This window comes from Brassica rapa, chromosome A05 (assembly GCF_000309985.2).
Source record: "Brassica rapa cultivar Chiifu-401-42 chromosome A05, CAAS_Brap_v3.01, whole genome shotgun sequence".
Taxonomy (NCBI): Eukaryota; Viridiplantae; Streptophyta; class Magnoliopsida; order Brassicales; family Brassicaceae; genus Brassica; species Brassica rapa.
Window position 1 is genome coordinate 6472608 of NC_024799.2, and position 64909 is coordinate 6537516.

Below are 64909 nucleotides of genomic sequence, written 5' to 3' on the forward strand. Positions count from 1 at the left end.
CTCCTCTCTCTCTCTCCTCTCTCTCTCTCTCTCTCTCTCTCGCCGTCTCTCTTCTCTCTCCTCGCTCTCTCTCTCTCTCTTCTCTCTCTCTCCTCTCCTCTCTCTCTCTCTCTCTCTCTCTTCTCTCTCTCTCTCTCTCTCTTCTCGCTCTCTCTCTCTCCTCTCTCTCTCTCTCTCCTCTCTCTCTCTCTCTCTCTCTCTCTTCTCTCTCTCTTCTCTCTCTCTCTCTCTCTCTCTCTCTCTCTCTCTCTCTTCTTCTTTCTCTCTCTCTCTCTCTCTCTCTCTCTCTCTCTCTCTCTCTCTCTCTCTCTCTCTCTCTCTCTCTCTCTCTCTCTCTTCTCTCTCTCTCTCTCTCTCTCTTCTCTCTCTCTCTCTCTCTCTCTCTTCTCTCCCTCTCTCTCTCTCTCTCTCTCTCTCTCTCTCGCTCTCTCTCTCTCTCTCTCTCTCTCTCTCTCTCTCTCTACTCTCTCTCTCTCTCTCTCTCCTCCTCTCTCTCTTCTCTCTCTCTCTCTCTCTCTCTCTCTCTCTTCTCTCTCCTCTCTCTCTCTCTCTCTCTCTCTCTTCTCTCTCTCTCTCTCTCTGGAGTGGACTCTAATTATCTTCGTGGATACTCCTTCCCTTTATCAAGTTAATAATCCAATCGCAGAGTAGGATACAAAGCTGTATCCATGGAACATCAAAAAAAAGACTTCTGAATATAAAAGTTACACTACTAGTTTTATGAGCCAACCCAAAGATCGAGCTAAAGAGACTGTAGATATGTTTGGTGCTTCGTTTATTTTATAATTAGAAGATTTTGGATTTTAGTGACTTTCATTTTCAGTTCATCTACTTTGAGAAATAAGTGTCAATATTCGCTCGTCTTCTTTCTCCCAATAGGTATGTGATTTATCTATAAAAGACTAAAGACTATTTTTCTGAACACAAAAAGATTAAAGATCTAGAGCACAAATGGACCGACTTTGTTAAAATCTGAAGAAGCAAAGTCAAACTAAGTAAGCGCTGACTGAACCAATCTATACCTAAAAATGTCCGTCTCTATCCCTATCCCTTTGAAATTTACGTGCATGTTCCACTAACGGATAATTTCTACTGGTCAACATTTTGTCAGCCGTTGTTCCACCACGTGATTATGCACACATCCCCATTAGAATATGTTAATATAAAACTTCTTATTAATATGGTGAACCAAACATACTTATTATGTTGTAGTTGTTTTCAAGTGTAGGTTGTCAAGATTACTCACAAATCCTGTAACTGTGGTATGCTAGTAATCCTCATGTAACTATAGTATGCTAGTAATCCTCTGCAGCTCTCCTACACATCAACAATTCAAAAGTATATAACAATCTATATTTTCCCCTCTAATTTCTAAAAACTAAAGAAAAAAAGATTGTATATTCGTGTAACTACTCTTTTTTAATTATAGAAGCTTAATACAAATTTGGTTTACCAAATTTTTTTATACAATTGGTCAAAACAAAAAAAAACGTTTACACAAACTGAATATCAAATAATTTGGATTTGCTCTATTTTTGTTGGGGAAAAGTTGTCGCCCACTGCACCTGGACGGGGACAACAATATCCTCAAGTTCACTGGTTTCGAAATCGTGACAAAAGTAATTCAATCACTTTAACGTCCAAAAGGTCCATACAACTCATGCCCTTTTTATCCACTTCTCTAAATAGATTTTTTGAACAAAGGCTTTCAAACTAAGAAACATAAACTATTACAAGATAAAGACTATTATAGTCTTATAATTGGATAAAGTTTGCATGAAACAAATTTCATGAATCATTGAATCCCAACCTATGAAACAACAAAGATAAAGACTAGAATAACCAATAAAACAATAAAAGACAATATCTAGTGATAAGAACCACAGCCACAACGACTACGTTTCTCTCTCTTTCGAATAGTCTTCCATTCTATATTTTGGTATTTGATAGGAAATTTTGTCTCTCTTCCACCTCTTATCAAGCTAAACGAGTTAAATGGCTCTGTTACAACTTCATCTACATCACTTAACACTTCGAACCGAGAAGAACTCTCAAATACGTAAGGGTTAAATGATGTGGTTAAGAGATCAACATATAAAATTTCACAAATGAGAGTAGATTGTGAATCTACTAATATGGGTAAAGTGGTGACAGAGTTTGGCGAAGCAGTGGAGTTCTCCTACTCTAAAATAGGTTATTTCAAGTTCATATACGAGACCTTCAATCTTTGTAAATATGCTTTCAAAGCTCGGGGCCACTGCAATTTGGAGTTCCAATATCTGACAATTCTTAATGATTTTTCGGGAAAACTTTGAATCATTGTATTACATGTGATATAAGTGTTTTTAAATGCATATGTAAAAGAAAAAGTTTGATTATTAGAATTATAGATGTACAATGATTAACGAGCTGACCACGTGCTTTTTATGGTTTGCTCGTTTATTTAGGATATGATTGATCATCTATACTATATCAATACTTTCTCGACGGAATAAAATAAAACAATATTTTCCTGGTTTTTTTGAAAGATAAATTATTGAATTATAGTATTGAAAATAATTGAATTCGATTTGTATATATTCAGTATTGTAAACAGTATATCGTAAATTTACAGTGAAATGAGATTAATTATCTTTAAAGAGTATAGTAACATATACAACTAAACTGCTTTCTTAAAAAAAAAACTGGAAAATTTAAGTAGCTAGCAAAAAAATCCAGAAATTAATTTCAACATCTTTTAAATAAAAGAGGTAAATTTTGGTTAGAAATGCAAACAGAGTTCTAAGAAATTAGAGTTTTCTTTTAACCGTCCTTAGTTTGTCTTGCAATTACACCATTATACTACTGTTAGTCTGTTACAAAACTAAGAGAAAATCGTTATTTAACTAACAAAGCGATGTGTAAAAAGAAAAAAAACAACTAACAAAAGCGATAAACCAAAAAGCTTGCTTACTATAAGTGACCTTTTAACAACACCATTCAAGTATAGTAATTATGACAAGTTGTATTGTCTTTAAATTTTACCTTCTTTAGACTTTAAACTCGAATTAGGTGACATGGCACCATCATCAATAGAAGAGTCAATAATCTTTAGTCACTAGTGACCTCCACCAACAAATGTTTGGCTTAAAGTCCAACCAATTCTTTTATAACCTAATAATCATAAACACTTTTATACTATTTTATATGTGAAATAAATTGAATGATATTAGAATCGAACAATCTAATACTTACAAATACTTGTTATTATTTAAAAAAAAATATTAGAAAAATCTTAAAAGTTTAGTTACGATTTGAATGTCTGTTTATTACACATTTCAGTATTTAACAGACTTTAACTTGATATCTTCCGACACACAAAAATTACTAAAAACATAAGTGTTTTATTATCTCTTGACTCTCGAGTGAGGTGAAATTAAAGCGTGTTAAAAGAAGGCACTAACAACAAAAAAACAAAAGAGTTGTGGTGTCTGCTTAAAAATAATTCTTCAAAACTGAGGATGATGCTGATGTTCTGACATTCTCTCTCTCCCTTCTCTGTATCTGCGCAGCTTCTTCATCTACGGCTGAGGAATTAAATCATCATACACGTGGTGAGAGCACAAAAAGACTCAAACTTTTCTCAAACCCTTGGGGTTTCTCAGATTGTGCTAATGTTTTTCTTGGTCTTCTGAAGGTAACTGAATCAATCAGCTTCAATCTGAACTTTTCCTTTTCCAATCTTCAATCAATTCCAAGTTTATTCACAGCTTTGGGGAAAGATTTTACTTGAAATCTCCAATTCGTTTTCCATAAAGTTCGTTTCTTTCTTGCTTAAACATGGATTCTTGGAGGTGATTTCAAGAAAAGTTTGTATCTTTTTCTAGATTTGGGGTTATAATTAAACTGGGTTTAGGTATTTTTATTGATAACGACGAAAAAATTGGAGTAAAGTATGACTATAATGGAGGAGAAGCAGAGTAGCCCTGTTTCAGAGAATCATCAGCAGACGAAAACAATGGAGAAGCAACAGAGTTTTCGATGTGTGGAGAACAACAACAACCAGCCAAGAAAGGCGAGATCTTTAGAGAAACAAGTCAGTTTCCAAGGCGTGAGTGTCGAGAATCATCATCACCCAAGCAGGCTCGGAAGATCAATGGAGAAGCAACAGAGCTTCCGAGGTGTTGCCACTGCAGAGAATCAGAAACGTGGAGTTATTATGGAGAGGCAGAAGAGTTTCCGCGGCGGGTTCTTAGAGAAGCAGAAGAGCTTCCGTGTGGTGATGGAGAGGCAGCTGAGCTTCATTGGCGAGAGGAGGAAGAAGACTGAGTCACCTGGGAAGAGAGGTGACTCGCCTCTTCATATAGCTGCTAGAACTGGGAACTTAGGGAAGGTTAGAGAGCTGATTCGAGGTGGTTGCGATGGAGAGGAGTTGAGAGAGTTGTTGTCAAAGCAGAATCTTGAAGGAGAGACTCCTCTTTATACTGCTGCAGAGAATGGTCATTCAGCAGTTGTTGAGGAGATGTTGGAGCGTATGGATCTCCAAACTGCTTCAATAGCTGCTAGAAACGGGTTTGATCCGTTCCATGTCGCAGCTAAACAAGGCCATCTTGGTAAATAAAGACAATCTAAAACTATAGAACCACCATCCATGGATTGGATTGTTCTCTTACTTTTGTCTTTTCTTGCAGAGGTGTTGAAGATTCTGTTGGAGACGTTCCCAAACTTGGCGATGACAACTGATTTACTGTGTACAACTGCGTTACACACAGCTGCAACGCAAGGGCACATCGATGTGGTGAATCTTCTTCTGGAGACGGATTCTAATTTGGCTAAGATTGCTAAGAACAATGGTAAAACCGCGCTTCACTCTGCAGCAAGGATGGGTCATGTGGAAGTTGTTAAGTCTCTGATGGGGAATGATCCAAGCATTGGGTTTAGAACTGATAAAAAGGGACAAACTGCTCTTCACATGGCTGTTAAAGGTCAGAATGATGGGATCGTTGTTGAGTTGGTGAAGCCTGATGTTGCTGTTTTGAGCGTTGAGGATAACAAAGGGAACACGCCATTGCACATTGCCACTAACAAGGGCCGTATCAAGGTAGTAGTAACTCTTTACTTTGCTTTTTTCAATCATTCAAATTCGTTATTTATCATGGAATGATCTTTCTTCTGTGCAGATAGTGCGGTGTTTGCTATCTTTTGAAGGCATTAACCTCAACCCAATAAATAAAGCTGGAGATACGCCACTCGATGTTGCAGAGAGGATAGGAAACGCAGAGCTTGCATCGGTTCTGAAAGAAGCAGGAGCTGCTACAGCTAAAGATCTAGGGAAGCCTCAGAACCCAGCTAAGCAACTCAAGCAAACGGTCAGCGACATTAAGCACGAGGTGCAATCTCAGCTTCAGCAGTCTAGGCAAACCGGTGTAAGAGTCCAGAAGATAGCAAAGAGACTCAAGAAGCTTCACATTAGCGGTCTAAACAACGCTATCAACTCGGCAACTGTGGTGGCCGTGCTTATCGCCACGGTGGCTTTCGCAGCCATTTTCACAATCCCCGGACAATATGAAGAAGACCGGTCGAAAGGAGAGTTGCTAGGACAAGCTCATATAGCGAATAAAGCACCGTTTCTGGTCTTCTTCATCTTTGACAGCTTGGCACTTTTTATATCCTTAGCTGTTGTTGTTGTGCAGACTTCAGTTGTTGTGATTGAGGAAAAGGCGAAGAAGAAGCTTGTCTTTGTGATCAACAAGCTCATGTGGTGTGCCTGTTTGTTCATATCCATTGCCTTTGTTTCCCTCTCTTACATTGTTGTGGGCAAAGAGGAGATGTGGTTGGCCGTGTGTGCAACTGTCATTGGCGGCACAATCATGTTGACAACGATCGGTGCCATGTGTTACTGTGTGATCATGCATAGGGTGGAGGAATCTAAGTTAAAAAGCATAAGGAAAGAGAGAAGCAAGTCTCAGTCCTTCTCTATGTCTCGTATGCCTTCTGATTCAGAGATTCTAAATGGTGAATACAACAAGAGAATGTATGCACTATAAACAGCCAATTTGGACAGGAGAGTCTCATCATGTAAGAATAACCAGTATATACTTGTATTTTGTACCTGTAAACCGTTGCTATTCGATATTTTTCAGAGTTTCTCGAGTAGAAAAACAGATTTGTAATGAGTTCAATGAAGTATCAACGCAATATACACTTTTCTGATATTAAATGAATCAAAGAATGAGAATGAAGAAACCATAACCTGATGACAACTCAGAATCTTAGTTGTGAATATTATAAAAACTTGATCTCCTACTGGGTCTGGATGCATTTCTTTAGATGGCTTCTAAGATCTAGCTATAGTGTGTGATGTTAGCAGGAATCATCATCTTCAACCCCGTCTGGTGCTCCCACCGCGGTAACTCTCTGGCTGGTAACGAGTGGAACCTTCTTGATTATTCTTTGTGGCGTTGTTGGGTTTGGGTTTGGAATAAGCGAGATTAACTGATTTGGCTGCTGAGAAGCAGTAGCGGACTTTGATAGAGTGGCTTGTTGTTCTGGTCGAGCAGCTTCCCTGGATGATTACCATCAGGGTCACTTCCTTGTCGCAAGCTTCTTCACACGATGAGTTTTGTTGCTGGATGCCATCAAATGACTCATCTGAGGTGTTAGAGTCTTCATGATGAACCTTCACCTGTACAGAAGCATCTGGTTTTATCATACCAGCTCCCGGAGAAACCTACATAAATAGTTATCTGATTATTTAGTTTTGTGATCTCTAAAAGGACGAAAGAGAACAATTAGTGACAAAGAAGAGAATAATTAATAACCTCGAGCCAGCGAGGGAGACCAAAGGTGCCTCCATCATCTCTAACAACAGTCTGACCCTTGCAGACGATGTTGAAGAGGGCTCTACTCGAGTTTGACTTGTTTGTGATTGAAAAGATGAACGTGTCCTGACTCTGAAGAAGAATACTGTTTGTGCTCACTGAAGTTTCCGGAACGTATCTTAGTTCCTCGAACATGGTTCTGAGTTTCTCACTAGACTTTATTATTTTCCCCAGCTCCTGTCTTCGCACAGATTTATCGGTGTGAGCTATGTTAGCATGAAGTTTGCAGCGCACAGGTTTGTGATCACTCTCAGTCACATCCATGCAAGCTTCATACCTGTTAACACAATGCATAGGACGGTGAGAAAGCCGAAAGGTGAAAGAAGATCATGAGATTGTGTGATGGAACATTACATTACAGTACAAGAAACTACAGGACACTGCAAATTGCACTCGCAAAATGGGGTTGATTGGTTATCTCTGTATATAACTCTGTCACACCACGCAGGTATACGCTTTTTCTCCCCTGAATCATACCCTGGAGATAGAAACAGCGCAGAGTTTAATTACTTAGTCCATTTTTTTCTCCTTTTACAAGCAATGATATGTTCTTGAGCAATGAGGATAAGTTTGCAAAGAATTTCAAATCTATCGTTTACCTCCAAGGCCAGGCTTATTCTTTTCAAATTTGTAAGTTGGTGGAAAGGTGATCAACGCCTCACGCATTCCTTGGAACACTTTTCCTTCACTCATCTCTGCCCTCAGTTGGTCTTTCTCTCTGAGCCAATCAAATGATCGGTGTGAAATGAAGTCCCTCGCCTCGTCGTAGGTTATACCAAACAACCTATAGTTGAAGTCACCAAAAAATGCAACAAAGTCTGCTGCTGCCAAGTCAGATTTCTCCTCTTCAGTGATGATGTTTGTATTCTTGGAAGCAAAGAAAAAGAACAATAACATTAGAAGAGACACGCACCAAAAGCTCGAGAACAAAAAATGTTAAATTCTGTAACTAGTGCGCTAATAGAATAAGTTCATACAGTGTTATTCTTTTGTGCTTGGGTAGATGATGAAGCACCGGCTGCAAGAGAGAGTCAATGGTAAGGCAGAAGAATAAAGCAGCCAAAATCAGAAGCCAAATGAGCAAGACAAAAAAACAGGTATGGTTCTGTACCAGCTGGAACAGTATATAAACTTTGTCCTTTGGAGAAGACCATTGACCGATATATGTGATTGAAATCGGCATTTCTCCGAGTAACTGCCTCCAAGTGAGCAGCCAAGTGACAGTTCACAAAGCACATGATCCGATCATAAACTCTGATTCTCAAGCCCACACCTCCCTGTTTTTAACAACGTAGGATCATTAGTCTGATCAACAATGACGACTCACCCTCAACTGAGGTCAGTAAGAGAAATTCCAATATCAGACTAATTGATCAGAAGATTCTTGAAACAGACATCAAGCTAACTGATCTTGTATTAGATGGAACTAAGTGAAACATAGCTATAAAAACAGACCTTGTTGCCAATGGCGCGGCCAAAGCCACATGGAACTGCTGCAACATCAAGATCTCCGACATGTGTTCTAATATCCTTCCTCACCCTAAGCAGAAAGTTATAAGACATGAGGAGACAAAATAATGGTTAACCTAGACATGTGATATAGCTCAAAACTCTTAAGACGGGTGAAAGACTTTAGGTGCTATGTAAGGAAAGCAAAAGACTGTTGTCTGGTATGCAATCAATAGAGAAAGACAAAAAATGTAACTTGTCCGGAATGAACTATTTGCCTACCAAAGAGATATTAGCAGTCCCGCTAATTGCCTTGAACCCATACGTTCAAAAGTATTTCTCTCATCCAGTGCATTTCCAATTGCATCAATCCACCATTTCCCCACAACACTTCCTTCAACCCCTACCTACGACCGGAACACAAAGATGAGCCGACTCAAAGCAAACAAACGGAGGCAAAAAATTAGCCAATGAGTAAATAGCTCTAACAGGAGTTACCGTTTCCTTAGCAGTAGACATGGCAAGGAAACCCGCCCCCATATCCACTTCCTGCAACCCAACAGCTACAATGCCAACATCTGAAACATCAGATCCCAGCCAAGACATAAGCGCTCCCCTTGAAGCTCGTCCTTCACCAACATTCCATGTACCAATCAAGATCTTAACACTGTCTTGTCTGGCGTATGTATTCCCCTTTTGAGATAACTCCGTTCGGATTACGCTATCCAGAGGTCCTGGTGATGTCACATACCATCCTCTCACACCACCATGAGTGGCTAAACTAAAAATGAAACCACCACCTGCTGCTAGCTTTATCACAGGTTCATTATGTGAAACCCAGCTTGCAACTAGCTTCCCACCAAGATCCAGAATCTGGATGTAACCACTCGAATAACCCACATATATCCGATCACCGAAAGTGCAAAAGCACAGAACAGCCTGCTGATGATGGTTTACTTCGCGCAAGCGGTTTCCATTTCCGTCCCACTGAGCAATTACGCCGTTCATGCTTCCAGTCCAAATTGATCCATCTGCCGCAATCGCAATAGCTTCCACTTTCCTAGGATCTTCAGCAAAAGCTCCTGTGCTTCTAGTAGCAGCTCGGCGAACAGCTCCTGCAGCTCCCATTATGGCATGCCGTGATCTCTGCAGAAAGCCTTGAGATTTATCCTTTTTCGGTGTGGAGAAGAACTTCGCTTTCGTCTCTTCAACTTGTTGTCCTTGTGCAGGTGTGCCATCCACACGGTTTTCGACTTGTCCATCAATGTTGAAGACTTTCAGAAGATCTTTATTCTGAGCATCCCTGCACAGATACATCTTTCTCTCTTTGAATAATCAAAACAAAAAAAAGTTCCAAATATTCTAACATATCCATAATCTGTTGAAGACTAAGAACAAAGAAAAGCTTACCACATTGAAAATGAGAGATGCTGCACAGCCCACACTTTAGCTCTTACGGTATCAACTAACAAAAACTTGACATCTGAGGAAGAAATGCTGCATGTACCATTGACAGTAACTTGGCTCCTAAGGTCAATACCAGACCTCTCCACTAACAACGCAGCCATATGCTTCTCCTCCGCTTTAAGCACAAGAGACTTCTCTAAAGAATCAAAAGTCCATATCTTTATCACTCCCCCATCAGAGCATGACCACATATCACCTGCATCACGAAAAGGATGTGAGAATCCAAATATCAACAAACCATGAAACCTCAGAATCAGCCAAACACTAACCATAGGAGCTAATGACAATGTAATTCACAGGACCACGATGAGCTTGCCACGAAAGCCGTTCCTTGAAAGGCTTCGAATCATCGGCAGTGTTGGTAACCGCCTGATCCATTTTCCAAGCCCTGATTTTGCCATCCTTGTGGCCGCTCCACACAAGCCTATTCCCGTGGTCGATCATCATACACAAGGTGGGAGAGATTGCAACAGACTCATGAAACGGCGCCGTATCCTCGTCCCCTCGCCGCACCTGCCCGCCTACACCATAACCGACCTCGTATGCTTCCTCCAGGTTCCAGAACCTCACGCCGTTCTCCTGTCCCGCCCATAGCTGACTTTCTGTACAAGCAATGTTTCTAAGAAACTTCCCTGTTTGCGTCTCTCTCAACGGATGCGGTCGGATCTCGAGACACGGCGGGCGTCCAGGGTTCACCGCTGCGCGCACAGGAACTTTGAAAACGTCTACACCACCTCCTGCTCCCATGAACTCCGGAAGAGGCTCAATGTCTTCCCCTCCTTCTCCTCCTCCTCCAACTTCTCCTCCGTGACCAGCAATCTCACCACGCTGCGGTTCTGGTGCTGGTGCTGGTTTGGAAGGAGGGGTGATGAGGCAGTGATCATCCTCCACATTGCCTCTCTCGCCGCCAGTTCTGCCGTCTACGGTGGCTACTCCTTCGGTGGAGAACTCGCCGTCGGAGGAATCGAAATAGACAGGTTCGGAATCTGTTGGCACGGATCTTGAGCCCTCGTCGAGGCTGTATTTGCGGATCGGGTGATGCTGCGGCTTCTGCTCGTATTGCTCGACGTAGGAATGTGTCTTACGCGGGGGTGGATGAGAGGGGACAAGCGATGACAAGGCCTCACGCTCGTCTGGTTCGATGATAACCGAATCCATGGAAGAAGAAGAAGATCAAAGGAACTCTCGCCAAATGAAGAAAATTTGGGAAACCGGAATGAATGCAACCATGAAGAGGAGATGAGAACGGGAGATTGAGAGAGAGAAGTGGAGAAGAGAGCACGTCACGAGAGAGAGATGGTAGATAACGCGAAGTCTCTGCTTTTGAGTCTCCATACTATAAATAGCAACCTGAGAAAGAAAGAAATTTAAAAAAAAAACATATTTTAAATTCAAAAGACTGATAACTTCTTCATCAATTCATACATTCTCTTAAGACTTAGCAAATAAACTACTTTTCACACAATCACCAAGGCATATGATTAATCGACACTTACAGGAGTGAAGGAATCTGTTCTTGGGAATTGGCTACATCATTAAAACAAGAAAGCCATGATCTTTGAGAGCTCATCTGCTGTCTTAATGCCTGCAAAATATGTTCTAAGTACAACAAGAAGCTAATAGAGATTCCGGTTTTGAACGGTTAGGGGGTTTGGAGGCATTACCTTTCTCACGGTATAAAGTGTTTCCGGCTTTAGTGAAGATGATCTCTGGGAACAAAGACACTTGCAGAGAAGAAACCAAATCAGTCTCAACCACAGCATCAACCAAATTTGTATGAATGGTGATTAGCACACTTACTTGTCTAGTTCTTCCATTCTCTTTAAGAGCGCAAGTGAGTTGTGTCGAGTATGGGATAATCATTTTCTCTGAAAACAAAATTGAAAATTCAAACACCAAAATAACCAGAAACCGGCTCGCCACCAGAGGAATCGAAATGGATTTGAATAAGATCAGCAATACCTGGAATTGTGAAGCTTCAATTGAAACCTTGGCCAAACCAGTTTTTGTTTGATTAAGATAGGATCACAGAGTCGTACAACAATAATCGTGTCAAATAAGAATATGACACATCATCACACACAAATATTTTTTGTTTAATTTACGAAAGTAACAATGTTTCGAAAACCGGAGGAGACATTCACTATCTAGACTAAATGGATCAATTGTCGAACCGGTCCAATTAGATTTTAAATTTTACTTAATTTTGATTAAGTAACTATATATATATATATATGTATAACTATAAAATTATTTTTATACCATTGTTATAATCTAAAATAATATAAAAAATAATTTATTTCAATAGATATTTAAAAAATAGTATGAATTTTTAACAAATTCTTTTTTAAATTTGCATTTCTATATTTTTCTTCGTGAATTTGAAAAAATCGAGTTTTATTATCGAATAGAATCACCGGTTTTAACGAGTTTCACCCGTTTTTAACCAAGTTTGTCGGTTTAACTCAAATCCGCTTTTTAGTACAATCTGTAACTAGTTCGAATGCCATGAAGCCCCCATCCGCTCAACGTCAGAGTTTGCTCACTCATCCAGCGGAAGGAGAAGCATCATAGGAGCAGATAGATGGATAAGTCAAGGTCCGATCAGCCGGTTCAGTCCAGTTTTCAAAACAGTGGAAAATAACTTTTCCTTTTTCTTTAGAGGAGTCGGCCTAATTGTATTAAAACCCACTAAGGGTAGTAGCATCCTCTCTTCTTCTCTGGCATAAACTTGGGATTCGGCTCCAGCTCTTGTTGAAACTAGACATTCTCACAACGACGGCCAAAGCAGCTCTATGCTGTGTAATCAGTCTCTGTTAATTGTTTGTGGCCTCTTGTTTCATTACCGTGGGATGGGATGCAAGTTTTAATTACTTCTCACTTCAATTTATTTTCATAAAGACGTCACTCGAAAATACAAATGGTACACACTGCTAAAAACCAAATTTATCTTTTGTTGCTTAGAAAAAAGTTGGGAGGCCAATGCTATTAAGCAGCATTGCTAGAAATAAGCCAATCAAACAAACCAACTTTAGGCTCTCTTCTTTTCTTGCTGCTTCTTAATCTCTGGTTCGAATACTCCACCAGCTTCTTCCATACATCTCCCACCCTCCATCCTTTAGATATAACCAATTCCGTTACCTGATTTAGGTTATGAAGTGCTTCAAATCCAAAAGTGTAATAAGACATGAAAGGCCTTCTTGCCTGAGAACAATGCAAAATGTTTGTGAGACAAAGAAACAGCCACTGACTAAAAATTACACACTTTGGTTAAGGTTTAACCTGAGAAACAGCAATCCACTGAAGGAGAGATTTGACCTCAGCATCTCCACCGTAAGCACCACATCCCCAGTTCCCTGTAGCAACACCAACACCACCTTCATGATCTATGCAATGCTTCTTGCATACATGGAGGAAACCACATAGAGCCTTATTAGCCTCCCTGGAGATAATAAAAAGAATGTTCAGAAACAGTTTGATATAAAGAAGACTAGTTAAACTATATCAAGATTTTATTCAGTTTTCACCGGAGGAGGCATTCAGGTTTGTACTGGGATATTCCTGGATGACGCAGAGCATCTATGGCGACGATTCTTGTTTTTCGCCTTCCGAAAACATCTCTTTCCTTTGTGTCTACGTAATCACCAGAGAACCTAAAGGAAGATGAATATCTGCAGAATGGAGAATAAACCATTTTCTTTCATAATTTAAAAAAAAAAACATTTTATAAATCACTAAAAGTATTTTTGGAAAAGTGTGTCACCCTGTGTAGTGAGAGAATCTTTCGGCACCAACAACTTCAATTGCTTCAGAGACTTCCATGGCTGGTAAGAAGAGCATACCAGCGATCAATTCCGGATTTATCATGAACCGAATCTCTTCCTGTGTTTGAAAACAAAGTCAAGATTCGAATAAAAACTTCAAAAGACCAGAAGCGTATTCAAAGCTATAGTTTATTATAGACCTGGACACATCCCTTGCGAAGAGCGCCGCCTCCTAAATACTTGTTGGCGAAGTCAACTTCAAGAGCTTCAACGCTTTGATCCTCTATCAAACCACAAGTGTGAACCTATACACCATTTGAAAAACTGATACTTGGATACAAAAATCTTTATATAGACAATAGAATCAAGCATACATCTACTTAATTAAGTAACCTCAACAGGGCAGAGATTGACATTAGATGTACTCCAAAAGCCTTCATCAGGAAAGGCTTCAAGGCCAGAATGATCTTGTTCTAAAGAGAGAATCTTCCGTTCGAATGAGACGAATCCAGGAGGGATACATGAAGATATCCTCTGGAAGTAATGAGCTATGCACCTTATCTTGTTCTCTTGGTGCTCGTTTCGTCCCGTGCTGATTAGGCTTCTGAAATAATAGGTATGAAGTTTGTAGTCTGAGAATTATAACTATTTTCTATATTTCTGTTTTTTTGTTTTTTAAATATAGTTGTATTTTCCAATCAAATGTGTTATTCAATGCAAATTCCTTATTATATAAAATAAAATCTACTTACCCGAATAGTTTGTCGAAATTGATGTTTGGAAGACTATTCGAGCTTCTATCATCGACAGGAAACAAACAGAAGAAAGAACAAGAAAGCAAGGCTCCTATAAGTTCCTGTCATAAGCCAAAACAAAAGACACATTTGAATATCTCTAGCTGTAATGAGACTTTGCTTAAAGAACATATATATACCTGGCTGAGGAACACAATGCCTGCTTTGTTGGAGCCTAAGACACGAAGACCGGTTTCAACTCCATTGATGATATTCTCTGAATTTAGATAGTGTAGTTCCAAGAGAGATGGGAATCTCAGAAGAAGACAAGCCATTGCAGGCAAAGCCTCGTTGAACCATCTGCTTGATTCTTCTTTTGACATTTTCTGCACCAAAGCAATACATTATTCACTCAAATCAATCTGAAAAAATAATGAAAGACTTTTGAGTTTTTTTTTTCCTACTATATTACCTCGTCGAAGAAGAGAGCGTAGCCTTGAAGTGCTGAATAAGAAAGATGAGAAGTCAAAGAGAGAGATTGTCTCATGTCAGAGATGATATCAGACAGAGTTTGTCCCGAGTCAACTCGGCTGTGACTCGGTCCTTTGGTCAAAGCTTCTAAAACCTCCACCAAGTGCGATGACGGCCAAGACAGTGAAGAATCCTGAATCACTAGCGGCAAGTAGGCTAAAATCGTCTCAAGATCTTCCCTTCTCTCCATTGCTCTGTTTTCTTGATTCTTGAGAGGGTGAAGTTGCAGGTTTCTCTCAGAAAGATGAGGCCACAACATAAATATATAAAAGTCTCTACAGCTCACCAGCATGAGTAATTAAACAAACACTTTTGACAAAAGTATTAATTAGTTTATTATATCCTTCCTTGCGGATCAAGATATGTGGAAAAAAAATATTCATATAAATTTCAGCACCCTGATGAATTAGTCAATGGCAATAATAAGCCTGGCATTCCAATTGAAAATCATAGAAGATTTTTTTTTTTGATTATTCACAAAAATTTAAATGCAAGAGAAACCATAGAACATAACATATCACTGATACCGAGGGATGTCTGCATACTCAGAATGTACATGGCAAGACAAGAGCCTGTCCTGAGTTAACCATCGACTCATTAGGCCCCTTAGACATTGTTTGAAAAGGTGGCCAAACAACTTTGTTCCCTTTTGCGTACCCTTTGAAATTAATGATCATCGAGAATGAGTGGATCGTGACAGATTCAAGAGAAATGATTGCTGTAAGACTACAACATAAGTATAACTAGTCTACTACCAAAATCAAACCACTTGAGACTCAATCAACAAGTCAAAAAGCTAATAATATAGTATGTTGTTAAGAAGGCTCAAACAAAAGAAGACAGCATGAGCCACACCATGACCTAATGTCCTAAACCACCAGCTGCAAGCAAATGACTTGAATAGTCTTAAATCATGTCAAAGAGTAAGAAATGGGATGCCTGATGGGTTCTCTAAGTTCCACAACCAGAAATGTGATTTGACAAGCTTTAAGACCAAGGCAAACATCTAAATACTATTCTTGATCGAGATACTGTTAAAGCCTCCATTTGTATCATATTTTCTTTTTATCAGACAGAAAAAGTCCACAACTCTGTTGTCCTACCTGATAATATAGACTAACACAAAAGCAGCAAATAACCTTATGAAATTTAACTTGGAACTTCGATAAATATACAGGAATTGCGTAACTAGGGCAATCCACAGCTTTCCTAGTGAGAGACAGTCGAGGTCTTGAGACTCGGAAAATGAATACAAGACATCATCAAGCTTCCTTCAGTATAGTAACAACACAATTTTCAAAGCAAGCTATACAGCCAACCCCACTTTCATACATGTAAACCACAAGATCAGATTAACAAAGGACAACAAGACAGATAGATTCCAATTACGATGTGCCAGTGTACATACCTGAGTCCAGTATCAAAAGTAAAACAATTTGTAGCTATAATCAGAAAGTGTAATTAGGGTAAGAGTGATAGACTTTAGTTATCTAGAACTCCTTTATTGATCTTCAATGTCAGATTACAAGAGTAACGATGCTCATAAAAGATAGAAATACGATCTCATAGCGATCGCAGAGATGATCTCATGGCGATCATCTCCTCCAAGCTCATAGCGCTTGAATCACATCAACATCATAAGCATGAGCTCTTCTCTTCTTCTCGGCTCCTCTCTTATACTTCACTTCTTTCTTCAAGCTTGTAACAGCAAACCTTCTGCACCAAACCAAGGCTCTCCTGACTCTTCCTCATTAAACACGTCAGCATCATCACTTGCCACATCAGACCCAATATAATAGAAGTCTATCAATACTTCCCCCATGAAAACAAGCTTGCCCACAAGCTTGGAAGAAGAGAAGAAACTGCTGGCGCTTTCTTTATACTTGAACATCCAAGACTTGGGCCTTTTGCTTCTCCTCCTTCGTTGCCTCACCTTGCCACTGTGAACATAACAGCCACTCCACAATCTTCCATTGTCACGACCTTGTACATTGCCCTCTTCTTGTATTGTAACATATCTGTAAGCTCTTTGTACATTAAACTGTTGTATGTCTGGCCACACACCTCTGAGCAGTTGTTTGTACTTGAACATATATGTCTTCAAAGACTTCTTCTTCTTATAACTCTGTTGTACTCGAACTCGTATCAGATTATCCTCGTGATGCATTAATAGCAAGTCTTTTTCTTGAGGTAACAGACAATTCAGAAATGATGAAACTCTGATTTGTAACAGTTCGGGTATCAACAGCTCAGATTCAACCTTCTCTTCTTTATCATCTCTCCAAATCAACACAGCCACTATCCATAAGCAGATAAGTATGCTCTCATATACTCCCACCCTTGAAAACAAGCTTGCCCTCAAGCTTGGATATAAGAAAATGATAAGAGATCTCTGCCATTCTGGTCTGGTATCTGCCACTGCCATTGAGAAATCAGAGCAAACCCACAGCCACACAGCTCCTCTCTGCTCAAGATGGAAGTTTATGTCGCCAAGAGTAAACTGCGTCCAGCATATTGCTTCAAGTTTCATCAAACGTATGCACAACAACGCTACCCTGTCTCGTTTCCTCTTACTCGTCTCATGCTTATTCTCAAAAACCGCTCTGTGAATATTATCATGTGAAACCCAAGCTCTCAAACTACCACCACTTGAATAAACAGAGCTTGCCGAACCATTGATGATCGCAACACTTGAAAGCCATAACTCCACTTCCGAATTTGTATCCAATAACATCACAATTTCCACTCTGTTGCACGTGTGCCTATGAAGTTCATGTTGGCGTTGATCCAGTCTTGATGTTATTCTCCTACCCACAGCAAACAGTTCAGAGGCATTCTCTTTAATAAGCTGCTCCACACCAAAAGACAAAAGGAAAGTGTGAGGTAACTTCCTAAATCTCCACTTATGCTTCACTTGAAACTTTTCTTCCCGAAATGCAAACTGTTTCAGTCCTAGAAGAGTCCGTTTCATTTGCCTTTTGAACATCACTCCTGGCATATGTGGCTGTCTCATCTTCCTCCAGTGCATAGTATTGTACCAATCCTGCAGATTCATGTTTTTGAACTTGAATTTCCAAGTTTTTACAGACTTCCCCTGCTCCCACTTATGTGATCCTCGGTTACGCTTGACACAAGTAAGCTTTGAAATAGCAGTCCACGCCTGAGGCATCTGTAATTTTTCTTCAGTCTGTTCTGCACTTTCTTCTATCTCATGAACAACTTCATTGCTCACCACTGAGTCCGCTTTCTGAGACACTTCTCCTGCATGATAACTTGAAACATGGCCATTTTCACAGTGCAAATCCATCTCTTGATCTGTCGCAGCAAGTGAGTCCTTCTTTATCAACATATTTGTTTCTTGAGCCATTGCATGATTCAATTCTTTCTGCTGCACCCCTGCAACCAAGTCGCATGAAACAGTCTGCTTCACCATTACTGTTTCAGGAACAATCTCGCAAACCAAATCTTTCTGGTGTACTTCTGCAACAGAGGTTAAAGAAACTGCTTCCACCGCTGTGCTATGCTTCTCCACTTCTGTCTCATGAACACCTTCACTGAGAATAATGGATTCATCCTTCACATCTACTGCAGAACAACTCATGGCAGGATCAAATTGAGCTAACAATTGTTGTTTAAAGTCAGCCCAATTCTTGATTTTTTTCCTGCGAAGCATTCCAGCAAGCCAACTACGCACAGTTCCACTTAAATTCAGAGATATCATGCCCAATTTATAGTCATCGTTTTGATGGATATAATACATATCAGCTTGCACAATCCAACTCTCTGGATTTACTCCATCACACACAGGCAGCTCAACATGATGACCATTGTAGCTTCTATGAGATTCAGCGTTCAATATCATCTTCTCCGGATCATCATCAGCACCAAACTTCAGCAACAACATTTCTTTCATATGTTTCCAGTTTCTAATAGGCGTCAATGAATCGATCCCAATGATGTACCTCTCAGCTTCATCCACAATGAATCCAAAAGCCATGTGTAACTTCTCGAAGTCAGTGAGTCCCTTCCGAGCAAAGTAATGCTCCATCCACGAAATCCACTGCCTCAAGTCGACATCCGGAAACACTGGAACCGTAACGATTCCCATAACTGCGCTTGAATCTTCTCCGATCGTTGCGATCTGCTTCTCCACAGAATCCAATTGCTCTGCCGTCGCCTTATAGTTTTGCGTCACCAGCTGATCTCTTTGCATCATCCTGTTCGCAACATTTCTGGAAACTTCGCGATTTCCGTAACCTCTGTAACCTTCGCAACCGCTGTAACTACTACCGTCAAACTCAGTAGCGCCTCCGGATAATCCAGTAACAGATCCATCGCTTCTCTCGATTCTCGCCGCCGATTCACCGAACTTCATCATCACTGCGTCAGATTCGATCGAGTTTCACCGCACCAATGATAGACTTTAGTTATCTAGAACTCCTTTATTGATCTTCAATGTCAGATTACAAGAGTAACGATGCTCATAAAAGATAGAAATACGATCTCATAGCGATCGCAGAGATGATCTCATGGCGATCATCTCCTCCAAGCTCATAGCGCTTGAATCACATCAACATCATAAGCATGAGCTCTTCTCTTCTTCTCGGCTCCTCTCTTATACTTCACTTCTTTCTTCAAGCTTGTAACAGCAAACCTTCTGCACCAAACCAAGGCTCTCCTGACTCTTCCTCATTAAACACGTCAGCATCATCACTTGCCACATCAGACCCAATATAATAGAAGTCTATCAAAGAGGTAGAGAAGAGTTTCAAAAACATAATAACAATCATTGCTACATAGTGCATGAACCACTGAAACAAGAGGTAGATGGTACCATTGTATCTAGAAAAGATGAAAAACCATGGTAGACAACTGAGAATATTCATTCCGAGAACTGAAAAACTTATAACAAAAACAAAAAAGCAGTGGAAAGATAAAGGCTCTAGAACTAAGACCACATGATATACAAGACAAGAACTTAAGAGCCAGCATCCACTACAAAGTCCTACAACAGTTCCATAAGCTTCACGTCCTCGACATGGTTCAGAAATATGCGAATTCTATAATCCTTATAAAACGCTCCCATCCCTTGGATTTTCAACTCTTGTTATAGCATCCTTGACGAAATTGTAGAAGTAGACATAGAAAGGGTCGGATGGAAAGAGCGGTGAAATAACAAATTCATCTGTAGCAGTCACTCCAACAAAGCCTAAGTACTCCCCTGCAGCTGCCTCCTTCCACATAGGAGGTAAATTGAAAATACGTTTGGACCATTCATGTTTTTCAGGGTCTTCTAGAATACACATCTCTAAACTTGTACTTGTTCCACTAAGAAAAGTAAAATGGTCGCAGAACACCTTACTGAAGGCAATTTACCATACTTTCCACTTTCCATGAGGGTAACAAAGCTGTACTTTTCAGATCTGACATCAAAGCAAACTAGCATATCAACAAGATTGGAAACCCTAGCAATGTAATACAAAATACCATTGATGCATTCAATTCCCGTTTCCTCTTAATGTGAGAATCTGATGCTCCTCACCTAAATAATCTTGCTAGGTCACTGCCAACACTTTGTGTTGTTTCTCAACAGGATCATACCCTAAAAAGCTTCTCAATCCAGTTCTCTTCCTTAGTGAAAGATTGTCTCGTGCTAGGGTTACATATCACGACACAACCTCTCTGGTTTTCCTTCCCTTCGTCAGAAGTAAGTAGTGAGCTGCGTCTGGTTTGAGCATCCTCTGAGACCTTGTGCCGCCTTAAATTCATGGCTCGAGGGAGGACACTTGCTTCTTCAATCGTATGATTAATTAACCCATCCGACTGTAAATATATATATGAAAGGTACACTTTCTGCCGTTTTGGTTTTATTGAAACGACACACATGATATCAGTTTGCGTGTCGTTTGTACATGACAAAACGGTGCAGCGTTTTTGACTTCATAATCTGAGTTTTTTTAGTTTGGCTTTGAAAATGCTCATACAGTTTTTTTTTTTAAATGTCATATAAGATGTGAATTGTGTAGAGATTATGGAAATATCTGTAAGATGTGTAATCCTCATAAAGTATATTACGAATTTCGTGTTAATTTTTGGTATAGGGTAACATTGATTGGCTTTACTCTTCTCAGATGGGTCAATATAATAAGGCACGCATTTATTCAGTCACAACCATTGTGTATTTCATTAATCCAACACAACCATTGTATAAACTGGTCATATCCCATGTGTTATGTACTGGATCGATATACTGTCATGAACTTTTTTTCTTTCCTGTCCCTTTATTTCTGAGAATGTTGATAAGCGTATATTATGGTGTGTATCTCTCAAATATATCAGCTTGATTCTGTGTCTTTCGACTGAGCATTCAATCCTCTTGTTCAACTTAGATCTAACTACTTTTGAAAAGATCTGGCACACCGATTGCTTCTTTCTCTACATGCTTATCCAATTACAAAAGGAAATATTATCCAAGCAATTCAGTGTAGTAAATAAATAATACTTAGTGGATAAACAGACAGAAAATTGGGATTAACACAGTTCAGAAAAGAAAATGTAACTTGTACTTAAGTGGTAGCATTATAAGCCAAGCCTCTCTGACGAATACCTTTCGTGTCTTATACGATTTATAAGGTGTTTCTATTTTCTTTTCAAACAAGTAATTACTTTTTTTTTCTCTACTTACTCTAGTCATTATCTATATTTCAGATTAACTTCACTAAATAAAAATAATAGAGTATTTGTCAAATAAGTAAGTATACTAATACAACGCCACCCAAATTAATATGATTGGTTCTCCAAGGATCTCTTGAGATTAGTTTAATTATGATAAAATTTATATATTTGTTAGCGATAATTACAACTAATCGTTTGGCAAAGATGCAACTTCTAATAGAATTGAGATTGTCTTCCTAAACAAATAGGACAAAGGAAACTATAGTTTATATGAGTCCGCTTAGGAAAAGGTCTTCTTTAGTCTTATATCAAAATCTTTATATAAGCAATGCTACTCATCCCTCTATCAGCCTCCATACTCCTATCTTCTTATTGTTATTAATTATCTCAGAGAGATTGCCAAAAGAGAATCCTACTTTAGTTTTCGATGAAGATGGTGACAGATGCTGATGATGATCAACGCTCCGAAGAAGAAGCAGAAGAAGAAGAAGAACCCATCAGAGCTGAGCCTCTTAGGGAAGTTAAGCCTTCGGTCAGAGGAAAAAAGCCGGTCAAACCAGAGAGAGGGGTTACACCGGAATGGCTGGTTAATCTGATGATAACAGAAAAGGGTGTGGACGCGAAGCTGGTGATTGATAAGATGATTCAGACGAGTGATGTCAACCCAAACCAAGGACGTCTCTTGATTCCCTTTAACCAGATAGTGGAGATGGACTTCTTGAACGAGGCAGAGTTGCACCTCATAGATGAACATCAAAGAGATAATAGTAGTAACAAAGGTGTTGCTGTGATCGTGGTTGCATCCGATGGTGGAAAATGGAATGCTAAACTAAGGAGATGGAATATGACCTGTCCCAATTACGCCTTGTGTTCTGGATGGAACCACGTCGTCCGCGGTGCCAAGCTCAACGACAAGGTAAGGGAGAGTTTTAGACTATGGTCATTCCACTCCCAAGATGGGACGAAGCTCTATTTTGCCTTCTTTCATAGAGAGTTATCTCTATGTGAAGTGGCACTCAGGCGACTTCCTAAATTTCCAACGAGAAGTAGAACTCCTCGATTTTGTGTTCCATCTTCTCCACCAAGAGTTTCCGAGGTTTTCGACCTAAATATGCCATTGGTTGAAGAGATGGATCCTCTCGAAGCTGAACAAGAGAGGCATGATAGGAGGACTCCACTTGAATCAGTCATAGAGACGATGACGACGACGACGGTGGACCTCGATCGGCTGGGGCCGTCCGTGGACCTAAATATACCATTGGTTCCAGTGCGCACCGAGATGGCTTCTCTTGAAGATGTACAAGAGACGTCACAGGAATCAGATAGGGAGACGACGACGGTGGACCTCGAGCTCCGGCTGTGGTTTCAATGAGAGATTCCTGGGAAAGACGGCTATGCTATATATGTGACTTAACCTTTGTTTATTCTGGACCCTAGCTCTCTATTGCCGTGTCACCCAAGTAGTTTCTTTTTTTAGGCTTTCAAATGATTTTTTTTTTTTTTGAGTTTTTGGTTTTTTGGTGTTTTGATTTTTTGGTTTTGTCCATTACTATAGAGTGGCCGTTATAAGAGATTCCTTGGAAAACAGCTCTGCTATGTGACTTCATCTTTGTTTATTCTTTGACCCTAGCTCTCTTTTGCCGTGACACCCAAGTAGTTTCTTTCTTTAGGCTTTCAAATGATTTTTTTTGTCCATTACTCGAGTGTTGTAGCTACCTTGATATATGAATGTGTGATAATAATATGTAATTATAAAACAAACTGACATTTCAAACTGGTGTGATTATTGTATTCTTTTAGTAAACGTTTTACGAGAAAAGATCAGAATAAAACCAACTAATTACACAAGGAAAGATAACCCAAGAAAATTCAATGTAGCCAAGACACAACACCTAAAGGGTAACAAACAAAAGATGTCAGAAACAGATAGAGAAGAAGCTTTGACTCAATTAGTAGCAGAGAGTGAGGCTATGAGCCACGAGAAGCCAAGCCTTGTTCTTCTGCTAAACCTCTCTGCAAAAGATTCTTTTGGTGAGCTTTTCCCAGATTTACCTTAATTTAAAATATAAAAAAATGGTCTCTAAACTCCAGCGGGTCACTCATCTACTTTGGGTTCTCTTCGTTCTTGAAAACAGATATTTTACCAATAGACAAACCGCAGGAAACAATCAAGAACATGTTTAAGGGGGAGTCAAGACCGCTCATGCCGAGGAAGAGCAACAATATCAAATGTGGATGCGCAAATGATAAGATTTTTATTATATACCGTACTCTGCATACAAATCTTTCTCATCAAACTGTTGTCAGATTAATTACTGAAATAGAAAATTCCATATAATGGGATTATTGACGCAGAATGTTGACGCTGCCGCTGCCGCCGGTACCTGCGGCAACCAAACGAACAGCCCTTATGTTACATTGTTTCCCCAACCGCTGTAGCTTCTTTCTTAAATCTTCGACTTTCTCACTGGCTTTACCTCTGTTTATTATCAGATCATCGAGCCAACAGTTTACTGCTTAAAAGCTGACAAGAAGAGACTCTTTTCCATTTGCTTCTTCCTTCTTCACAAAGAAGGACCCTTTTCTTCAGTGAGTTCTCCAAATATTTAAAGAACCATTGACTTGAAACTCGGAGTAACTCCTCCGCTAAACTCAGCGACTCTTTTAACACCCGTGAATAAAAAATGCTAGCCAATGAATAAAAAAATATATGTTTTACTACAGCAAAAGTTTACCTGATAAGCCTAACTGTTAGGAAAAGTTTACAAGTCAAAGCGAGAGATCACATACATACGTAAACAAAATTATCATAGTTGATGACTGAAAGGTCTTTTGCACCTCTAATGCAAACTGGAAACAAACAAAAGAAACCGCAGGCAAGAAGTAAGGGAAGTGATAATCCATAGATGGAGACATACTCTACATCTTCATATAAGACCAGGTCACTACTCTTACAAATACATATTGCAATAGCCTCTAACCTAAAAAGAATATAATCAGGAAGTTGCCATCAATAATGAAAAAAGACGAAGAACCAGAACGAACACAGAACTTCGAATAGAATATGAAGATAGCTGATATGTGTTGGGGATCTAACAAGCCGAGACCTGTTTTGATTTTGAAAGTGCTAATAAAGATGGAAACTGAAGGAGTAACCTTGCTATCGCCGGAATAATTCCAACGAACCATCTCTTTGATTCTTCCCATGAATCAGCTGCAAGAATAAAGAAAGCTTTCATTCCATTTGTTCAATGCGGCCATCGCAATAAAAAATTTTGATTTACATGGAAACAAAATCACAACGAGGGTAAACTGATGAAGAAAGGGATCGACTCATTTCCGTAAATGAATACAAGACATCCTTAGCCTCCTTCAGTATAGTAGTAACAACACAAATCATATGTTTCAAAAATAAAGCAAACTAATCTCACTTTCATACATGTATTGGCCCTAGGGATGTTAATAATGGGTTTTTACCCATAGGGTACCCGAAGCCCGGTTGATATTTGAAACCCAAAACCCGGTTTTTTAGATTTTAAAACTCGCGGGTTTTTGTTGGGCGGGTCTTGTTTTGTTTATTACCCTATCGGGTTTACACTGTCGGGCTTCGGGTACCCAATGGGTTTAAAAAAAAAAAATTAACAGAAACAACGTCGTTTTACATCATATTTTACCCTAATTTTTGTTTCTCCCGTGGCCACAGCCACAAAACATTGATCTAGAAATTAGACATGCTTTCTTGGGACGATTCATTCTAGATTGGGTTCATTGGTAAGATTTCGAAATGGGGTTTTCTGTTTTGATTCTGATAACTTTAGAATCTGGTTGACTAACCATTGATTCTATCCTAATTGGTTTAGGCCCCAACGAAAGGAGTCAAAGCGGTTACCAGAAGAAGGTCCGTACGTGATTAGTGATTACCTTCCTCCTTCTCTCCATTGTGTCTCAGTGAGACAGTCTCACGCTTCTTATTCTTTAGTCCTCTCTACGGCTCGTAATCATATCTCCGGTTAGTTCTTTAGATTTTTCTTTGGTGACTTGTGGTGACTGAAATTGTTGTCTTTGTGTGTGTGTTTAGGGTTTACACGTAGTAGAAGCTTTAATTTCATGGTTACCAAGTTTCTTACCTGTCATGAAAAGTCTACATGTGGCGATTGATATTGTTGTCTTTGTGTGTGCTATGGTTTACATAATTACATGTAGTAGAAGCTTTAGTTTCATGATTACTAGGTTCCGTTCTTCTTCACTGTTTGTGTGTTTAAAAAATGAAATATTATTATCACTGCACATTTAAAATCATTTCTAGTTTAAATAAAATCATTTCTCTCTCACCAGATTAAATAATAGCTTAAATTTTGTGATTGTTTAATGTTTTTTCAGGATGGATTCACAAACACTTGACACACTTGCTGTTGATCTTCTGGAAATTGCTGTTGGTCTTCTGGAAAATATCCGAGAGAGTGTTAAGTTTGTCAAAGCATCTGGGTCAAGGATAGAAGCATTCGCAGCATGTGTTCAGAGTGCAGGGATTAGGAGTGGAGCTGGATTGTCTCTAGATGTACCAACTAGATGGAATTCAACTTATGATATGCTTGCTAGAGTTCTGAAGTTTCGTGACGCATTCACTAGTTTGAAAGAGTGTGACAAGAGCTACAATTACAGCGCTATGGCGATTTAGCTTATTGGAATGATCAAGGACAGCGCTATGGCGATTTAGCTTCAATTACACTGTTTACTTATCTATCTTTTACCGACATAGAGGTTTTAGGTTATTGGAATGATCAAGGACAGCGCTATGGCGATTTAGCTTCACTTGCATGTGATTTGCTCAGCATTCCAATCACAACTGTGGCATCGGAATCAGCATTTAGCGTTGGAGGACGGGTGATTAGTCCTTACAGAAACCGTCTTCTTCCAAAAAATGTTCAAGCACTGCTTTGCACTCGAAACTGGTTAAGAGGTTTTGCTGAATTTGAAGGTAGATTATTAGTTTTGATATTTGGTTTCTGATTTCATATATGAACTTTTATGTAACTACAAATTTTATATGAAATGTCTTGGGTGATTATGAGTCTGTTTCTTTGAGTTGATATTATGTTTCTGAGTCTGTTTCTTTGAGTTGATACTATGTTTCTGAGTCTGTTTCTTTAAGATGATACTATGTTTCTGAATCTGTTTCTTTAAGTTGATAATATATCTTAATACTCTGTTTTAATGATATGTCTGGTTCAATTTTATACTCTCGTGAAAAGAGAATGTTTTTTAAAGTGATTTTGCACTTTTATACTTGTGTAGATACAATCCCAAACAGACACAATGAGAGACAAGAAACTCTAACTATTGTTTGAATTGGTTACAACTTTAAACTGATTTCAGTTGAATGCATCATCTATACTATATTAAAAAGGATATATAATCAACAGGGAGAGTGTCCACGTCGGACAAGAAAATTGACCAATCACGTTATAACGTTTTGACATGTCATCTGGGCTTTGCGTCATATGGAGACCCGAGAAAATACCCACCCGAGCTTGCCCTTTCTCAGATCTTGGCTGAAATCCAGTTTCTCTTCGATCGGCAGAGGGACGATCCAGTTTCTGTAATGTTGCGTTGTGATTTATTCATCTTAAATCGTTCGCAATCCCACTACGAAACTTTCGTTTGCGTTGTTCGTCGTCAAGATCGTGTATAAATATGCTCCACTGCCGTCCCTCCGATCGCTGACACACGTCGTCCCTCCAATCTTTCAGCCCAATCGCTTCTGTAATTAGATACGTTAATGGCAGCGGCAGCTGCGTCACGGTTTCTGATGTTTGGTGCGGTAAAGGATTAGGGTTCTCGACGGATGCGGTGTCGATGGATCCTCCGAGGAGGTAAAGATGGATCTTCCGCCGTCGCGTCGCAAAATCGACGTGGACAAGAACAGTTCAAACCAAACAGAGGTAAAGGTGGTAGCTTTATGTTCTGTGTATCTAATTGCAAGTCAAAGTTTGAGTTTTTTTTTTGGTGGTGTTTTTAGTTTTATTACATTGATTTGTCTCAGCAAATAGTTTGGGTTTAGGCAGAAACTGTTTGGAGTGGTTGGAGGTATAGTCATTGTAGCATCCCTATGTTGTTGCTGGGGGACCAACAAACGTCATGTAGATCTGGTTCTAGCGACTTACTTTGCTAACGTTAATTCGTGTTTTCTCACAGGTACTTACTTATATTACTCTAAACAGTGGCTTGAATCGATCGATTTGGTGATGCTGATTATCACCAGGAGACAAGCTTCTTCTCAGAGTTAGGGGAGCTCCGCTTGCTCTGATTCATGTCTCCTCTGATCCTTTGCCTCACCTTAGTATCAAAAACACACCAATCTTTAGTCTCTCTCTCACTTTCTACAAAGATCTCACCTTTTTCGATTTTGGTTGGTGGAAAGTGACATCGTGTTAATGTTCTTGCAGGAGACATCATCTGCGCAATCAACGGTACACTGCTGCTTCCAATGGACAGAAGCTTCAAAACTATATAATAAGCGTTTATGGGGAAGCTCAAGATGATCACTAAACACATGGAAGCTGATATTGAAGAGAGTCTGATGTAAGTTGAGTCCATTGTTAGCCTATTCTTAAATTGGTTATGATGTTTTTGTGTGGGTAGATTTTGATTGATCTCAGTGTGAGATCATTGGATTGGTTTCCTTGCTTCAGGTTCTATCAGGCTTGCTATTGAGTGGATTTTTTCCATGATTTTTTTCCAAAGCCGGAATTCTCCTATTCCATATTATATCTGACTTCATAAGAAAAGTGGACTTGATGCCACTGGATATGCCAGTGAGATGCAATGGATTGTAGGGTATTTGGTAGTCAGTAATGTGAATATGGAAGAAGGTGCCCGCTGAGTTGTTAATATCTCAATCCTGCAATTTTGCAAACCAAGTTTAACACCAAGGTCAACAAGTTTCTTTCTTTCTTTGTCGTTTGTATATTCTGAGTTTTACCTGTGAAGAGATATGATCAGCTCATCCTTTTTTCATTGTACTATATTTGGTTGATGATTTGACGTTTCACAGGTGAAAATTACCAGGGCCAGCCGACCAGATCTTGGGAAGAAGAAATCAGGTAGCAAGTTAAATAATCTTTCATAATGTCGCATTATCTATATCTGTTTTTTTTTCAATTATATCACCTATCAACTAGCTTGAGTATAGGACTTCAGAAAACAATAATAATGAGGAAAAACAGCTCACTGATTACCAATAATTTCCATATCCATTTCTTCCAGAAGTAATACTCGCCCAAGTATAGCATCCGAGCTTCTTTACTGGAGCTTCCAGAAGAAAAGGGCAGGACGTACGAGGCCATGGGTGTAGGCACTTAACATGTGTTCGTCCTCGCAAATGATGCCAATGTAAGTTCCATATGCTCAAGAGTTTGGTTAGGAAACTACCAGTGAGAGCAAAAGAAATGTGACTTTAAATAAGGGTTGTGTGGATATATATAATTATGATTCATATCAAGACGTGCAAAATATTTTTGGAATCAGTGGCTTACATCTATTTTTCTGCAGTTATTGGCAAGGGTGCTGAATTAAAGTTTCCGACAAATTTGCTAATGAGTGATATCGTTGCTTTTTTTAACAATGAGAAACCCTTCAGTCAATGGTGCTTACCTTGCTTCTTAAGATTGATATCATCTTTTTCGTTTTGGATCATTGCTATTATTTTTTTTCAGATATTATTTGAGCTCTTGGTTAAAGGTGAAACTGCCCAAGGAATGATAAAAGCAAAAGACTTGGTTTAGGCAAAGTATATGCTATTCAGAGAAAAGTTTACTCGGAGCCATTTTGAAGAGAAAGTATATGAAAAAAGCTCTTTAAGATAATGGTTTCTCTTGCTGATTCCAGACAGTAAAGAAATAAAAGGCCCCACTACCATCCTCTAAACCCCGCCAAATCCGGAGGTGGAACACAGAAGAAGGTAATCTCCTATCAAATCTTATCTTCCCTTGAATCAGATTTTCTTAAGCTTACTTTGCTCTTTTCATTTCTTGATTCGACATAAGGTGAACAGCATGGTTCTCTTCGATCAGGAAACTAACAACAAGCTTCGGTCTGAAGCTCCTATGTTCAAGTTGATCAATCAATCCCTTCTATTCTGCTGGCGTTTTCATGTAAGTTACTATCTCCATTCTTCAAAGTTTCCAAAGTTTCAGTGGATAAGCTCTTACATCGTGTGTGTGTGTTTTGTTTTAGCTTTGAAAAGATATTTCACTGAGTTTGGGTAGTTATCGTTATCTTTTTGTATTAGTTACTGGTTCTTTCCGATGAGTGGAGTAGGAAGCTAAAGTGACAGGAGTCGTTCGACGACAAAACAGAGAGGTATCTAAGGAGGAAGAGGAAGCGAGAGAAAAAAGTGAAAGGGGTCTTAGACCTCCTAAGCAAGAATCTTCAAGCTTTGTGAATGTTTTGGAACTGATTTAGTTCACGGAGTCACAACTGCTGTCTGAAATTGTAAGTGTTAAAGATAATAAAGACGTGTAACAAGCGTGAGATGAGTTTTGTGTTGCAACTGAAAGAAGAGTTGTTTGTTTTCTTTTGCAGGAGAAGCGTCTTGCACCACAAAACATTACCCTAGACGTCATTCACAGATGTGACACCACCCTGCACATTTAAGTATCTAAGCTTTATCTCCATTTCTCCTGTTGGTAGTTTATCAGTGAATCCTTAACTCGAGACAGTACAAACCAGTTGGTAGTTTGTTCAGGACTTTCTTCAAATAGTTCAAACCAGTTGGAAAAGTGCCCATCAGCGACGGCCGTAAGCTCCATCTCCTGAGTTTTCATAGTACATTCCATGACGTTCAAGCATATGTGATGGTTTGTTCTTTGTCAATGATATATGTTTCTGTGTCTGTCAAAACCTTTTGTCAAACTCTAATCCTGGTGAAAAAATCTTCAGTGTCGATTCTAGAAGACGCCGGTTGTAATGATGTGATCGCAGAATACTGTATCGATCAGGTGAACCAATGGTCTAACTTTACCATAGTTTTTCTCATAACTGTCATTTTCAGAGCTGAGTTGAATGCTTTCTAATGTAGTTTAAGCATAAAGAAATGGGACTATACATAGATAGATATTGTATATGTTGTAGCTCGCATGGGAAACAAATCAGATATGTTGTCTATTTTATTTATCATTTGTAGTAACTTTTCTAATTAATAATTATGAGACTCAAAATTTTCTACCATGTTTTTGGAATTTTGTTAGGTAAGAAACTTTCCATCAGTTTAAATTAGGAGTCAGCTATTGCCATGCTGTAGTAAGAAAAAGAAATGACTCGCTAAGTGCTTAACTTTCAGACTCACTAAAGCTTTGTTTATCATTCATGTATTAACATCATTTTTCTTTACTATCACTTTGTTGATAATGAGGGTTATGCAATCAATCATATGTGGGTTTGGTGAAGTCTTTGTTTAGGATAACAGTAATACCACCTTGATTTAAAACTCATCTCTGTTTCTAAGAGATTGTATAGGATCCTCATTCTCTGTTGTAAGAATGAGATCTTAATAATTAATCAACTCTGGAAACAACAAAATAAAAACATCAATTTGTTGACAGGGTTTTTGATTTTCAGATCAAACGAGAAAACAAAAAGAAGATGAAAAAGTTAGTTGTTTGTATGACACCAAAAAAATACCACTGAAATTCATATAGAAAAACAACCAAAAACTAAAAACAGATCTTAAAATTTGGTTATTTATATAACCCACCAATAAAAAAATCACAAATAATTTCCTAACATATTGGAATGAATCTTTTTTTTTCTAAAAGGGCATTATTGGAATGAGTCTTTAATTTTTTGTTTCTTTAATATTTTGTTTTATACGTTTGCAAGCTATAATAACCACAAGTATTTCTCCTCACTCGAGTTACAAATCTGAGAATTAGAAAATCGAAAGTAGTAGCATATTAAGCAAGGGATTGCTAAAGTTAGAAAAAAATCTTTTACTTTTTTAAAAATAATCTATCATTAGTACAACACGAAAAAAGAGAGACGCAATATAAAACAATTTGAAAAAACATATAAATTATATTAAAAATTTGACCCGTGAAAATAAGAAAAAATAGAGCTTAACCATATTAAACTATTATAAAAACCATATTACCAAATTTAACATGACTCAGCGAAACTAAATTTAAATATTTTTAAAAAGTCAATTGACGGATGTCATGAAAAAATAAATAAGAGTAACTACCGAATAATGATTCACATATGATATAAAAATAAATCTTTAATATGAAAATAAATATTAACAAAATACTTAACTAAAACAAGTAAAATTAGAGAAGCAAACACACATAAAAAAGAGACATCATATTTGAATATATTTAAATAAATAATTTTAAATATATTACATTCTTGATAATTTTAAAATTACTTAAAAAGAAACTAAATTATTAAAAAAATTAATATATAAATAAAACTAAAGCAAATATTTTGTAACGTCAAAATAATAAATGAATAAAAAATATATTATGTTAATAAAATAGATTTTAGATTTTAAAGACTTCTAATTCATTTAATATTACAAAATTCAAAATTTATTTATTACAATTAACATATTACCGTTAGATATATTAAAATAATATTCTAGATCGACATTCAATTGTCAGTTTTCAACTATTACACATAAAAAAATATCATTAAGCACGTTTTTTTTAAAAGGGGGTTTTATATTTTAAGTAGGTTATTGCAGTACTTTTTCTTTTCGTGAATTTATTCGAGATGAGATTTCGATCTTTTAAACTAAGATAATTTATGTTCTATACATAATTATATTTTTTTTACATAACTCTAAAATCTCGGACTTAATTCTTCATATTTTGTTAGTTAATTGTGTTACATATAATAGAAATACTTACTTCAAACTAAAAATATAAAAAAAAATCAAATTTAAAAATTAGTTATATATAATTTAATATACAAAAATTCACATACAATTAAAAATGATAAATATAACAAATTTAAATATATTTTCTGCGCATAGCGCGGAGAAAGGATCTAGTTATGATTGAAAATTAATCAAATTGTATTCAAAACATGATTAAAAATTAAATATTCAATACATTTAAATTTAGTTTAAAACTATAAAACTTTAACTAAAAGCCCACAAAACTTTAAATAAAATAGAGATAGGGTTTTTCACGGGTTGCCCACGGATAACCCTAAAGGTTTCGGGTTTTTCGCGGATTACCCTAATGATACCGGGCTTTTTTCAGGTTTTTTAGTTTAGGGTATTTATTGGGCGGGTTTAATTCGGGTTCGGGCCGGGCCGGGTAATTTTGCCCATTACAACATCCCTATAGTCCCTGTGAAGTGTTTAATAATTATCATAATCTAGGAAAAAGATTAGCATTCAGATGAATAAACTAGATGGCCCATTAGAATGGCCCAACAACTCTATAAAAATCTACGTAAACCCTAATATATAAACTGTTACTCAATTTTCGCTTCCTTTCTACTCGTCCTCATCGTACGCTCTCTAAGGTTAGCCACTCTCTCTTTTGTACGAGTATGATTTGTTCTATTTCTATCTATGCGATCCGACTACTATAATTATTGACGAATCCGTATCTGCTTTGGTTTTATTGGGAGATTCAAAAGGACTTTCGCCTTACCTCATAAATTCAGAGAGTCACCATGTCTGGGTAAGCTTTTCTTTTGGATATAGCTATGTTGGATGTTACCACATTTCGTTATAGGTCTCGTGCATTAGTGATTGATACTGAAATTTAGTGTTTATAGATTCATTTAGAGTTAGTTTATTACATCATATTCTGTTTTGTTCATTTAGGTTTCACCTAGGAAGAATCAGTAGTTGTAATGTATGTAAGCCTACGAGTTCGGTTTGGATAATTTGGTTTTGGTTTAATTCAGTTCACACAAAATCTTGCCAAATTAAACCGAAAATACTTGGTTCGGAGCGGCAATAGGTTAGCTCGTTTATCTAAAATTCTACTGAAAATTTTCAGTTCGATTTTACCGATTAACGGATAACGATTTGTTTTTTTAATCTGCCTAATTGAATAGAACTCTTAACCAAACTTGAACCAAAAACCAAAAAATTTTGGTTCGATTCGGTTAATTTCCGCAAGCGTATGTGTGTGTGGTCTAATCTTATTGTCTCTCCTCTTTTACTTCAGGGAAGAAGCTGCTCCTGCTGTTGTTGTTCCTCCTGCTGCTGAGCCAGCTGCAATTCCAGAGGACATGGATCTGTTGACTGCGTTGGAGCTGACTCTAAGGAAAGCCCGTGCTCACGGTGGTGTGACCCGTGGTCTCCATGAAAGCGCCAAGCTTATCGAGAAGCGTGTTGCTCAGCTCTGTGTCTTGGCTGAAGACTGCAACCAGCCCGATTACGTCAAGCTTGTCAAAGCTCTATGCGCTGATCACAACATCAACTTGCTTACTGTTCCAAGTGCCAAAACCCTTGGTGAATGGGCTGGTGTAAGTAGTCTTTAGTTTCGTCAAACTCTAGATGTAAAATGAGACTTTCATGTTAATAATCTTGAATGTAATTTGGTTGCAGCTTTGCAAGATCGATTCAGAGGGTAATGCAAGGAAGGTTGTTGGATGCTCGTGCCTTGTTGTCAAGGTAAAGAGTCTTTTTTTTTTTAAACTCTCATCTTGATCGTATGATGTGTTTGACTTGTGTCTGGTTATTTATTCGTGCTGCTGTGTGTTTACTCTTACAGGATTACGGTGAGGAGACAACTGCACTCAACATCGTCAAGAAGCATATTGAATCTAACTAAAATCAGCAAAGTCAGATTTCAGATGCTATTTCCTCTTGTTTTCTTTGTTTTTTTTTTTTTGTTATTTAACACTTGTTTAGTTGACATGTCTTGAGATATGTTTGGGACAACAACTTTTTGATGTTATCTGGCTCATATTTAAAACTCACCAATTCACACATCAGAAGTTTATGTAATCTGCTCCCATGGGAAAAATATGCGTTACAATAAACTTGGATTTTGATACATGGTTGAATCTTGAGTCAGATGATCAAGAATCAAGCCATGATAGACGGTAAAGCCAAACCGATAACAAAGAACGTTGTAATGTCACAGTTGTAACTTAACGGCAACCGAGATACTTTCATCTTTAGGCATGAACACAGCGCTCAACCTTTAGCCAACTAAATAAACAGATTGTAGGCTGCAATGAGTAAGTAATGCAGAATGAACATCCTCAATGATGAATATTGGCAATATAGACAATGTCGCAATGAATATATACGAGGATGGTTCCAAATAAGTAGCTAATGGTCACCTTCGAAAGTACTAAAATAGAAATCAAAAAGTGATAATCGTCATAATTCTTCTGATGCAACGATATATACCGTCGGCTTACCCTTACTAAACTCAATGGTATCTTTCTCAAAAAGTTGACAGCAACGGTTCAATAGAAGTTTCTTTCTTTGACAGCGGTTCAATAGAAGTTTTGATTGAGGTCGTATTGTAGTACTTGACTTCCAAGATCCATAAGATAAGGTCTCGTTTAGACATATTATTACATTGATCATCATACAAAAAAAATTAAAACCAACAATCATGGGTTTACATATTTTATTTAGCATAATGGTGGTTTTTTTTAAAAACAAATTAATGTTTCTGATTTTCAGAATATTTATTGTATTATCTTATTTATATATCCAATTATATGCATACTATATAAAGATATAATAATCATAAGTAAATAAATAGATAAATATTTGTGTATTTATATATATATATATTTATTCTATTAAAACATCAACATAGTATATACTAACACGCAATTAAATTTTGATTTACAAAGAAATATCATTGATAGTAAAACCACACTTACAATTTTTGTTAAAATTGTTTTGAACATTACTTCATACTAGATCTTTTCGCCGCGCTACGCGCGGTTAATATATTTAAATTTGTTACATTTATCATTTTAATTTGTATGTGAATTTTTGTATATTAAATTATATATAACTAATTTTTAAATTTGTTTTTTCTTTAATTTGAAATAAATATTTCTATTATATGTAACAAAATCAACTAATAAAATATGAAGAATTAAGCCTGAGATTTTAGAGTTATGTAAAAAATATATAATTATGTATAGAACATAAATTATCCTAGTTTAAAAGATTAGAATCTCATCTCGAATAAATTCACGAAAAGAAAAAGTATTCCAATACCCTACTAAAAATATAAAACCCCCTTTTCATTAAAAAAAGCGTACTTAATAATATTTTTTTACGTGTAATAGTTGAAAACTGACAATTGAATATCGATCTAGAATATTATTTAATAGATCTAAAGGTAAAATATTAATTATAATAAGAAAATTTTGAATTTTGTAATATTACATGAATTAAAAATCTTTAAAATCTAAAATCTATTTTATTAACATAATATATATTTTATTCATTTATTATTTTGATGTTAGAAAATATTGCTTTAGTTTTATTTGTATATTTATTTTTTAATAATTTAGTTTCTTTTTAAGTAATTTTAAATTATCAAGAATATAATATATTTAAAATTATTTATTTAAATATATCCAAATGTGATGTCTCATTTTTATGGATGTTTACGTTGAGCATATTTAATTTGTAGTTTGTATATTTTAATAAAACCTTGTTGCGTGCTGTTCTATGGTTTTAATAAATGTGTTGTCATTTCATTTTTATTACTACTAACATGATTTTTTAGTGATCAGTGATAATGTATTTTTAACGTTATGTATTATATTTTATCGTATATTTTCTAACTCTTCATGCTGGCACTTTTTTTAGAATCATTTTAATTAGATAATAGGTTTAAATATGTAAATAAAACTGTGTATGTTGTAAATTTAGACTTTTTAGTGTAACGGAACACTATCAATTATGGAAATTATATTATGATTTTATTTTACTAAATCTTTCTTTCTGTGTATATTTTTTGTTTTATTTTGCATTTTTACAATTTTATTGCATTATTCTTTAATTGCAGAAAATTGCTATTTCTAATTTTTGTTTCATATACCTTAAAAGTTTTCGGTTGATTTTTGTTTGTTTTCTTTCTCCAATTACAATGTACAGTTCGACCGTTTTTTCTTGGGATCAAAATACTAATATCATAAGATAGAAAAGCTTAAACTCCAAGAATGAAGTCAATATTTGTGCTAGAGAAAATTGATTTAGCCACTAATATAGTGAGATATTATAATATTATAAGGTATGAAAACTCTTCTATGTTGTCATACCCTGGACATCATTAAGTTGTTATCAATTGATTTTATATTTGTGATAACTGGAAATACATTTTTATGTCTTTCTTACATCATCTTTAATTGGTTTACGGTTCGACCATTTCTAATATACTGAGAATAACATAATATTAGATGTTGATTATCTCCTTCCAATTAGGATTGAACAGAATGAGAGAAAATTAAGGTGAGACCGCTTTACAATTTTGAAATCATATCTATATAGAGTTAGTTTATAGATTACTCTATCTGTTTCAAAACGTAATCAGTTTTAATTAAAATCTGTAATATTTAAAAGTTATTACTTTAGTAAACTGTCATTTAATATATAAATTTAATCAATTATACAGGAATTTACATAATTTAATTGGTCACACAATATCCAATAAATATAAAGTTACATTGAAATATAAAAACAATTTATATAGCAAAACAAAAAATACTTTTAAACCATTATATTATAAAACAAAGGAATATTCAAATTATATTGAAACATTAAAATAATAAGAATCAGAAAAGCTGAAATCTCAACATCGGTCATGCTTTAGACCATCTCCAATGTATTTTTCTATTTTTTTTCTTTAAAATTGAAGAATTTCATAATATAGATGAATTTGTCTCCGGCGTATTTTTCTATTTTTTCTCCTAAAAAGAATATTTTTGATATATTCTTTTCTAAGTTTACAAATAATATTTATTTATTTTGAAAATCAGACCAATTTATTTTAGTATTTTATAAAATTATGATATATTTACACTAAATATTTCTTTACAAACTATTATGTAAATAAAAAATATAATTATATTTATATAAATAATATATTTCACTAAAAAATATTTTCGGTTACAATTGTTTAAGTAAAAAAGTTAAAGGTTCATTTTGTAAAAAATATTGTTTCTTATTGGCCGATTATTTTCGCCTCTGTGGACACTCTATCTGAGGCTTATATCTTGGAGTTTTAATTAAAATCTGTAATATTTAAAAGTTATTACTTTAAAAACTGTCATTTAATATATAATTTTAATCAATTACATAGTCATGTACATACTTTAATTGACCATACAATATCCAATAAGTATAAAGTTACATTGAAATATAAAAATAATTTATATAGTGAAACAAAAAATACTTTTAAACCATTTTATTTTAAACCCAAGGGAATATTCAAATTATATTGAAACATTATAATAGTAAGAATCAGAAAAGTTGACTTCTCAACGTCGATCATTTACGTCGGCCATCCCTTAGACCATCTCCAATGTATTTCTCTATTTTTTTTTTCTCTAAAATAGAAGAATTTCATAATAGAGATGAATTTGTCTCCGATGTATTTTTCTATTTTCTCTCCTGAAAAAGAATATTCTTGATATATTATTTTCTAATTTTACAAATAATATTTTTTATTTGTGAAAGTTGAAAACCAACCCAATTTATTTTAGTATTTTATAAAATTTTGATATTATTTACACTAAATATTTCTTTACAACTATTCTGTAAATAAATAGTATAATTATATTTATATAAATAATACATTTCACCAAAAAATATTTTCGGTTATAATTGTTTAAGTAAAAAGTTAAACGATCATTTTGTAAAAACAAATAGAGGAGGTGACACGACAAAAATATAGTTTCTCATTGGCCGATTATTTTCGTCTACGTGGACACTCTATCTAAGGTTTATATCCTCCTTTTATTACTTGTTTGATTACAGATCAAAACTGAAAAACCTTGTTTATATTTATTTCTTTTTTTTTAACTCAATGTGGTGGTTGTTCTTTCAATTAGTAATAAAGCATCTTTTCAATTTCGTTTAAACTCTATATGGTGATTGTTGTTCCAATTAGTAATGCAAATCATTTTCACTTTTCAGAACAAAAGATTTATATCACGTGGACTCGTAAAGTCAATAGTCATGCATCCAAACTTATCAAAACTTGCAGTGCTTATAAAACCGTTTAGGTTACAGACAAATCTCTACTTTCCAATGGCATCTATAAACAAAATGCAGAGCTCGCAGCACATTTTGCCCCAACCTTTATGTTGTACAGAGCAAGTTTATGAGTAACAAACGGATGATAATTAACACATTTTGCCCACACATTCCGGCTCTTAAGGAAAGTCTTCGGTTGGTTGCAGCACTACCGGCACCGGTTGACATTCCAGGAGCCTTTTAAATCACCAAGGGGTTTAAATGGGCTCGGTTTTGACCTGTAAAGGGCCTCATGTTCTGCTATGAGCTGTTCTGGAGCTTCATCAAATCTTTTAACATGCAGAAACCAGTATCATGAGAAGTTTATATTGGCCAAAAAAATTCTGATGGAAAGCAGATAAGTACATACCCATTGGAGTCGGTGTTCTTTCTCTTTACCGCATGAGTAAGTTATACTCCTCAAGCATGGGAAGTAGACGGATCTACACACAGAAAAATAGTGCTTATTGTGGCTGCTCCATGGCTTCTCGAATTGCAGCCTTGGTACCCAAATGTAACATTAATCTAAGTAACACTCCAGGAAAACTAATCATCAATAGTAATAAATGATCACTGACCTGGTTTTACATATCCATCTTGTCAAACTCATGAACACAACATATTCCATTATCAAGCGTTAAAGCACCAGCCTGCTAAAGAGTAAGATGGTATTAGGCAAAACTAAAACATAGAAATAATATTATTGCGAGGATCAGTTCATCAATTCAAAAATTACAATGCAAAACTCACCAGTTTAAGGTTTTTTTAGCCACAGTTGCAACCAACCCAGCTGCAGAAGAGGACTTCCTAGAAAATATAAAACAACAGCAATTAATATCCAATGAGAACCAGTACCTTAGGAATGAGGATTTAGCACAGACGTTTATGTCTCCTCTAAGATTAATGCCTTCAGGAATAGTCTCATGCACATCTGCAAGGAACATGAGACCATCTATTCATGTTTATATCATCTATCCAGGGTAAGTTCTTTCACTGGGGTTGATTGAGCTTCTTATAAGTATTACCGATACAACATAAAACAACAACAATATTTTTTGTTTCAGAGATCAGACAATGAAGCACAATCAACACTCACCAGAAATATCAAGGTATGCCTCAGGCAAAATAGGAGGGCCATAATCAATTGTCTTTCTTGAGCCGTTAAAAATGCGCCCAAGCATCAATTGAGATACATGTGTTTTCAGTAACTGAAATCGTACAATGAACAGAAAAGGTTAAGACAAATCATTATAAGCAACCACTGGTTCCCAGAAACTCTTAAAAGAAGAGACTTTCATAGTAGATACCTCAGTAAATTGAACGGTGTCAATTTCAGATGTTCTTTCAAAAACCTGAAACCAAAAGAAAATAAGTTTATTGAGAACATTGAACCTGTACAGCCAATTGCCTTGGACAACAGCTTTCTCGCCATCAACCTCCATGACCTGACCACGTCTCATAGATCCATCACCTAAGCGAATATTAACAATCTCCTGGTACTTTGGATATATTTAGATAGATTTCCTCTCCTTTGGAAATGGTACTCGTTTTCTGATCAATATCGATATATTAAAAATTGAGAGACTCTGAAGCAAGCAGTAGAAATTGAATACACACAAAAGAAAAAAAAAACTAACCCCATCAAATTGACAAAAAGCTGAATAGTTAGCTCGATAGAGAGCTCCAACATCGGACCACCGTATGCGTTGTCTCTGATTGCCTTGCAAGTTAACTGATACGGCCGAAGAGCGCCACCTTCATCGCAATTGAAGAAGTCACACCTCCCATCTCTATCTTAGTAAACTCCTCTCTCTCTCTCTCTCTCTCTCTCTCTCTCTCTCTCTCTCTCTCTCTCTCTCTCTCTCTCTCTCTCTCTCTCTCTCTCTCTCTCTCTCTCTCTCTCTCTGTTTCTATCTCTTACACAGTCTGTATAGGCGATTCGTTTGGGTGGTAGCGTTTCAGAGAAGAATACGAAACTGGTGAGTTAAATATCAAGTAATGGGATGGCTGAATTGAAGGATCTTAATTAATTGAATGCAGAGGAGAGGCGTTACGAAGGCGGTATCCCAGAAGTTGTGGAAGCAAAGGTTTCGTAGCCGAGGAAGAAAATGGAAGTTCATATAGACTTTTGGTGGGCCAGGATTTGGTTCGTGCTGGGCTACATAAATTAAGTGGGCAAACTTCTGAAAATATTAAACTTTGTGTGCGAAAAAAGAACCGTGTGTTTCGTCATAATTATTAGAAACCCAACATGATCTGTGACATGGCAAAAAAAAAGAATCCTATTGGTTGATTATAATTGCCGACGTGGACACCCCAGCTAATGAGTATATTCCCCTTTTATTATGGATATTGATATTAGAGTATCTTAATTCTCTGGAGGAAGAAGTCACAAACGTGACAACAAGTATGGAACTTGCATTGTTATATCACAACCCTTGTTCGGGATTGCGCTAGGCGCTGTACGTGCGGCCAGACGGAGCCTAGCGCCGAATCAATTATGCGGGGATTAATCGGGGTCTAGTTTTAGGGTGTTTATATTAGTTGTCCGACATATATTATCTATTGTATATAGGTACATGAGATGTTGAGTTGGTTCAGTGGCTTAGGCGTATAGGTTTGAGTTGTAGGTGACGGGTTCAACCCTGGCAGTGGCAATTTTAGGTTTTTTCAGCATTAACTTTAATGAAGGGTAGTATGGACATTTTCTGATCATCCTCTTCCTTAGGGTTCACGAACCAGAACTCAATTTCAATGGCGGCCAGATATTTTTTTCTCAAATTTTCATCTTTTTCTTTCGTTTTTCTTGGTATTTAATCTCAAAACTGACAGATCTACCATATATATTCGATTTCTGGAACTCCAATGAACAAAAAAGGGAGGTTTTCAAATTTTCCGACTTTTAAGCCGATTATATCAAAATCGTTGCGGCTCTCATCCGCCGAGCGCCTATCCGCCGCCGATACGGCCGCCGAGACCGAGTTTTCGAACAGTGATCACAACTATGGTACTTATGAGGAAGACTGAATCAAGTATGTTGAATCAAACCCAGAATCATAAACTTAATTTGTTGAGGTTACTACTATTATATATAGATACTAAAGTAGTTTTTTTTTCTTCTTCTTTGTAAATGAACAACATTTTGGTATGATGAGGTAAATGAAAATAGTTTTCTAGCTAAAGTCTTTTCTTCATTCTTCTCAAGGGTTGGGACTTGGGAACTGAATACACAAACCCCAAAGGTATGGACACAATCATCATCTTAATTTGATTTCATCTCTATGTCTGCATCCTCCTTATTAGCAACATTGTCTGGAGAATCTTTCGGCAAAAGACCAAGCAGAGGCAGAGGGAGCAAGGAGCTAAGATTGCACAGGATAATAAGCGTCGACAGGTTATCAAAACTGTCTCTTGTGATGCCAAACACCTGAGTCAGCCCTGCCCCCATAAGTCCACCAAGAACACTGCCTCCATTGGAGATTGACATGAGTGTAGCAAAGAGCGTTGCTTCCATTCCTTCTGGACATAACCTCGCCGCTAACACGAGAACCGGCATGAAAGAGGCCTGTGCAAGAACTGTTAGGATTAGAGAGTCTCCTATTGCAAACCACTCGTCGCTTATCCCCAGCTGCCTGTTAAAACCAGTCACGAGGAGAACCTGCAAAGACATAAGATTAGTGACTGATATAGAAGAAAAGATTTCTTATTATACAGAAAGAGGTGAGAGTGAGAGACCAACCTGAGTCATCCCAAGACCTGTTCCGAAAACGGTTGTCACGAGGAAGATTTTTCTCAAAGGAACGGTTTTGAGGAAGCCATTGTAGAGTCCTACTCCAAGCAAGGAAGCAATTGAGGTCACAAGTTTAACTCTTCCTAGAAACTCCGGTGTAAACCCAAGCTTGTTCGTTCTGAGAGATAGTTTTAGCATTAGCATTAGCTAGCAGCAACTTAAGTAACTACTACCATCTCAGTGGGAAGAGAGAAACATACGTGAAGTAAAACATTGCGGAATCAGAGTGCGGCGTGGCTTGCCATAAGAAGATAAATAAAGTTGGGAGGAAAACATTAGGTTGCTTAATGGCACTCCACAGCTGAATCATGTTCTGCTTTGAGGTCTGAAGAAAGCCAGGATTGACCAAGGTTATGTTCTCTTTCTGCCCTGACCCTGGCATTGGTCTGACCACACGTTGTTCGTTGACGAGAACAGCAACTGCTGAAGTTATCAAAGGTAGTAAAGCTGTCACTCCGAATACAAACCTGAGGTTTAACAGCTTTTACAATGCCACCAAGTTAGTTATCTAAGACACATGATAGAAAAAAAAAGAAAGCTTCTTTCAAGGGACTGTACCTCACACCATACGACTCCACCAGGGAGCCGCTAAAGTAGGAACTCACGATTCCACCAAAGGCTGAGGATCCCCAGCATAAGGACTGCAGAGATCCCGACACGCTTTGTGACTCGCCGCGAGCACGTTCAACAACCATTGAGTCTACTACCTATATTAACAACTCAACAATTCAATATGATGAAGTATCTATCAACTTAACCATCTGATGGGTTTAGAAAGCTTACAACATCAGAGAAGGCGACAGAGAGGGAACCAAGAAGTATACAAGAAGCAGCACTATATTTACTGTCAACAAAGCCAGCCATCAAGCTCCAAGAAAATGCACCAAGGAGTCCCGAGAGAACTAGATACGACCTCCTCCGGTAGCCAAATAGAGGCACCGAATCACTGCGAAACAAAACAAGTACCTTAGAACTTTACTACTGGTCACAAGTAGAGAGGTGATGAAGGAGGCATATACCTGATAAAACCGTAGAGAGGCTTAACAAGCCATGGCAAAGAAGAAAGCCCCGTTATCACAGCTGTCTAAGTCAAAGAGGTATTACATTATTGTCAGCCTATAAAAAGACAATTGTTCATGGAAGCATTTAAAATCTCTCCCCTTACCTCAGCAGGGTCAAGATGCAAGTCGTCTTTAAGATAGAAACTAACAGCGAGCCTAGCGAGTCCTAGAACACCTTGAACAAAATACACCATCGCTACAGCAAAATTGTCTGGGGATAACTCAACACCCAAAACTTTTTTTCTGCTACTAAAGTTTCTTCCTTTACGAGCCTGTCCTCTAACAGAACCATCTCTGACTCCTTCAACATCTGTATTCACACTATCTCCTTCAGCTACACCTACACATTTAGAGACAGAGAAGTACCAATCATAAGAAACTACTCACAAGTTTGAATCTTTTCAACTAATTCACTATCTTTCGATGTACCCATCATAACAAGTTTGAATCTTTACAACTAATTCGAGAATCTACAAGTACCCAGTTCATGAATCATAGGAAAGTAATCAAAAGTGTGAACCTTTTGGATGTAACTTACTAATTCTGGAATCAAGAAGCAGAGATTCCTCTGAATCTCGCCTGCGAGGAAGCTCTGGGATTGAAACTATGGAGGACATGTCTCTCCTATCCGGAGGTCTCCTACGGCGGTGGGATCGGGCGGTGATGGCGAGGCGTCTCGGGAGGAAGGTGAATGGGGAGAGTGTGATTTGAGAGGGTGAGGAGATTGTTGGGATGGAGAAAAGATTGCGAGACGCCATTAAAAAAAAATTAAATTTTGTTAATTTAAGGCTTTTTTAATGAACACTCCTCCGTGTCTTTAGCTATTATGGGGTCTCCTTGCCCTCTGGATAATTCTATATTTTTTCTCCATTTTATTCCATGATATTTTCTGATTTCTACTTCTAATTTATTTGTGTTAAAGACATTATTGTAGGCAGAATAACATATCTTAACATTAAGATAAATAGATAAAAAATCGAAAACTATAATAAATAAAAAGAGAGACAGAAAAAGAGAAAGTTTTTCCAGAAATTTCAACAAAACATTACAATTTTTGTAACATTTTTCATGATTTTGATGTATTTTATTGTTGAACTCTTTCAAGTCCGTGTCTAAATATTTCTAAACCGATTAGTATAATATTATTCACTTTAGACCCAACAATCAAGGTTCTTATAGATTTTTTTGGATTTTGTTTAAAATATCGTATTGATTAGAGTTAAATATCATATAATATATTGCATATTATTTATCTGAATTTTCAATGTAAAATTTTGTTTGCACTCATAATATTTATTTATTTAAAATTTAATAATAATAAAAATTAAATTAAATAATCATGCTTGATGATGTGTGCTTTATGAAAATTAGATATATATACATATATAATATAGGTACATATGCTCTAAATGGCTAACATTCATATAAAACCATTAAAATTAATATACTAGTTGTTTTATTGGAAGTTTATTCTATTTTTATTAAGATTTTGAAGAAGACTATAAAAATCGTATCATATAAAAATCGTAAAATATAATGTTTGAGTTTATCTAATAAATACAAAATCAATAGACATAATTTCCAAAAGAACACTTAGGAAAATGACTAAACATAAGAACATAATTTCCAAAAAGAACACTTCATAAGTAAATCTGTACACCATATATTTATATTCTTATTTTCATTTATTTTTCTCAAAAAAAAATCTCATATAAAGAACCTTAATTTATTTTTTGAGTAATCTTCCACTAAAAAAATTTACACTAACTATACAAAATAGTGAATCGTCTAATTATGAAAATGACTAAACATGTTACATGCTTTCCCATGTCACATTATGGGAAGCCCACGAGAGAGGCAACTCATCAATCATAGAATCCATGACCTTTCTTGTTGAGTGCGTATTCGACGGCTAGAGCAACAATGAAACTTCTGTTTTTATTTTTCTTTTTCTTTGTTTTAGTGCTTCTTTTTATTTGTTACAGATTACCCTAGGAATCTGTCTAGAACACCATATCATATTACATTAGTAATCTGTGAAAATTAATAAGAGGCCGAGAGAGTATTTCCCTAAACAAGCTTCAATGCCACATTGGTTTTGCATCGAACATTTGTGTAATAAATATGTATATAGATTATAGATCATCGAATTTGTATTTTGCTTTGTGTTAAGAAATATTCCATCCGTTTCACAATAGATGAAGCTTTGGTTCTTTGCACACATATTAAGAAATTATTTTTTCTAAACAAAAAATCATTGAAATATAATTTAAAACTAGTTTATTTAATTATAAACAAAAATAATAAAAATATAATTGGTTACACAGTTTTTGATAAAGTTAAAGTTACTTAGATATGTGAAAACATCATCTATTGTGAAACAAAAACACCTAAAACATCATTTAAACGGAGGGAGTAACATTGTATAATTTGATATTATGCTCTGTTTTTCTTCTTATGCTGTTGTAACTTATTTGCTATTTTACAACAAAATTATATACAAAATTTGAGAGAACGTTTCTTTCTGTCTACCACTTCATAAAATGAAAACATGATTCAGCATCTTATAAGAATGCAAGATTGCAAAGTTATATATATTGATTGTTAAAATAGTGCACAGGAAAATGAAAGAAAAATACAGTATATAGTGTACTGAGATGTTATGAGAAAAGATAATAATTTCTACCAACGATAGATGAAAGTTAATCTCTTAAACAAGATAGTTTAAAAAATTTAGAAGAATTTAAGAATAGATGAGATAAAAATAAAATTTGATAACGTTGGGTAAATTTTAGTTTCGCAACATGTTGAGTCTTGCGTTGACTACTACCGACGACACAGCACCACAATTATCAACAACAGTAGCAAATCATTTACTGTGACCCACTTGGAAAAGAAAAAGTTGAATTCTTTTCGGAATCAACACGGCAAGTTCCGAATCCTCAACTATGTTTTGTTTGGCAACCAAGTAAGTGTCTAAAGTCAAAGGTCAAAATGAACAACAAGCCATTCACAAGATGACACTTCATCTACTGTCTTCATTCAATAATTAAAATCGACTATATAATATAATATTATACCACTAACTGTATTTTTACTCAAAAGCAAGAAGCAATATATTCGAGACTTTTGCTAAGCGCGGCGTGTATATAAAGATATCGCATTGACGTTACAATGTGATATCTCAAACAATCATTATCGTAAATGGAGATGGATTCAAACGAGACTCAACCAACGGTGGTTGTTTCATCGCCGCCGGGAAGAATATCACTCCGGCCAATGACTCTTTCCGACGTTGACGACTACATGGTGTGGGCCACAGACGCTGAAGTCGCACGCTTTTGCTCTTGGGAGCCTTGCACGAGCCGAGAAGAAGCCATCAAATACATAACTGATTCGGTCTTGACACACCCATGGCTCCGAGCCATCTGTTTAGAGGACGACCGTCCCATCGGCTACATCTTGATCATGCCTGTCGATAACATCAGGAAAGAGATCGGTTATGTGCTAGCGAGAAAGTATTGGGGAAAAGGGTTCGCTACGGAGGCGGTGAGGCTAGTGACGGCGGAGATATTCAAGGAGATGCCGGAGATTGAGAGGCTTGAGGCACTAGTGGACGTGGACAACATGGGATCCCAAAGGGTTCTTGAAAAAGTTGGGTTTACTAGAGAAGGTGTGATGAGGAATTATATAATTATGAAAGGAAGTGTTAGAGATATGGTCATGTTTAGTTTCTTGCCTTCTGATCCGTTCAAATAATTGATCAACAAAAATATCAGTTCAAATTATCTATAATGTTGGACTTTTTGTATGCTTCATCTGTAAAACATGAAATAAACTCTGTTTTTTTTTTGCTGTGATGTATTAGTTGCCTTGTCAAAAGTTAATTCTACAACCAAGTACTTGGCCTTTTCAGTACTAATATATGCAGAGAATTTACATAGTCAATTATAGAAACAGCTGAACTTTACGGATATAGTCAAAAACTTTATGGTCTAGAAAGGTGGACAGATTAGTACTCTGAAACGCTTCCATCCCTTGGATTCTAACTTTTACGATAGTGTATTTTTCGATGTTGTAATATATAACGCAGGAGGGGTGACCAAACACGATTTCATTACTATCAGTAACTCCAGCAAAGCGTAGCACTTCTTTTCCAACCACATTTTTCAACACAGGAGGCAGTATGTATGTATGCTTCGACCATTCTTGGTTTTCAGAATCCCCTATGCTCATCAACTCTATACTGTGAGTTCCACCAAGTTTAAACCTGTTAATCTTAACTGAACCTAATTTGCCATTGTAGTTAATCATAGATTGGTTAAATACTGCTTCCTTGAAAGTCGTGTCCAGTTCAATACAACTGAACTTCTCAGACATAAAGTGAAAGCAAACTATTATAGAAGTTCGTGTACGATAATTTTTGGCTTTATAATACAAAACACCATTGATGCATATTCCTGTAACCCAACAATAATGGGGTATGCAGCATTGTATTATTCTCCACTCAATTTTTTCAGTTCCCAGAGTCAGAAGTTGATGCTCGGTGATACAACGGTCGAAGTCATATCTCGAGGATAATACCTTGAATCGTTTATAAATGGGATCATACCCCATAAAGCTCATCGTTTCAAGAATGCTTCTCACCTCAACCATCCTCGTTTTCTTCACTTTGGGTAACGTTAATGTTTGTCCCGTGCTAGGATTACATATTATATGTACTATTGACATCTCTGATCTCTCTATAAACTCTTTATCTGTGAGACAGACCAAGCCGTGGACCACTAATTTCACAGTGATACTGATAACCACCAAAGGGGATACGGGAAATATGCTTGACGGCTACAGGAGACGAGTTTTGAGGCTGAGGTGACGAGAGGAATAATAATTTGCCTTTTTCTCTATTGATGAACAATAGATGCGGGCGAGCTGAAGATCTGGTGATGAACAACTCTGTGAAATAGGGAAGGCGAAGTGTGGAGGCCCAGAGCTTTGATACGCAACGACATCTCCCTATAGACTTCACTGGCAGCCTCGAGAGTATTTCGATTATGAGTTCAGTAGGGATCGTATTCGTATCTGAGTTTTCTCTTTCATCCAACAAGGTCTTAGCTCGCGTATTGCGCTTATATTTCCTGGCTGAAACAGACTTTGCTGTAAAACCTAGCTTCCCTCTGAGCTCGTATCGTAAGAAATATTTTAAAAAGGCCTTTGACAGAAAAATAGAGTAAGAAGGCGGTATAAAATATATCTTGTGCATGCTGGTTACGACTTACGAGAAAGCCCATGCCCAAACTTAATTAGGGTATACGATTCTTGTTGGTGACTTGTATTTCGAAGTCGTTAGATTAATTTTGTTAAGTACACATTCCCTAGACATAAGAGTTAAAAGCTTATGTTTAGCTAAAAACAAACCATTGTTCTCGAGTGTGTACTGAACCAATTCTGTAAAGTGTAGACATATAACCCAAAAAAAATCACACAGAAACCAGAAAAATAATAGCCATCCAATAGCAAAAAAATTGACAAACAAAGCCAAAGTGACAAGTAAAGATAAGGGTACCATGCTCTTTAATTATCATGAGAAATTAAAAGCCAAATCAGCTTTGTTACAAAATTCTCAAGTTAATTACGTCATTATTTAAACGCGTGCGTAAACTTGAGGTCCTCCATATGGTTTACAAAGGTGGCAAACTTACACTTAGAGGAAGCTCCCATCCCCTGGATTGCAACTTTTACGACAGCTTGTGTCTTGATATTGTAGTAAATAACCTGGGAAGAGTGCGAGAAGACAACTTCATTAGTACCAACAAATCCAACCAAGCGTAAATCGGCTCTTCCAACTACATTATTCCACATAGGAGGTAGCACATATTCATGCTTCGACCACTCCTGCTTTTCGAAATTTCCTATAACAAGCAACTTAATACTTCTACTTTCTCCATCAGCGAAGCGATCCCCTGCATCAGAGATAAGTGAACCTAATTTTCCATTGTAGTTTATCAGAGTGCCCTCAAAGACTGCTCCTATTGAAGTTGTTTCCACTTCAATAAAACTGAACGTCTCAGACCTAACGTGAAAACAACCTATCATATCTATTCCTCGAGTATAAACTGGATAATACAAAACACCATTGATGCATATCCCGTGTTGGAAAGACTTATGGGGTGTGGAACACTTGATCGTTCTCCATTTAAGTTCTCCAGTTCCCAAAGTCAGAACTTGATGCTGATCAAGAACTTGATGCTGATCAAGCGGAGAGTACCTTGTTATGGACAATACCTTGAATTGATTATCAATGGGATCATACCCCAGAATGTTTCTCGCCCTAGTAAAGCTTCTTCTCATCCTCTTTTTCGGTAAGGTTAAAGCTTGTCCTGTGCTAGGGTTACATATTATCTGTACTGGTGACATCCGCTTACTTATAAATTTAAGACATACCAAGCCTTGGACATGACCACTAACGTAACAGGAAGAACCACGAAAGGGGATACGCGATAGATGCTTGACAGCTTCAGGAGCCGAGTTCTCATCAAGATTCTGAGGCTGAGGTGAGGAGAGGAATACAAGCTTGTGTTTTTCTTTGTAGACAAACAATAGCTGCGGGTGAGCTGAAGCTCGGGTGGTGAAGAACTCTGTTAAATAGGGAAGGTCAACTATGGAGGCCCAGAGCTTCGATACGCAACGAAATCGAGCTACGGACTTTTTTTTTTTTTTTTGAATGAATGCTAAATTTTATTCATCAAAAAAACCTGTGTACAACTAGTGTGACTTGGTTATTTGAAAACAGAACTACTTCTACTCCTTTTCCCTAAACATTTACACCTCCCCTGCTAAACCTTGCTACTTATAAACTCTCAAAACTTCCAAAAAAATATTTACATTCTAGTCTCAAACCAGAATTGAAGGAGTCCCTCTAGACCCTTCAGGCCTTTAGTCTGCACGATGCTGAGCTTATTGCGGACGGCTTTATCCAACAGTTTCTTCAAGACTTGTATAGGCGTCCCCTGTTCTCCATGTCTCCGCTTGTTACGCTCTCTCCAAAGCGTGTATAGTGCCGCTTGGAATGCATATCGAAGACAGAAGAGCTTCTTCTTTACCATTCTCGTGTCAGAGACCAGCTCTACAATACCCGCCCAGTCCTGAGTATAAGAGTGTTGAAATATCCCTCTGGTCAGGTGATCCCATATTTTCGAGGAAAAACTACACTCAAAAAAGAGATGGTTTCTCGTTTCAGGAACAGATTTGCACAGGACACATGTGGTATCTATTCCTTGACTCCAACTAGCTACACGATCCATTGTAGAAAGCCTGTCTCTCATCGCTATCCAAGTCATGAAGGAGAACTTTGGAGTGGCCTGAGGGAACCAAACACTCCTCTCCCAAGGGCATTGTGCAGTAGGCTCTCTCAATAGCGTCCAAGTCTCGCGGGTTGAGAACCTTGGTTTAAGGCCTGAGCTCCACCTCCACAAATCAACGTCCTCCACGTCGGCCTTCATCGGCAGTCTCGACAGTATATCGATTATGAGATCAGTAGGGATCGTCTTTGAGTTTCCTCTTCCATTCAACAAGGTCTTAGCTTGCTTACTACGCTTGGATTTCATGGCGGAGATGACTTTGCTGTAAACCCTAGCTTCCCCTGAGTTCGCATTGTTTCAAAGATTTTAATCTATATCTTTATATATAAAACTAGGATAAGACCTGCGCCTTGCGCAGGGTAAGTTTATTTGTATATATTATCAATAATTTATATATTTGATCATTTTATTTATACATATACAATATTTTTTGTTGTTATTATATAATTTATTATCGAATCAATTTTTATTAAAAATTATGGAACAAAACTATAATTAATTTATCATGGGTTGATCGGATTGGACATTAAACAAATTATGACATAAAAACCTTATTTTTTTCATCGAACACATTCTTGAAAAAAAATGAACAGTATTGTTTTCACAGTTGAATTATTTTGACTTTTATCTTCCATATGGTTTTGAAAGCTTTCATATCAACCATCGAATTGATACATGTCATTTTTATGTTTTTAATCGTATACTTAAGAAAAACTTACATTTTTATAATTTAAAGTTGTTTTAAAAAATTCGAAATATAACATATAAGAAAAAGTCTAACATATAAGAAAAATATAACATATAAGGTGTCATCATTTTTCGTATTTTAAAAGTTCTTTAAAAAATATATATATAACATATAAGGTTTCTTCATTTTTGTAATTTAAAGTCATTTTAAAAAATCAAAAATATAACATATAAGAAAAAATCTGTTTTTTTATTATATGGTTAATGTGATTGTTTTTTAATAATATAAAATAAAACAAAAGTGAAGAAGGATGCAAAAATTGTTATCAAATCTTTATTATTCATAATCATTAATTGTCATATATATGTAAATCATATTAGGTAATTTCGTAGCTTTTATTTAAGGAAAGAATACACACTTCTTATATTTTAGGTTAGTATAATGTTCTCTAGTGGACATTAAACAAATTATGACATAAAAACCTTATTTTTTCCATCGAACATATTCTTGAAAAAAGTGAACAGTATTGTTTCCACAGTTGAACTATTTTGACTTTTATCTTCCATATGGTTTTGAAAGCTTTCAGACCAACCATTGAATTGATACATGTCATTTTAATGTTTTTAATCGTATACTTTAGGAAAACTTACATTTTTGTAATTTAAAGTCATTTTAAAAAATTCAAAATATAAGATATAAGAAAAATATAACATATAAGGTGTCCTCATTTTTGTACTTTAAAGCCGTTTAAAAAAAATATATAACATATAAAGTTTTCTCATTTTTGTAATTTAAAATCATTTTAAAAAATTCAAAATATAACATATAAGAGAAAATCTATTTATTTTTATTATATGGTTACTGTGATTGTTTAATTTTTTAAATAATATAAAATTAAACAAAAAAGAAGAAAGATGCAAAATTGTTATCAAATCTTTATTAATCATAATCATTTATTGCCTTATATATGTAAATCATATTAGGTAATTCCGTAGCTTTTATTTAAGGAAAGAATATATACTTCTTATATTTTAGGTTAATATAATGTTCTATAGTGTTATATATTTATGGAAAAATGGGACAACTTTAGATTAAACTATAGTTTATATTAGGTGCTCTAGAATTCTTAGAAAATAGATTTAGAAGGCATTTAGATGTGCCACATAAGCAAGGGGTCTTTTTTAATTAATACAAAATTGAGGTTACATCTTTTCAAATGCTTCTCAATTAATATATAGGAGATACAGTTTACTCTCTCCTAAGCCATGCCACATGGGATTCCATGTCATCAATTAGGTGCAGAAGAGCGCGACACGTGTCCACTTAAACTAAACGCTGAGTTTCATTTATTCTGGTGTTCATTCCGTTTGGGCTTTAGTGTGTATTCGGGCTTAATGAAACCCAACCCGGATAAAGAGTAACTCCAGTTGTTATAGAAACGCGTTGTTTCTGATTTAGGATTCAACACGTTCTTCATCGAGAGCTAAGCTCAACCTAAGGTTTCCATGGAGTTGTTTCATCTCCTTCCTAACAATCCGAAGAGCTATCAGTTACAGATTCATCCTCTTAAATCCACCACCACGTTCTACCTGTTCTTTCATCTTCTTCCTAACAATCCCAACGCTATACAGATTCATCCTCTTAAATCCACCATCCACGATCTACCTTGAATGTGATCTTCACGCAAGGCCGTGGAACCTTGACTATAAAAAGGTAACCTTTCCTACTATGAGAACCATCTCTTCATTCCATTTGTTTAAACTTATTTTCTGTAAATTGGCTAAAGCAACAATTTTTATTTTCGATTTGAAGACCGGACGCGTACGGCACAGTAGGAGGAGGAAAGCGGTAGCGATGGAGGAGAGGAGGATCAAGGCAATGAGGGACCAGCCGTGTCCGGTTTGAATCCGGTTGTTATTGTAATTTTCCCGTCCTTTAAAACTCATGTTCATCATTATTTTGACCACACATGGTGATTAGATTCATATTTATCAAAATTATTCTTTTTGTATCATATATTTCCTCTTTGCAATATGATTTGAATCTGTTGTTTATTATTATTTTTCTCATTCCAGTGTTCATTGTCTTCCCATTTACAAGCGACTGGGTTCTATGTTTTACTTAAAACTCTCGGGTTCACTTAAAACTTCATTATATTCAGGTTCCTGGTCTCCACCTTTTGCTTCTATATATCCAATTGTCACCCTTTGGAAACCAAACCCTACACTTACTGTTTGTCCCACTTAACACAAGCTTCTGACCGTGCAGCTCCATGTGCCTGTCATGTTCTTTCTTTTGTTTAAGGCGGACACCGCCGAAGGTGCAGAGATGTATAAGGTCATCAAAGAGACTACTAATCACCGCAGGGTGAAGTTCACAGATTTATAATGTGGTCTGGTGGGTGCTCTGTAGAGTTGTGTTGTATCAGCTGAAGTTTAGCTGCTTGGTGGAGCTTCTTTGGGTGTGATAAAGCTGTGAGATCTAGAAGAAACAAAGAGTTAGTTGATAAATTTCATGTGCTCCTTTTGAAGAGTTGTTTCTCCTTATTGTCAAATGTGGATTATGGGTATTTCTTTCGTACATATCTATCATTTACTTTAAATTAATGAGGTCCACCATTTTGAATCTTGCTTTTGCAGTGCGTTGGTTAAAGCTTTTGTTGTAAGCTTGCAAACCACTATTGCAACTAAACTATAGAGGATATGAAATATGGCCAGGACGAGCAACAAAATGTTAACTTGGTGCAATCCTTTCAAAGTTAACATGGTAACATGGAGAGAGTAGCTTTTGAAGGAACACAGATCATGATAACGTATGTTTCTCCAAATGTGATTTAATAAGGAAGTGAATCCCATAATCGATTACCAATTATATTATTTTTTTGAAAACCCAAATCAAGCTTTGACAAAATAACAATCGTCACCTACTAGCTTTGATTTTCTCTAAGGCCTTAAGATGGCAGTTTTTCTGCTTCTTCCATAACCACTATAAAGAAAATATGAAAGGTTCATCAGCATTGAGTCTTTGAACAAGAAAAAGAGGAAAGTTAATTATAAAGGACATTGGCGAGTCTTTAAAGAACTTTTCAAAGAGATCCTGTTTATCAACCTATGTATTGGCCAATTCCATGACGATTATCCACCTAGAAATTTCTGATCATATGGCTTTTCGCCATAGCTTAAGAAAAAAAAATTAGCAAATAAATAAAATTTTAGTGAAAAGCACATAATCTAATCCAAACTATATATATAACATGCAAAAAAAAGTAAAAAAAAATAATAATTAAAAAAATGAAAAAAAGTTATAAGAACAACACAAAAAAGGAAAACATCAAAAACAAAAGCTATTATGCAATTTAGTCAACCACAACAATATCTGCTCTCAGTATCATATCATATATGCAAAGATCACATGTAACTAAATTAGTAACTAAAAAACTATCAAATCAAACTTAACTAAGTTAAAATTTCCGCTCAAAGCTAAAAATTGACCTATATATATTTTATTGCAGAGAATTCATGGTAAAATTTGTTGCACGAGATCTCTAGGAGACTTTCAGCTAAGGCGAAATTAAGCTCTTTATAAGTTATCTTCTTCTTGAAATTTTGCGTGAATTAGACTCTTCAATCAGTTCAAGTGATTCTATTTAGACTGATTATAAATACATCTCTCATTCAACAAGTTATATTTCTTTTGGTTGGCCCTGCAATTTACAGTATCTCTTTTTCCTTTCAGTTTTCTTGAATGCTTAAACCTCAAAGCAAAGCTCAATATATACACCATAGCCAAGATAAGTCGCAAATCATTGCAAGGAGTGACTGGAGTCTAGGGAATGCACAATCATGTGATATGTAGAGCTGTTCTATCAACAAGAGACAATGAACATCAGTGAAATCAAATTAAATAGTCGGTTTTAGATTGTTGTAAGGGTAAGTGTTCTTTTATGTTTAATAAAGTGACCACCCGAATCTAGAAATCAATGAACATTGATGAATATGATGCTTGCAACTCTCTATTCTGTTATAGTTTCTTTTATTTACTGCTGCAAGTCCCATGCTATACACGAGTTTAGTACCAAAGCTCTTCATCCATGGAGAAGGTTAAAGTATGCAACAATCTATTCAGGTTTGTTGTGTGATTTTCTAAATTTCTAAAAATTGATTTAACAAAAGAATGGAGAGACTGGGGTGAAGAGTTGATACTGCGGATTCCATAGCATGCCACATTTTGCAATAACATGTTAGATCACATTTTAGCTCTACTTTGTTCTTAATATTCAATGAAAATTTTTCATCAACACAGTAGCTAATGCGTGGAAAACAGGTTTGGCTACAAGGTTTTTAAGCAGTTGACTTTTATTTATTTTTATGTTCTTCGGTCAGAGAAAATTATCAGCTTGGGGATTTTCTAAAAAGTTACAATTTTTTTAAGGCCATTGCAAATTAGTAGACATTAATTTACAAGAAATAATTTTATTCAATAATAAAATACAATCAATATACAATAATCTAATTTTGTATGATAAAATTATTGAAAGAATTATATTTTATAAGTTAGTCAGTAATATTTATTTCAAAAATTCTGATCAAAGTAATGGGTAACTTCATTTTCATATATAATATACAAGATTCTAATAAACATGTATACATATAAATAGTAACAATAGTTTCATATCACGTAAACCCCCAAGAAAAGGTAGAAAATTTTCTTTATATCACGTAAATCATTAGTTTTATAAGTAAATAATTATATTTTAACATTTTATTATAATTATACAAGTTTATAATTTACAAAATGAAGAATAGAATAGATAGATAAAATTGCTGTAAAATTATAAAACTCAATTCTATTTTAACTTAAAATTAAAATAAATTTGTACTATTAATTTTATTCGCGTGCCCGCCCGTAGGGCGGGTTTACCCTAGTATATTATATAGGGATCTTTTGAAACTCTATAAAGCGTGCACATCAACATAAAAAAATTTTTTTCCTCAAAGAGACACCTGACATAAAATAAAGTGTTACATTTTACTATTACTAATTTTCGAAAATTATAAATAATATGTAAACATACAACATAAAAAATAGAAAAAATACATTAAACATATGTAAGATTATCATTTTCACTTAAAAAAAAGACGGCTTATTTTCATAATGTAACATTACCGTTTTATAAAAAAAACAAAAAACATTATATATAATTTCAAAAATAATAAATATACGTAAACATACAACATAAAAATGGAAATACTACATTAAACATATGTAAGATAACAGAAAAACGCTCTCTAGCACGGTTCCCAATGGAGAATCCCTGGTTCCCGTTCGGTAGCGCTTCCGCCTTCAGTCCGCCGCTTGACACCGCTGGTGACAGTTGCTCCCCCGTCCCTCCCCACCCTCCTGACCCCCCTGACCCATCCTCTCCCTTTCCCGTAACTCATTACCCTCCTCTCTCCCTCTCTTCTTCCAAAACTAGTCGACGTTCTCAACGTACTGCCATGTACAGGCCCGTAGAGAAGGTCTCTGGTACCCCACCTCCAACTACTTCCAACGTACTAACTCCCTCAACTACTGGTGTTGCAGCCGCAACTTCAGCTGACCCTGAGACTAGATCTGGAACTGTAACTCTTATTTCCAGATCTGAAAGTACTGTAGCTGGTGCTCCAGCTTCTGAATCCTTCACCATATTCCCACCTAAAGAAACCTCTCCCACTGTGACAAACAAAGCTTCTGTCTCATCCTCCAAAGATAAATCTCCTGCTCTCCTGCAAAATACCATCCCAATCCCTAAATTAAACCCTCCCTCATCTTCTCTGCAAACTATCCCTTTACTCTCGTACTCATCTACTGAAAAAATTCCCCTCAACCGTTCAATCCCTCCGGGCCCTTCATTAGTGGAGAGATTGAGAAAATCAGAAGATAAAACTCTTACCAGGCTCGCTCCTATCTCTCTGTCTGATTCTGGCAGGCCTAGGGTCTTGATTCCAGATAGTGTCTTTCAAAAAGGTGCAGAGATGCATAAAGACTTTATTGTCTGTCATTTCAATGGAAGGCCTCCTCCTTTTAATCAGATTCAGAGTGTGTTGAATCACATGTGGGGGAAAGGAAAAAAGATTGAGATTCATAATAATCTTCACTCCCGATCTATGCTAGTAAGGATTCCAAGCGATTACCTCCGTCAAAAGATTCTAGAGAAAAATGTGTGATATGTCGGGGACTCAATGTTCCATGCTTCTCAGTGGTCTTCAAATGGGTGCTCTGCGCCAAGGGAAGCAATCCAAATCTGGGCTCATTTAACTGGTGTCCCGCTGGATCTGCGTTACAAAGAAGGTCTTAGTCTAGTTGCTGGTCTTGTTGGAGAACCAAAAGAGACAGATGACTTTACCTTGAATCTCGTTAGTTTGACTTTGTCGCATGTGAAAGTAGAAGTAAAGCTGTCTGAACCTCTGCCTCGCGTTGTCGAGTTTGTCAGACAAAGCGGCGAGGTTGTGGAAGTTCAAGTTGATTATCCTTGGGTGCCTCCCACATGTGGACACTGCAAAGAACTTGGTCACATATCCCGTAATTGCCTTCTTTTACCTCCTCCCTCAAAGAAAAATCTCCCTTCTTCAAAGAAGGTCCTTCCTCCTGCTCCAAAAACTACTCTTAATGACGCTTCTACTTCGATGGACTCCCATCCTGTAGCGCCCTCTCTCGACCCACCTCTTCCTCCACCCTCAAACCACCAAAATCCCCCCATCACTCTCCCATCAGAACCCCCACCTCCTGGCCTGCCCCCAACTCCACCCTCTGACTATCAAAATCCTCCTCATCTGTCCTCTGAAACCTTGCCTCCCTCGTCCTCTTTAGCCACTTTTTCACCAAATATTGCCTCTCCTCCCTTAACATTTTCTTCATCCGAGGGTTTTGTCTTCCCTTTCTCTTCACCTACAACCACAGAAAAAGCCACTTTAAAAAGATCAATCTCTAATCCTGACCTCCAAAAATTTCCCTCTTTCTTAAGCCAATTAGCCTATTTTTCATCTATGCCCCCTTTGATACCCCCTCCCTCAACTAATCCTAAAATCCCATCTAACCCTCCTATTCCCACCTCCAACTCATTCGATATTTTGGTTACTAAAGATGCTCTTCAATCTGAGGGGCATCAAAACCTTTAACTATGTATAGTAAACTATTTTTTTGGAATGTCCGTGGCCTAAATGACCCGGACAAGCATCAGCCTTTTTGTGATTGGCTAAGTAGCCATCAGCCTATTTTTGGTTCTCTTTTGGAAACCCATATCAAGGATCCTAATCTAAGTCACTTAATGGGAAAACTCTGCAATGGTTGGAAGTTTACCTCTAATCATGCGTCTGATGAAGATGGTAGAATTGTGTTGATCTGGAAGCCCTCTGTCTCAGTCCAGGTTATACATCAGTCCCGCCAATCTTTAACCTGTGAAGTCAAGATCCCAGGCTCACCAGTATTTATTTATACTGCCATTTATGCTGCAAATACAAGAAGTGAGCGCACTGACCTTTGGGTGGATCTCATGAACTTGCATCAGTCCCTAGATCTTCATTCTGCCCCTTGGATGGTGGGTGGAGACTTCAACCAGATTGTACATCCTGCTGAGCATTCTGTTCTAGCAGTGAATTCGCTGTCTCCACAAATGATTGAGCTACGAGACTGTTTAATTCAACTGGAACTGTTCGACTTGAGATACCAAGGTCCTACCTTCACTTGGAGCAATCACCAACCTGATGATCCTATTGCCAAAAAACTTGACCGTCTTCTCATCAGTAGCCCTATCCTCCACCTTTTTCCCCACTGCTCTACGTACTTCATGCCTCCTCTTTTCTCTGACCACAGCCCATGCCTTGTTGACTTAGCTTTCAAAATACCCACCTCTGGAACCAAACCCTTCCGATTCTATAACTATCTCACAAAACACCCTGACTTTCATCAAGTGGTCTTGCAAGCGTGGACTGAAGCCGGAAGCCTAGTGACTAATCTCTCCGACCTGTGCTGGAAGCAAAAACAAATTAAAAGGGAGTTAAAATGTTTAAACAGAGAAAATTTTTCACAAATTCAAAAGAGAGTGAGTGAAGCTAACTGTTTGTTACAAGCTGTGCAGGTACAGTCCCTCAACTCGCCTTCCACATTGCTGTTTGAACAGGAGAAAGAACTGCTTCAGAAGTGGCAATTTCTAAGGATCATAGAAGAATGCTACTTTAGACAGAGATCAAGAATTAATTGGTTGAAAGAAGGAGATCAGAATACGGCTTACTTTTATAGAGTTGTCCAAGTAAGATTGAACTACAACACAATCAGATCATTCCATCTTCCATCGGGTGAGGTGATCTTGGATCCCCTGCAAATGTCATCTCATGCCATTCGCCATTTTCAATCTATCCTTGGCCCCCTTTTGCTCCCCCCAACAACTCTACCTTCTCCTCCGACTTGGTTTCAGTCCCTCACTCTCTACATGTGCTCGGATCAGGAAGCTCAGACTATGATTCTTCTTCCCACGAGTGAAGAGATCTCAAGAGTCCTACTGAGGCTAAACCCAAATAAGGCCCCAGGGCCGGATGGATTAACCTCTGGTTTTTATAAAGCAGCGTGGGATATTCTAGGATCTGAGGTTGTTGCATCTATTATCCAGTTCTTCACTTCATCTTATCTGCCAACTGCAGCTAATTCCACGATCCTCTCACTGGTACCAAAGCGGCCTGGCGCTTCTCTCATCACTGATTACAGGCCTATCTCTTGCTTGAACACCATTTATAAAACTATATCCAGACTTCTTGTGAAGAGACTGAAGCCAATTCTCTCTTCTCTCATTGTCCCCAATCAAACTGCCTTTGTCAAAGGAAGACTTCTGGTTGAGAATACGGTCTTGGCTTCTGAGCTGATAAATGGATATCATAAAAGATCAGACACTCCCAGAATTACAGTCAAAGTTGATATAGCAAAAGCATTTGATACTTTATCATGGGACTTTCTATTCAACTGCTTAGAAGGGTTGGGTTTACCTGAGAAGTTTATTGGATGGCTGAGAGCGTGTGTCTGCACTACGAGTTTCTCTCTAGGCTACAATGGAGCTGTACATGGATTCTTCAAGGGTAGAAGGGGACTGCGCCAAGGGGATCCTCTATCTCCCTATCTGTTTGTCATTGCCCTCAATAACTTATCGCTCATGCTGAACCAAGCTGCTAGAGAATTGAAGTTCAAATATCATCTACGATGTGAATCAGCCAGAATGACTCATCTCTGTTTTGCTGACGATCTCCTTATCTTCTTGGATGGCTCTTTCCAGTCTCTCCAAGCTGTTCTACAAGTACTTAAGGAATTTGAGCTTCGTTCCGGTTTGGCAGTGAGTGTCCAGAAGTCCTCGTTCTTCTCATCGGGATTGTCAGACGCTGAACGTGATCTTATCCAATTCACCACTGGCATGCCGCAAGGATCGCTCCCAGTTCGGTACCTTGGCGTGCCCCTGTGCACAAAAAAGCTCACATTACTCAACTGTGAAGTTTTGATACAACAAGTGAAAAGGAAGTTCAACTCATGGAGTGTAAGAGCCTTATCATTTGCGGGACGCCTCCTGCTTATCAAGACCGTCATCGCTGGAATAACTAATTTCTGGTGTTCTTCCTTCGTGCTTCCGAAAGCTTGCATCAAACGAATAAACTCGCTATGTGGAGTTTTTCTGTGGAAAGGAAATATTGAAGATCGACACACAGCAAGGGTTAGTTGGGAGGTAGTGACAAAACCGAAGACAGAAGGAGGACTTGGAGTTAGAAACCTTGAGATTTGGAACAAAGCTTGTATATTAAAATTGATATGGCTGCTCTTCTTTGAAGCTGGTTCGATATGGGTTGCTTGGTTCACAGAAACGGTGCTCAATGGCGATCTCAACTCATTCTGGACAGTAAAACCAAGCACAAGGAACTCCTGGTTAGTAAATAAATTACTCAAACTGAGAAATGAGATCTATGACTGGATTAAATTGAGAGTAAGGAATGGAGAAACTTGCCGCTTCTGGACTGATAACTGGTCATCTTTTGGCTGTCTGAAAAGTTATCTAGCGACAGACTTGAACTCCTCTCTGGGAATCCAAGAAAATGCCACTCTGTCTTCCCTCTTCAGAAACAATCATTGGAACCTGCCACATCCACGATCGGAGAAACAGCTGCAGCTCCATGCTTTCCTAACTACAGTAGAATTGACAACAGAAGAGGACTTTTACGAATGGGAACTGGAGGGTAATATTCAAACAACCTTCTCAACAGGTAAAGTTTATGCAATCTTATCTGGACATGGAGCAAATGTTCCTTGGGTTCATATTGTTTGGATAGTCGGAGGGATTCCAAAGCATTCCTTCCTCTGTTGGCTATTTCTTCTGAATCGTTGTCCCACAAGAGACAGGTTACTGAGCTGGGGACTCCAAACTTCACCAACTTGCTTGCTCTGTAACTCCTCTCCAGAGTCTCGTGATCATCTCTACTTTCTGTGTCCTTACTCGTGGAGCTTGTGGTTCCCTCTAGCTCGTCGTTGCGGTCTGGATCCTCAACAACAATGGAATGATATCACAACACAACTTCAATCGTACCATAGCCGTAACTGGAGAGGAAGATTGATCCTACTAACCTGGCAATGCTGCATCTCATGGACTTGGCAGGAAAGAAACAATCGCCTTCACCGTAATACGTTTCGATCTGTTGATGTGCTGACTAGGCTGATTGATCGACAAATACGAGACAAAATTCTCAGCTACCGTGAAAGAAGTCCTCGGCTTTCCTCAAAGATGATGCAACAATGGCTTGCTTGAATCTTCACCAGCTTCATCGGATTCAACGACACAAACCTTCGTTCGTTTCATCTTCTCGATTTTTCTAATTTGGGCTAAGGCCTAGTTTTACTCTAAAGGCAATTAGGATCTTTGATTTGGGTACTTAAATCTTTTGGGCTGATTAACTGGGCTGGCTGAGCCAAAAACACTAGCTGGAAGGCTTGTATCATTTTATTTTTTTCCTGCAATTTAAATATGAAATTACGTTCAAAACAAAAAACATATGTAAGATTACCATTTTACATTTTTATTTTTTTAAAATAATATGTAAACATACAACATAAAAATGGAAAAATTACATTAAACATATGTGAGATTACCATTTTTCAGTAAAAAAAAGACGGCCTATCTCCATAATGTAACATTACTATTTTGTAAAAAAAAATATTATATATAATTTCGAAAATAATAAATAATATGTAAACATACAACATATAAAATAAAAATACTACATTAAACATATGTAAGATTACCATTTTGCATTTAAAAATAACAATAATATATAAACATACAATATAAAAATCTAGCTACGGAGTTCATCGGCAGTCTCGACAGTATTTCGATTATGAGATCAGTAGGGATCGTCTTTGAGTTTCCTCTTCCATTCAACAAGGTCTTAGCTCGCTTAGTACGCTTGGATTTCATGGCGGAGATGACTTTGCTGTAAACCATACCTTCCCCTGAGTTCTCATTGTTTCAAAGATTTTAATCAAAAAATACAATTGAAAAAACAATATTCAAAATAATAGTTATATACTTAATATTTAAAAATCAAAGATATTTTTGTTAAAATTGTAGTTACCTGGCCAAGGAGATCGACCATCTTTTTACGGATCGATTGATTGTTGAGCATGTGGTCGATCCGAAAATACTCTGCAGTTTAATTGAATATCTAAAACATTTATTCCAACAATCAACATATAGTTTTACTAAATATGATAACTAGATAGCCAACAAAATTATAAAAAATATATTTAAATAGTAAAAAATATGTTAATTTAACGTGTTAAAATTTAAAAATAAATTTTAATTATGCCATGCATCTTAACATTTATATAAATGCATATCATAACCTAAATATAAATAATTTAACAACTTAAATTAGAAAAAAATAAAAATCTTGGACGTAACCCGGGTTAATCCCTAGAAAATATATTAAACTAAAGTGGCCTTGGTTAAGAGAAGCCCATATAGCATATTGAGAGGCTTGAGGCCGTTCCTGAGATAGTTCTTACCTTCTGACACGTTGAGTTGATGATCAACATAAAAGATTATTAAACCACATTCAGCATGTTGGTTTTTGAGTATGATTCATGTAGATTATTAAAGTCATCGAATAAGGACTGTACTAAAAGCCCATACGTTTTGTTATTAGATCTGAAATTATAGGAGACCTTACTTATGCATAAGCTGTACAATATTCTCTGCATGATCTACAAAGGTGTTACCTTTTGAATGCTTCCATTCCTTGGCGGGACGCTTGGTAGTGCGGTGATAACACAAGCTCATTTGTCCGAGTCGGTCCAATGAAATCTAAATAGTTGTTTCTAAATACATATCTGCACGAAGCTGACAATACATATGAATGCTCTGACCATTCCTCTTTTTTAGCATCTTTTTTTCTTCTAAACAATCCTTTTTTAGCATTTTCTAAAACTCAAAAACTTAAAACCATACAAAGGCAGACCTTTATCACATAGTGCTCCTAATTTACCATGGAAGTTTATCAAATAGAATTCTTATAAACCAAGTGTTTGTATATACAGACAATTTACATTATCAATTATAGAAATCCAATCAGACGATCACCCAAGTACACATTCCTAGATAATTTAAAGCTTATGTTAGCTAAAAGCAAACCATTGTTCATGAATGTGTACTGAACCAATTCTGTAAAGTGTAGACACATACCCCAAAAAAATTCACACAGAAACCAGAAAATAACCATCCAATAAGCCAAAAAGTGACAAGTACAAAAAATCAGTAGTAAAGATAAGCCAAATATAATGAGCTTTGTTACAAAACTCTCAAGTTCTATAAAATCATTACTTAAACGCATGCGTAAATTTGAGATCCTCCATATGGTTTAGAAAGGTGATGACAAAATTATACTGAGGCGCTTCTGCCCCTTGGATAGCAACTTTTAGGATAGTACGTTTCTCGATATTGTAGTAGATAACCTGGGAAGGGTGCGAGAAGACAATTTCATTGGTACCAACAAATCCAACTAACCGTAGCACGGCTCTTCCAACTAAGTTCTTCCAAAGACGAGGTAACACGTAATTATGCGTGGACCACTCCTGCTTTTCAAAATCTCCTATAACAAGCAACTGAAAACTTCTACTTGCTCCATCAGCGAAGCGAGACCCACCAGATACAAGTGAACCTAATTTGCCATTGTAGTTTATCAGAGTGCCATGAAAGACTGCTTTGATAAAAGTTGTTTTCACTTTAAT

General features: G+C 36.8%; 12 protein-coding genes across 31 annotated transcripts in view; 4 read left to right on the top strand and 8 right to left on the bottom strand.

Annotated features, from left to right (window-relative positions):
• Positions 1-3283: 3283 nt before the first annotated feature.
• LOC103867694 (ankyrin repeat-containing protein At5g02620) lies at positions 3284-6161 on the top strand. 2 transcript variants are annotated; one of them, XM_018658993.2, is made up of 4 exons: positions 3284-3676; positions 3896-4592; positions 4671-5080; positions 5160-6161. In XM_018658993.2, the coding sequence occupies exons 2-4, from the start codon at positions 3935-3937 to the stop codon at positions 6024-6026; spliced, it is 1935 nt and encodes a 644-aa protein (XP_018514509.2). In that variant the 5' UTR covers positions 3284-3676; positions 3896-3934; the 3' UTR covers positions 6027-6161. The 2 variants fall into 2 exon arrangements, with proteins under 2 accessions (XP_018514509.2, XP_033147632.1); XM_033291741.1 differs by having other exon boundaries at positions 3286-3593; positions 3677-4592.
• On the bottom strand, positions 6134-11744 carry LOC103867696 (type II inositol polyphosphate 5-phosphatase 14). Its single transcript, XM_033291722.1, has 14 exons — positions 11577-11744; positions 11441-11500; positions 11273-11361; positions 10046-11126; positions 9720-9972; positions 8808-9612; positions 8592-8716; positions 8316-8400; positions 7972-8137; positions 7838-7878; positions 7460-7727; positions 7215-7338; positions 6801-7137; positions 6134-6709 (listed from the first exon to the last, which is right to left on the bottom strand). The coding sequence occupies exons 4-14, from the start codon at positions 10932-10934 to the stop codon at positions 6362-6364; spliced, it is 3441 nt and encodes a 1146-aa protein (XP_033147613.1). The 5' UTR covers positions 10935-11126; positions 11273-11361; positions 11441-11500; positions 11577-11744; the 3' UTR covers positions 6134-6361.
• Positions 11745-12636: 892 nt separating this feature from the next.
• LOC103867693 (poly(ADP-ribose) glycohydrolase 1) lies at positions 12637-15351 on the bottom strand. Its single transcript, XM_009145792.3, has 9 exons — positions 14747-15351; positions 14475-14660; positions 14293-14396; positions 13934-14144; positions 13741-13845; positions 13540-13658; positions 13304-13447; positions 13059-13218; positions 12637-12980 (listed from the first exon to the last, which is right to left on the bottom strand). The coding sequence occupies exons 1-9, from the start codon at positions 15095-15097 to the stop codon at positions 12765-12767; spliced, it is 1596 nt and encodes a 531-aa protein (XP_009144040.3). The 5' UTR covers positions 15098-15351; the 3' UTR covers positions 12637-12764.
• Positions 15352-21851: 6500 nt separating this feature from the next.
• LOC103867692 (B3 domain-containing protein At2g31720-like) lies at positions 21852-31582 on the top strand. 14 transcript variants are annotated; one of them, XM_033291793.1, is made up of 13 exons: positions 21852-25251; positions 25341-25489; positions 25861-27422; positions 27676-28062; positions 28173-28413; positions 28535-28583; positions 28747-28872; positions 29032-29125; positions 29196-29440; positions 29526-29633; positions 29771-29973; positions 30064-30338; positions 30421-30708. In XM_033291793.1, exon 1 carries the CDS (start codon positions 21908-21910, stop codon positions 22850-22852), a length of 945 nt encoding a protein of 314 aa, XP_033147684.1. In that variant the 5' UTR covers positions 21852-21907; the 3' UTR covers positions 22853-25251; positions 25341-25489; positions 25861-27422; positions 27676-28062; positions 28173-28413; positions 28535-28583; positions 28747-28872; positions 29032-29125; positions 29196-29440; positions 29526-29633; positions 29771-29973; positions 30064-30338; positions 30421-30708. The 14 variants fall into 14 exon arrangements, with proteins under 14 accessions (XP_033147684.1, XP_033147689.1, XP_033147686.1 ...); XM_033291798.1 differs by adding an exon at positions 30729-31582 and having other exon boundaries at positions 21852-27422; positions 30421-30479; XM_033291795.1 differs by having other exon boundaries at positions 21852-27422; positions 27676-27844; positions 27927-28062.
• Positions 31583-32946: 1364 nt separating this feature from the next.
• On the top strand, positions 32947-34453 carry LOC103867690 (40S ribosomal protein S12-1). 4 transcript variants are annotated; one of them, XM_009145789.3, is made up of 5 exons: positions 32947-33012; positions 33130-33173; positions 33669-33969; positions 34052-34117; positions 34218-34453. In XM_009145789.3, exons 2-5 carry the CDS (start codon positions 33166-33168, stop codon positions 34275-34277), a joined length of 435 nt encoding a protein of 144 aa, XP_009144037.2. In that variant the 5' UTR covers positions 32947-33012; positions 33130-33165; the 3' UTR covers positions 34278-34453. The 4 variants fall into 4 exon arrangements, with proteins under 4 accessions (XP_009144037.2, XP_033147736.1, XP_009144036.2 ...); XM_009145788.3 differs by having other exon boundaries at positions 32958-33012; positions 33121-33173; XM_033291846.1 differs by lacking the exon at positions 32947-33012 and adding an exon at positions 33013-33031 and having other exon boundaries at positions 33121-33173.
• Positions 34454-36345: 1892 nt separating this feature from the next.
• On the bottom strand, positions 36346-41497 carry LOC103867689 (V-type proton ATPase subunit B 2). 3 transcript variants are annotated; one of them, XM_033291842.1, is made up of 5 exons: positions 40363-41497; positions 40033-40276; positions 39822-39933; positions 39607-39656; positions 36346-39532 (listed from the first exon to the last, which is right to left on the bottom strand). In XM_033291842.1, the coding sequence occupies exons 2-5, from the start codon at positions 40183-40185 to the stop codon at positions 39491-39493; spliced, it is 357 nt and encodes a 118-aa protein (XP_033147733.1). In that variant the 5' UTR covers positions 40186-40276; positions 40363-41497; the 3' UTR covers positions 36346-39490. The 3 variants fall into 3 exon arrangements, with proteins under 3 accessions (XP_033147733.1, XP_033147732.1, XP_033147731.1); XM_033291841.1 differs by having other exon boundaries at positions 36346-39375; positions 39476-39656; XM_033291840.1 differs by having other exon boundaries at positions 36346-39378; positions 39476-39656.
• Positions 41498-41760: 263 nt separating this feature from the next.
• On the bottom strand, positions 41761-44411 carry LOC103867687 (folate-biopterin transporter 1, chloroplastic). Its single transcript, XM_009145786.3, has 8 exons — positions 44115-44411; positions 43681-43916; positions 43535-43599; positions 43299-43461; positions 43074-43222; positions 42716-42982; positions 42465-42633; positions 41761-42383 (listed from the first exon to the last, which is right to left on the bottom strand). The coding sequence occupies exons 1-8, from the start codon at positions 44332-44334 to the stop codon at positions 41988-41990; spliced, it is 1665 nt and encodes a 554-aa protein (XP_009144034.1). The 5' UTR covers positions 44335-44411; the 3' UTR covers positions 41761-41987.
• Positions 44412-44661: 250 nt separating this feature from the next.
• LOC103867686 (uncharacterized N-acetyltransferase p20) lies at positions 44662-47427 on the top strand. The gene has a single exon (XM_033291828.1). It carries the CDS (start codon positions 46781-46783, stop codon positions 47333-47335), a length of 555 nt encoding a protein of 184 aa, XP_033147719.1. The 5' UTR covers positions 44662-46780; the 3' UTR covers positions 47336-47427.
• Positions 47428-47474: 47 nt separating this feature from the next.
• On the bottom strand, positions 47475-58244 carry LOC103867685 (putative F-box protein At2g19630). The gene is given in 4 exon segments (XM_033291857.1): positions 47475-48329; positions 48331-49348; positions 57796-57936; positions 58008-58244. Coding segments are annotated over 2 exon segments (1311 nt in total). The 5' UTR covers positions 48837-49348; positions 57796-57936; positions 58008-58244; the 3' UTR covers positions 47475-47524.
• Positions 49214-51447, bottom strand: LOC103867850 (F-box protein At5g65850-like). The gene is made up of 2 exons (XM_009145936.3): positions 51070-51447; positions 49214-50278 (listed from the first exon to the last, which is right to left on the bottom strand). The coding sequence occupies exons 1-2, from the start codon at positions 51178-51180 to the stop codon at positions 49214-49216; spliced, it is 1176 nt and encodes a 391-aa protein (XP_009144184.1). The 5' UTR covers positions 51181-51447.
• A 5832-nt stretch (positions 58245-64076) lies between the features above and the next one.
• Positions 64077-64909, bottom strand: part of LOC103867848 (F-box protein DOR) — a 4714-nt gene continuing 3881 nt past the window's right edge. Inside the window, exon 1 of the mRNA XM_033291773.1 lies at positions 64077-64909. This exon is cut by the window's right edge and continues 3881 nt beyond it. The gene's annotated coding sequence lies outside the window, so the exon portion shown is untranslated.
• Positions 64499-64909, bottom strand: part of LOC103867849 (putative F-box protein At2g19630) — a 1146-nt gene continuing 735 nt past the window's right edge. Inside the window, exon 1 of the mRNA XM_009145935.1 lies at positions 64499-64909. This exon is cut by the window's right edge and continues 735 nt beyond it. Coding sequence (XP_009144183.1) covers positions 64499-64909 — 411 coding nt within the window.

Coding starts and splice junctions, on each gene's coding strand:
- LOC103867694 (XM_018658993.2), top strand. CDS start 3,935: ATGACTATAATGGAGGAGAAGCAGAGTAGCCCTGTTTCAGAGAATCAT. Junction 4,593..4,670: donor AGCTAAACAAGGCCATCTTG/GTAAATAAAGAC, acceptor CTTTTCTTGCAG/AGGTGTTGAAGATTCTGTTG. Junction 5,081..5,159: donor CTAACAAGGGCCGTATCAAG/GTAGTAGTAACT, acceptor TCTTCTGTGCAG/ATAGTGCGGTGTTTGCTATC.
- LOC103867696 (XM_033291722.1), bottom strand. CDS start 10,934: ATGGATTCGGTTATCATCGAACCAGACGAGCGTGAGGCCTTGTCATCG. Junction 9,973..10,045: donor CATTGTCATTAGCTCCTATG/GTTAGTGTTTGG, acceptor TTCGTGATGCAG/GTGATATGTGGTCATGCTCT. Junction 7,728..7,837: donor AAGCACAAAAGAATAACACT/GTATGAACTTAT, acceptor TTTGCTTCCAAG/AATACAAACATCATCACTGA.
- LOC103867693 (XM_009145792.3), bottom strand. CDS start 15,097: ATGCTGGTGAGCTGTAGAGACTTTTATATATTTATGTTGTGGCCTCAT. Junction 13,659..13,740: donor TTCGCAAGGGATGTGTCCAG/GTCTATAATAAA, acceptor TTTCAAACACAG/GAAGAGATTCGGTTCATGAT. Junction 12,981..13,058: donor AGTGGATTGCTGTTTCTCAG/GTTAAACCTTAA, acceptor CATTGTTCTCAG/GCAAGAAGGCCTTTCATGTC.
- LOC103867692 (XM_033291798.1), top strand. CDS start 21,908: ATGAAGATGGTGACAGATGCTGATGATGATCAACGCTCCGAAGAAGAA.
- LOC103867690 (XM_009145789.3), top strand. Junction 33,970..34,051: donor CCCTTGGTGAATGGGCTGGT/GTAAGTAGTCTT, acceptor ATTTGGTTGCAG/CTTTGCAAGATCGATTCAGA. Junction 34,118..34,217: donor GCTCGTGCCTTGTTGTCAAG/GTAAAGAGTCTT, acceptor TTACTCTTACAG/GATTACGGTGAGGAGACAAC.
- LOC103867689 (XM_033291840.1), bottom strand. CDS start 40,185: ATGAGACGTGGTCAGGTCATGGAGGTTGATGGCGAGAAAGCTGTTGTC. Junction 39,934..40,032: donor ACACCGTTCAATTTACTGAG/GTATCTACTATG, acceptor GTACGATTTCAG/TTACTGAAAACACATGTATC. Junction 39,657..39,821: donor GGCATACCTTGATATTTCTG/GTGAGTGTTGAT, acceptor TGTTCCTTGCAG/ATGTGCATGAGACTATTCCT.
- LOC103867687 (XM_009145786.3), bottom strand. CDS start 44,334: ATGGCGTCTCGCAATCTTTTCTCCATCCCAACAATCTCCTCACCCTCT. Junction 43,600..43,680: donor TGCATCTTGACCCTGCTGAG/GTAAGGGGAGAG, acceptor TCTTTGACTTAG/ACAGCTGTGATAACGGGGCT. Junction 42,634..42,715: donor TCCGCAATGTTTTACTTCAC/GTATGTTTCTCT, acceptor ACTATCTCTCAG/AACGAACAAGCTTGGGTTTA.
- LOC103867686 (XM_033291828.1), top strand. CDS start 46,781: ATGGAGATGGATTCAAACGAGACTCAACCAACGGTGGTTGTTTCATCG.
- LOC103867850 (XM_009145936.3), bottom strand. CDS start 51,180: ATGAAATCCAAGCGTAGTAAGCAAGCTAAGACCTTGTTGAATGGAAGA. Junction 50,279..51,069: donor TGTCGAGACTGCCGATGAAG/GCCGACGTGGAG, acceptor AAAAAAAAAAAG/TCCGTAGCTCGATTTCGTTG.